The sequence below is a fragment of the Amphibalanus amphitrite genome, unplaced genomic scaffold (genome assembly GCF_019059575.1).
Source record: "Amphibalanus amphitrite isolate SeventyFive unplaced genomic scaffold, NRLGWU_Aamphi_draft 000719F_arrow, whole genome shotgun sequence".
NCBI lineage: Eukaryota > Metazoa > Arthropoda > Thecostraca > Balanomorpha > Balanidae > Amphibalanus > Amphibalanus amphitrite.
Window position 1 is genome coordinate 1 of NW_024882213.1, and position 70,772 is coordinate 70,772.

The 70,772-nt window shown below is 47.2% G+C and overlaps 2 protein-coding genes across 3 annotated transcripts; both read left to right on the top strand.

The window, feature by feature from the left end:
* Positions 1-1,675: 1,675 nt before the first annotated feature.
* LOC122365153 lies at positions 1,676-7,854 on the top strand (the record flags this gene model as incomplete). The annotated part of the gene is made up of 11 exons (XM_043336120.1): positions 1,676-1,802; positions 2,180-2,391; positions 2,713-2,829; positions 3,035-3,188; positions 3,554-3,732; positions 3,981-4,121; positions 4,415-4,519; positions 4,842-4,985; positions 5,356-5,802; positions 6,071-6,287; positions 6,701-7,854. Coding segments are annotated over 11 exons (2,778 nt in total), but the record flags the coding sequence as incomplete, so codon positions are not given.
* A 5,498-nt stretch (positions 7,855-13,352) lies between these two features.
* LOC122365154 lies at positions 13,353-49,137 on the top strand. 2 transcript variants are annotated; one of them, XM_043336121.1, is made up of 6 exons: positions 13,353-15,523; positions 16,838-16,916; positions 18,405-18,586; positions 41,992-42,148; positions 46,569-46,658; positions 46,972-49,137. In XM_043336121.1, the coding sequence occupies exons 1-6, from the start codon at positions 13,834-13,836 to the stop codon at positions 48,296-48,298; spliced, it is 3,525 nt and encodes a 1,174-aa protein (XP_043192056.1). In that variant the 5' UTR covers positions 13,353-13,833; the 3' UTR covers positions 48,299-49,137. The 2 variants fall into 2 exon arrangements, with proteins under 2 accessions (XP_043192056.1, XP_043192057.1); XM_043336122.1 differs by having other exon boundaries at positions 13,354-15,523; positions 41,992-42,139.
* Positions 49,138-70,772: the final 21,635 nt, after the last annotated feature.

Genomic DNA, 70,772 nt, shown 5'->3' on the forward strand with positions numbered 1-70,772 from the left:
AGTCTGGTTGGTGCCCTGAAACCAGGATATTTGGCTCTGATGATAATTAGTTCATGATTGTCCATAAACTCAAATAAAAGGGGTTTCATTAACCCGCGCCCGGCTGGGGGTCCTGGATTCCACGCCCTGCTGGGGGGGGGGGTGTCTGAACACCCCCCTTCTAACTCGGCTCCTGGGCCACGTAGCGATACGCGGACGGCGGCGTTCGAAAGAGCGCCAAAAATAATGACGAAATCACTTCGGTCAATTTTTGGGTCAGGTCAAAGGTCAGGTCACCAGAGGTCATTGAAGGCAAAATTTCGCCGATTTCCAGGTTGAATGTCGACAATTTCCAAGAAGCCAACGCATAACTCGGGAACCAATAGAGCTACGGCGCCGCGGAAAGCGCATTCGATAGCCCTATTAACGCCCTTTCTGAATAATTCTCTCATTTGACCTAACGTCAACGGTTTTGCCTGCAGGGGGCAAAAACTGCAAAAATGGCCGATTTTTTCGAAAACAGTTTTTCTGCAATAACATTTGACCCAAGCCTTGTACGAGCTTACTTTTACCGGCATCGTGTTCCTCTCGTCAAGACGCATCGAATGAACTATAACTTGACCTTGAAAGGTCAACTTGAAAATTTGACCTCAGGTCAAGGTCATGACCTGACCGGAAAGGGTCATGTTGCATATCAGTCGATCCGTATCGTCAAGCTGAACACATCTAAGGCGTTTTCATTGCTCTAGCATGCCTCTATCAAAAGTTATTTGCGAAAAACTGTTAGATACCATTCGTGACCTAAGATGACCTCAGGGCATAAACAGGGGTCACAGACACCATTTTCATGTTCAGTAAGTCTAAACCACTTGTAATTCAGTGTTTGGGAGTGTTTATAATGTCTTTTGTCCAAAACAAGCGCATTTCAATTTTCTCCCATTGACTTATAATGGGGAGGTCGCAAAATTGACCTGACCTTAGGTCATCGATATCAAAATTCTGAGATATACATTTTGTACATGCTATTGCTCTTAGCAATCGCTTAAAGTTTCAAAGCGATCGGTCACTCGGTGTAGCTATGGCAGACATTGAAACTTTTTATGAGGTGAGGTCAGTTCAAGTGACCTGGTGACCTGACCTTAAATGACCTTGGTCTGAAATTTTTACAACATGTGTAGAATTGATGTATGATAAGGTGTACCAAAAACGGCGGCGCTCCGCGCCGCCGTTTTTGAGATATTCGCGAAAAACCACAAGGGGGGGTGTTCAAACACCCCCCCCCCCAGCAGGGCGCGGGTTAAAAGAAGTTGATTATAATGCTGATTTGATGATTATGGTAATCTGGTCTTATTTTCCTTTACCAATTGTTGATTATTTCAAGTGGAGTCACTGCTAACTCTGTCCATCTTGTTTAAGGCCAGGGTGTTTTTCAGTGCTTCACTGATAATTTTTGGCTAGAATTGACTCCATCGAACTCTTTGTTTATTACAACCATCAATATTTTTCATATAGGTATTTTCCCTCTCTTACCTGTCCCCCAATGGGATCCCTCCTTTTTACCATTCCCCATTCTTCCCTCACTCTCAGTTCCTCCATCCCTCTCTAAACTGCACTTCCTTGCTCACTCCTCACTAATCTGTCAATTCATCGCTTATTTACTAAATATCATGCCATCCCTCTGTTCCATCTTTTCCAGGTGCTCTCTGCTCTGGTACAGTCCTGTGAGGCCCTGAATGTCAGCGCGGCCTTGTGCCTGCCACTGGCGGCTGTCATCTCAGCCTGTCTGGAGCACAAAGCAGGCAGACAATGGGCCGATCAGACAGGTATGCATATCCGCATCTGCTATGACTGTAAGGGAAATGACCAAGCTGAGACTGGCTGTCCCAGCATAACTTGAGTTACTTGGGCCCTGTGTGACCGCACAATGCCACTGAGCACTACCAGTATTAGTGATCGGTTTATATAGAAACAGCAGAATTGCTAGTTTTTGCTTAATTCCAGAGAAGCTGAGCACCAATGCCTGTTAGCGCTCGGTAGCGTCGTAGGGTGAAATGGGGCCCTGATCTCACTAGGGCCTCGGCTTTTCTGGGTCGGACGGGATTCGTATGCTCGGACCCAAAATCTTCTAATCCTGCTCAATTCTGCAGCTTTAATATCAAGCCTTTCCCAGTTCCCTGACCTCACCACGGACTCCTTCCAGGTGTTTGGTCGATGCTGATATCGGCGGTGCTGTCATCTGGTGGCGGCCGGTACAAACCCTCACTGCACCGACTGCTGATTGGTCGCCTGGCGCGGCTGTGGGCGGGGCCCGCTGCAGAGGTGAAGGGTCCTCTGGAGGCGCTCACCAGGTTCCTGGTGATACCGTCCCGGCGACTGATGCAGCCTGTGGAGAGGGACTGTCCGCCGGCCTGGGTGAGTAGAGGGGTCCGGACTGGGGAATGACGGGGGCGTACTTGGAACGAAAACGGGGATCTAAGTTTCCGCGTACTTACGATTTTTTTGTGGGATAATCTGCGAGTCTGTTTTAGTCTGTGTGTGAACTGTGCTGATTGCTGCGATACATCTGGCGATATATCACAGTTTGAACTGCTCTGAGCTACCGTACAACCGCATATGTAGCCGCTCAACACCTGTGTCTCTAACCTCTCTCAGCAGCTCACGTGTTGCTGTGACCTGATATTGCGACGTGATACAACAATTATCTGTAATCGTCTAACCTTTCTGTGTTCACAGCTGAGCTGCTGTGAGGTGCTGCTGCGGCTGGTTCAGCACCTGCTCAGACAGCCGGACTGTCGCGCCCTGACTCAGACGGACCACCATAGGCGGCTCATATTGACCCTCAAACAGCAGGTCAGGGGCGAGGGAAGGCTGAAGGTTAACTGATGTGTCTAGGAGGGATGGGGACTATCATGGGATGTTAGTTGATGTCGAGGCCTGAGCCCTGAAGGCCACTGTTTTGGGCGCAGGACGTGTTAATGATAACCAATGTCATGTGTGTAGAATTACTTGATATATTGCGTCATGGATTCCGAAAGTTCCCCCTTTTCCTCACCAGGTGGCACCACCGATGGAAGTATCGCCGTCCTCGTTTATCCCCGCTCAGCTGTTTGTCGGCCTGCACCTGCTCGACCAATCAGCGTCCGAGGAATCTGTGAAGACAGCGGTACAGAGGGCGTGCAAAGCGCTCAGCCGTCAGGCCGAGAGAAAAGGTGAGCTGCTGAGGCACTGGATGTGGCACAAGGGTTGCTTGGGGGCTTTGTGTGTCGTACAGAGCATTCATACACAAGAAGTGATGCTTTTGTATCATTGGTCCCTCGGACTGGCATACCTTCGACTTCAATCGCTTGATGATGATGTTAAAATGTGTCTCGTATCGAAATGTCCCGAATAGGCTCTTGTCGTCACATGTTGCGCACAATTCAATCTTTTCTTCACTGATGATCTTGCGGCAGGACTGAGCGAAAAAGTGGACCATAGGTTGCAGCTGCACGATGTCTCGATGAAAACTAAATAGCTTTTTTCCTCATGTTCGGTGGTTTTACGGTGCGTTATTCACGCTATCTTTCGTTTTCAGATGCGCTCCGTAACGTCACCTCCCTGGTCCTGGATGCCTGCCTGTTGGGCGGTATCAGGTGCTGCCACCTATCGGCAATAGCTGCAGCTCCAGTGTGGTCGGTGCTCCACAGGTGGCGGGCAGTAAAACTGACCTCCACAGAAACAGACATCGATGGAGAAAACCGGAAAGCAGTCGAGGTCAGTGGAACTCAACTCGGCTTGACCTTTCTCGATGGGTTCGCGTTTTTCCGATTTCAACTGTGGATCCCTCGAATCAATTTCTATGCAACTGCAAGACAATTTTCACCGATTTGCTGGTACAGTACGAGCACAGTAACTGTGCTCGTCGCAGCCTTGAGTTACATGGAGTTTAGCTCATCCCTCGCGACGCACAATGGATTTCTTTTCAATTAAATTCACGTTGACTTCTCTCTGTCTCCGAACAGGAGTTTGTGGCTGGTGACAGCCATCTGGCGGAGGTTCTGGGAACCTCTAGTACCAGCATAGCTCCGCTGGAAGGCGGTGACGCTGACCCTGATCTGACGAGTGACCTTGACCTCTTGAGGAAGGTGTTCGTGGGCCGAGCGGTAAGCAACTGGAGCCAATTAAACTTGGAACTTTTGGGGAATTGGTTTTGGTCTGAACCGTAGTTTAGACGTGTTTCGGTTGGCGCATTATATAAAAAATAATATTAATATGTGTGCTCGTGTTATTCATATTTTGTAGTTGCAGCTTGCAATTCATGATTATGTGACAATATTTCCCCGCTACCCTGACTAAAGGGTAAAGGTAGCACAAGTTTGTTTTGTGTTTGCATAGTGCTCACCAAAAACATTGTCCAAGGTGCCTGGCTATTGTGTTATCTCCAACTCTCCCACAGGACCGTCCGGCAGTATCGCCTCTGGAGCCCGCTGCCCTGTGTCGGCTGATTCAGCCGTGGGTGCTGCTGCTGAAACACGGCGTGGTGCGGTCAGCCCGCACTCAGGTATGTCACACATGGTTCCTTCACCGCCCTCCCAACTGAAATGAGAGTGTGGTGAAGGGGCCCTTTAGGGGTCGAGTGCCTGTACTAGTTTGAACATGTCGCTAAATGCTGTCGTCTTTGAAGCATGACAGAACGATGAGTGCGATGAGACACCTACAATAATGTCATGTTGTTGCCTGTTATCGATTCCTACCTATAATGCATGCACTTATGCCACAATTAATCATATGCTCACAAATCTGGCATCAGTTGCCTTGCTACACAGTACACATGTCTGCTTATATTAATTAGTTTTCGACCTTTCCCCTCGCACCATCATCAGGCTGACGTCCTCTCACTGATGGCAAACCTGTGTGGACCGACTGGCGTCACACCGCGTCACTGTGGAGACGGTGATGTGACGTCACTGACGGGACTGGGTGACGTCATTGTCAATGTGCTGGAGAGCCCGGACCTCACTGAGAGGGTAAGGCTGAGGTGTAAGAGCCACTGGAAATTCTAAATAAGTGATCATGTTTTCACTTTTGCTTTCCGTACTGTAAAATATTTTTAATCCATGTTATGCTCTTCGTAAATTCTGGATTGTCGCTTTTCGCCTTTGGCGGTATGTCATTAATCAGACATTTCAAAGGGATGTTTTTTTCTGGACTCGCAGTGATGCTTATTAGTTATCGACGAGTCACTACCCTTGCTGGGGCTCTCCCCGTGCCGTGCCCTCACTGTTAGTTTTTCCCTTCCCAGTAATAGGTGGCTGCCATGTGCGGCGTGCGCGCTTCAGTTATCAACCGCTCTCCTTCGGTCACCGCCAGTACTGTTAGTTTTTCCCCCTCCACCAGGTGGCAGTGTGCGCGCTGCAGTGTCTCACCCGCTGCTGTCGTCTTCTACCTCCCTCCCGCGGTTCTGGACCGTTATGGGACCGTCTAGCTGGACTTCTCAGCACACTTCTTACCAAACCCACTGGGGAAGACTCCATGGACGCTGCCGGGGAGGCGGTGCTCGCGCTGGTCCGAACAGCCAATCAGAGGGCGGCTTACAGCCCACCGACCAATCACAGCGAGGGTGACAGACAAGCAACCAATGGCGGCACCGCGCCACCTCAGCCGGCCAATGGGGAGGAAGAGTGCTCGCTGAGCGGATGGCTGGCGACCAATCGGCTGGCTTCTGTGACTGTGACGTCACTGATAGGGGCGGGGCCTGGCGGCAGGCGCGTCGCCCATTGGCTGATCGAAGAGGCGACCGGCGCGGTCTGGAGAGACATTGAGGAAAACGTCGACCTCAGTCGGGTAAGAACCTTTTTTTTGCATTCTTACGGAAAGCAGAATGATATATTTCACTGTCGACTTTTGCTGGATGAATGTCAAGAGCATTGGCTTTTATCTGTAAATAATTTTTATTGAGAACCAGCTGCACTTTTTCAGTGTTTCCACTGCATGAACATTTTGTGTTTGTGTTTGCCACTTCAGTATTGTGTAGTGTATTTGCATCCCTGGAAACAATGCCTGCCCCCCTGCCCCACTCTGACCTGACCTGCCCTGCCCCCCCCCCTTCCAGCTCCTGGCCAGCTGCTCGGACGGTGACGTGGTTCTGGACACGGCTCCGCTGCTCTACCTACTCCGTCGACTCTCTCCGGGCCCGGGCGGGACGCGGCGCCCCCTACCACCCGCTCTATGGAGGGACTGCCTGCCCCTGCTGCAGACGGCACTGTGTTCGGGGGAGTCGGTTGTCGCTGCTGCTGCTCAGAGGGTGTACCGGGCCGCTGTGGACTGTGGTAGGTGACGGGGGGGGGGGGGGGGGGGTATGACATGTTACTGAACCTGGTCATTTGAATGCAGTTCATTCTTAATTTTATTTTAATGATTGCTGTTTCAACGAGTAGTTGACAATTGTTTGTGTTAGTACTTGAGTAGCTCTTCTAGCTTGACGCAACAGTCTTTTTAACTTTTGAAAATGGAGTTGTAGGTCATTTATTGTGTTTGACTTTTTTCGCTAGTCATTCAATAATTGAATATTGAATATTAGCATTGAGGCTTAAGCAATCAGCAGGAAACAATATTTTTTTTTTTTGTCTTGAGACATGATCTATTTAATATACCATCCGTTCTTTGCGTCAAAACGTTGTCACATGCTCACTCACTCACTCACTCACTCACTCACTCACTCACCCTACCCTCTCTCCCCCAGATCTCGCCTCCGGCTCTCCCGTCTCTGCCTCTGCCGTTGTCAGCTGGCTAAGAGACGGTGCCGGTCGCTCTCTGCTCTCCCTCGCCTCCCGTACTCTGCCCGGCTCGGACCAGCACAGCGCAGACTCCAACCTCAGCAGTGGGGAGACTGGGATTACTAATGATGAGCGCACCTCGGCGAGAGTGCTTTTGAGGAGGGTGGCTCGGCTGCTTTCTGGAGAGAAGCTACCAGCTGGGTCTGAGGCCCCTGCTCCTGCTGGCATTGCTGCTGAAGAAGCTGAGGTTGATGAAGGTAGAAGTATTGATCAAGATGTTGGATGTGCAGAAGCTGTCGTTGGATCTCACGCTGAAGATGCGGCTGCTAAAGGAAGCGGCAGGACAAGCGCTGGGAACATCGGAAAAGACATGGCTAGGACGCATGGTGACGTCATGAATAATACGGATGACGTCACTATGACTGTCGGTGACGTCACGATCTGTGATAGGCTGGAGCCAGGCGCTCTAGAGGAAGTAAGAAGGCTGTGTATGGAGGTGGCAAAGGGTGATACCGGGAACGAAGGCCGACCACGTGACTCAGAGGCGGGACTGGATACAGTTTCACGTGATGCAGTGATAAGTAGCGTGCTGGCTCAGAGTACTGAGGAGTTTTTCAGCGGTAGAGTGGGCGGGGGCGGGGACGGAAAGGCTCAACTCCGCTGCCGCCCAGAAGTTGGGATATCACTGACTGAGTTCCTAACCGCTGCTTCCGCGGTAGAGGCGACGGGCAGTGGTGATTCAGCGACGGTGGCGTCCTCTGTATCGGCGACCGCAGCGCCACCTGTGCCAGCTGCGGAGCGGATAGAGGCTCTGGTTGACCGAGTGTCTGCTAGGGTGCAGGAAGTTTTCCGATGTGCGACAATGGATCGGAAGATTGACATACCAACTGACTGCTACTGAGGAGCAGACTCGGGTCAAAGGTCAGGTCAGTCAATTCGTGTTATGCGGCAGCTTAGTAGTGGCTAGTCTGCCTGTATTTCACTGCTATCGCTACTTATAGCTGATAATGTCGTGAATGCATGCCTGACATCAGCCTTCGCCGTTTTCCCGATCTTTGGGTACCATGTTTTTGATAACTTTTCAAATGATTTAAGGTACAAATAAATGTTGCTTTGTATACATTAGCTCTCTATCTGGCTGCAAACTTTTCAATCACCGGACGGAAACTGCCATTGTAGTTGAAGTGGTTGGTCAAACGTGATCGAAAATCGAATTGAGTCACGGCGGACATAATGTCATGTTAATGACGTCTTCATCATGAAGTTATGGACAAGTTTGACCCGCATCACAACATGTCTGAAACGCTACGGTCTGGTGGGTAGTTTGCGACTTATAAAACTACTGCAAAGTGCGGTGTGAGTTGGACTATTTTTCCAGGGACTTTTGTGGCATGTTCAGCATTTGGACCAACCTTTGAGAACCACCGGTTCTTTGGATCTCCTGCTTGACATAAGTTCGTAGGATTTTATGTCTCATTCTAATACTTGCATTATTTTTTTTTTTTTCGAATCCACATAGGAAGTACTACAAAAATTATTGAGACTTGTATGGCCGAGTATATCTTCAAAACCATAGTGTTTCAACAGCAAGATATTACATTTAGGTATTGCAAGGCCCTGGCCGTCATCCATGCGTCATATTAACTGTCTCTGTTCACCGCATCTTACTAGCGCCAATATGGCAAAATATGTAGCTATAGTTCGTTTTTTTTTTCAAAAGGACGCTGGCTCCAAGTATGTTTTTCGAACTAGCACGTGTTTTAGCGAGCAAAACGAGCAAAAACTGAACCTGAGAAAATCGAACGTCGACTAATTTTAACATGTGATTTCTTCCCGATAATTTCCATATGTGCGTTTTGGAACCATATATGAGAACAGTGGTGACGTCATACTGTCGAACATGTATTGCAATGTAACTTATAACTATCATGGACGGAACTGCTTACTCGATTATAAGCTCGGCAACAGTGAGAAAACTAAGTTTCACCCAAATTCGTTGACACTTGTCCCATTGCACGGACATTTGGGTGCCTGCTGCCACCAGTGACGTCATCATAGTATGTTCATTTTTAAGAAACAATTTCCAGCTACTTACCGTGCACAATTTGAAACCGGTTATTGTTTCGGTAAGAAATTCTTCGCCAGACACTGAAGCTGCCAAAACTCACGTGAGAGCTTCGATATTGAACTTTGAGCCAGCGTCCTTTTGAGAAAAAAAAAACGAACAATAACTGCGTAACCAGTATAACGCCTTATGGGCGACTAACGGAGCGAGCGAGAGGGTGAGCCTTGCACGTGCGAAATTTCGAGGGGGTACCTCCAGCTGACTTGTGCACGGCACCCTACTAACCGGTCTCTAGCGATGTGCCAAATTTGAGCACAATCGGCCCAGCCGTTCTCGAGATCTGGAATCGGCACCCTGCACGTGCGCACGTGCAAAATGGGTCCCAACTGACTTTTGCACGGCACCCTACTAACCGGTCCCTAACCATGTGCCAAATTTGAGCGCCATCGGTCCAGCCGTTCTCGAGATTTGGAATCGACCCCTGCACGTGCGCACGTGCAGCAGCACCCCAACTCTGGCACATGGATATGCATTGCCTAGTGGGTGCCTACCTACATGCCAACTTTCAGCGCAATCGGCCAAGTAGTTACCGAGATATTGCAACAATTACAAAAGTGACACCTCTTCGTTTTGCACGTGGCACGTGCATAAGGGGTCACCCACATGCATCGGCAATAGTCCAATACTTGGTAGAAGGAATGAAGCTACCCTACAAAAATTACCGCGTGTAAATCGGTCAAGTGGTTGCTGAGATATAAGCCTCGCAAAAGCGTGACCACGGCCGGCCGGCCGGCCGGCCGGCCGGCCGGCCGGCCGCTCATACTCAGAAATTTCCGTTAATCTAAGGAAAGACTACGCTCGCTTCGCTCGCTCCGTAATTAATTGTTTTACCCGGCTGTGCATTAGACCAGCAAAATAAAATTAAACAAAATAAAAACTATATCCTGCAAATGTGGGAGTGATGGGCTTTATCGGGTAATTTTATTACAGCTTAGTGTCTTAGTAGCTGATTTGGGTTACGTCCGGGTAGCCTGATTCCAAAGACCTTTCGATCTTATATGTGCGTTAAACGCCGTTCCGAAGCTCTGCCGTAATCCAGGCTTCAGCGCCGCTGCCCCCCCCCCCCCTCCAACCCCTCCCTCACCCGGATCTACCCCCATAGTGTCCGGCAGTGGTAGACATTATCGCAGGATTGATTTAGGGCTGCTCTAGGATGTAATGATTAGTTTCTACCCAGTGTTGCGTTTGATTGGGACCTACCGTTAGGATGACTTTTTGAGCGCTACCTTTTATCATTTTATTGCCCTGAATGTGTCGCGACCTTCCAAAGTGTTGTTTTACTTAGATGAAATTTGAATTAGATGTGTAACTATGCAGTTGTACGGTATTGGAAATCTGATGCGCCGCTTACGATGGCTCCATTTATTGCTAGTTCAATCAAGACATCCGAAGCGAAACGGAAGCATAGAGGACCTAACAATCCGTGGCAGGAAACCGAAGTAATTATGGCATAATGGGTTTTCCGTTTTTTATGGCATAATGGGTTTTCCGTTTTCGCATTATAGCATTCTATTCGTCATCCCGTACTTCCAGCTTGTTTATTATGTAATGGGACAAACGAAATAAATGTAAGGTAAATACACGGCTGATGAAGTCAAAGGCTAGCGGTCTGTAACCAGTCATGCCTATGTTATTTGCCGTTTTCTCAGTTACCCTTCATTGGATACTCGGTCACTTCTATGACTATACATTTTCGATTGCAGAAAACGGTCCCGCTCGGGTATCACGAAGCCGAGACTCAGCTTGGTGTGGACATTTTTGAACCGATTGTGATGCCGTTTGCATGCGTGCCACGTCTAAGACGAACCGCACAGCAGTGAACCTCGAGCTGAGAATGATATCACTGCGCTGAGGGGGGGGGGGAGAAGGGGCTGTCTGCCGCGATTTCCCAAATTCATCCGAGAATTCGCTACCGAAACTGATGTGGTCCCGCCGAGAAAATCCGTTCTGGCGAGGACCTGAATTGGCTTCACGCTAATGGAACGACCTCCTCCAGCCCTTACAAGCCTGTTCACTCGAGTACAAAATGTCGCGGCATTTCAAAGCTGAGGGAGGTACGCAGCTGCTGGATTTGGCAGCACTCTGAAAGCCCAAAACGCCCACACTAAGTAGCCTGCTATGTACTCACCCAGTTTCTCTATTCAGCCCTCTCGCGGCGTAAAATCGCCGTTTTACACTGCAGTGGTTAAATTTAAAGTCAGGACCGTGTGATATGACGTCACCGTTTTACGTTATCAGGCGTACTGCACGATATGTGACGTCATCGGTCTGACGTCACAAACTGTTGATCGGGAGTGGGAGATGGGATCATTAGTCAGGCGCTGCGTGGTGATGATATGTCACTTGTCATTTGTACTGACGTGTGAACAGCAGTTGGGTGATACAAATCGGTGTCATGAAAGCTTACGAGTTGACAGACATTATAGATAAGGTCACAAACTCATCGGATAAGTCTATTTATTGCATCCCGTGCTACAACCTATAGTTGTACGATATAATTTAACATGAAACATGATAAGGAGGCGCAAGGAAACACTCGTCTACTTATTTTGATAACCCAGCCTAAGTTTTCAACAATGACAACCTTTTGATAAATGAAATGGATGAGATGAGTCATTCATGATATCGGGAAACCTACAAAAAGCACTGGCTTTAACCGAAATCATCATATCGAAGTTCTTGGGTTGCCCACGCATTATTTCAAGATTTTGATACCCTCGCATAGTCCCTAAGCAAACAACACGTCTGGCAAAATTGTGAGTGCATCACCCCTATCTGGGCTGTGGGGGAAAATAACAACCTTCATCAGGGCCCTGACGGGACGATCACTCACAGGATACGCTGTGGAGACGACACAGAGACTGCTTAGCCGCGACACAGTACCCAGAAGGACAAATAAATAACGGCTTGTTACGCTTGAGGGACACGCAACAAGACAGTTCAAGTGGTGATTTCAAGCTATTTGTTAACTCAGTTTCAGGAGCCAGATGAATACCTTATGGTTTACGAAGTATTCGACAATGGGAGACCTATTCAACGACATTACGTGCCCGCTTATCTATGGACTTGTCGCTTGCCCAGCTGCAGAAATTGCTGTGGGGAAAGTACCTACTGTAGTTACTTTTATCGTTCCTCCATCCAGCAGCTGTGCCTAGGACCCGTCTTCACATTTATCTAGATTTCACAGAATTGACATCTCATCACTGTCCAATTCATTCGTTTAACTCGATTATCCCCCGTCTCATATAGCTGGGCCTGCGGTGTAATACGCGTGCCGGTCCCGTGGGGATCCCTACTCCGGCCGACGCATTTAGCTACTCGGAGGTCATCGAACGCTTCTCAGCACGCGCCTTATGATGCTTCCTTGAAGTCGAGTCGGCCCCCTCGCTTGCAGTGGAAGGGATGTGTGACGTCACGTTGATGACCTGGCTTGGCCTCCACAAGTGCCTTGGAGGTAAACGGAATATTCGAGCGGGAAGGGATGATGACGATAGGTTCGCTGAATGGGGGACTAACGAGATACGTGATATGATTTCTCATCGGGTCTCCTTTCTTCCTCGCATCTCTCCTCTCCCCCCTCTCTCTCTCTCTCTTCTCTCTCTCTCTCTTCTCTCTCTCTCTCTCTCTCTCTCTCTCTCTCTCTCTCTCTCTCTCTCTCTCTCTCTCTCCATTGCCTCACGTCTTTTCTACATCGTCCTCCTCCTCACAGGCTCATATCAGATTGTCTCTCTTGGGACAAATCCTACAGGTTTTAGCTCTCTGCCCCCGTCCAGTACCCCCCTCCCACGATCGCTCGGCCGGACTGGACGTAGTTCACCAATCCCCCGCCACGCGGCACTGAGGCTGCTCGGTCCAGTCAGCAGTAGCTCAGGCGGCACTGACCGAAGCGCTCCCAGTCTGTGGGTTCGACGCGGTGTGTTCCGTGCTGCGTGCTCCGCTGTGCGGTGATCGGCGTGGAGCCTCGGGTGCTCCTTACACTACAGTGCTCTGTGAGAGTGCTGAGAACACTGAGACTGGTGTCACTGGACAAAGTGTCGGTTTTGTTTACCTACTTTGGATAGTGAAGCCACCAGTTGCATCTACGGATACTCTGTGTGATCTTATATGACATTTGCTTTACGTCTCATGACATAAGCGGTAAAATTACCAACACATGGACAATAATAGCAAAGCGGCACTGCGTCTGGCAATGACTGCCATCGGAGTCATTTCTGACAACCAACACGTGACCGCACCACGAAAAAAGATCACCGTTCAATAGTGCTCCATCCGGGGCACAATATTGATATTGGCCAGCGCCACTGTCCATCGCCTGACAGCTACGGACAGGGATGTACTTTATCCCGTCATTAGTAACGACATACGAGACAAGATCGACGGAAGACCAGCGGAGACGACAGGAGCTTGTCTCTCGGAGGCAATCAGTGTCTCACGTGGGGCTACCGGCGATCGATTGGTGACCAGATGGTGATTGTTTGGTGATGTTGTTATCACTGTTGGTGATGATGTGATCAGGTCATCGCTCAAGAGAGAATTCGATAGACATTAGATATCAGTAGAACTCATAGAAGTCTATCAGCTCGACGACGGACAAGAGCTCGTGCAAATTGTATGGACCGGAAAACACAGGTATTGTGTACAATGAACTAGACATGACAGGCTACATGAACCGGACAGGGCAAGTTATATAAACTGGAGAGGACAGGCTGTATGAACCAGGAAGGCAGGCTAACGGCCTGAGTAACCTGTACTGAGGTTGATTTGATCATGTGTCTGTCATCTGATACTTTCTCGTTTGTTTGGATCAAGTTCTGACGGTGGTGAATCGCTCGCCGAGCTTCATTGCATTATCGGCTTTGGAGGGTTTGAAGTTCGATATTTTAGTACGGCACGTAAGTGAAGACTGATGTGAACTAATTATGCGCAACTGACGTTGACTGACGGTTTACCGTCACATTCGGTCACCAATCATCAATGACGCCAGTTTCAGAGAGGACACTCATACCACTCCCCGTCCATCTCCTGGTGAAGTTGGTGCCTTTGATGGTGCCACTGCTGGTGCTGATGACTATACCAGTGGTGATGACACTGCCAGCGACCGTGTCCTCCCCGTCCAGTGGACACCTGAAATGCTGTCCTTCCGGGGAAGCGCTGGTCCGCAGTGGAGACCAGGGGGAGCCGGTCTGCGCTCCCGCTCCTCTCGACTCGCATACACTGCGTCATCTTCATCACACCGCCTGGAGGAAACTGCTGGATCAAGCGACTGGCGACCTCAGCTCTTCGGTTAAACATGTTACCCGCTACCGGCGTGAGGTGCCCGGATCATCCGCGAGGGGCAGCTCTTCCAACAACGCTGTCTACGAGACCGATCCGCCTCCGCCGCCTCCATCGGCTCATGGAAATCTCAGCTGTGCGCGAGGTTACTTCTGGCTGACCTCTGACCTCCCAAGTCAGAGTTTCTCGCTACTCTTGGACGGCGCTCTCCGCCGCGGGGACGCGAGGTACCCCGTCGGAGGTCACTGCTCGGATCTCTTACTAGACAGCGGAGGTTACCAGATACCGACTCTAGCCGCGAGGGTTTGCCACATCCCACTGCTGGGTGCTGCCGGAAAACTCACAGCGGCTGAATCCGCAGTCCGCTGTGGATCGGCGAGGCGGTGTTTCCGCAAATGCTGTCCGGAGGGGATGCTGATCCAACGCGGCGGACTCCGCTGTGTGCCGGCGGAATCTCCCTGGACGCCGGTGTTCCACCGCGAGGAGAATCCGTTAGATGCGGAGCCCGTCCGTCTGGTAACCGGTGTACCGGCGTGTGCTGAGCCCGGGGAGGAACCGCGAGGGGTGTTTCCACTAGAGCCTGACCGCCCACCACCGCAGCGACCCGCGAGTCAAGGCAGCTCCTCACAGGCACCAGACAAGACTGAGGTTCATTCCAGTCCTTCAGGGTCTGAAGAGGCCTCACGCCCCCATCCGGATCGGTTCTTTCTACAGGAGGATGGTCAACTGTTGGCGCCCGAGCAGGCTATGATACCCGCTGGAGAGTTTTGTGTCGATCGGGTTCTGTATGAAGAGTGTGATGAGGAGCAGGAGACCGATCCCTCCCCCACTCCTGAGCCCAGCGTGAGCTCCACCAGTTCCGCGGACAATGCAGACGAATCTACAGTAAGGTATAGGACAAAGAGGCGCAATGTGGTCACAGGTGGTAATCGAGCAGTCAGAAGTCGCGAAAGAAGACATCAACATCGGAAGAGCAAGAGGTCAAATCTTCATCATTCGACCCTTCACAACATTCATCGAAAGCAGCGGGTGCGGCGTGGGGGTACAATCTCCTCCGAACTCACCATGTTATCTTCCATCCCAAGAACGGCTCGCTCCGTCGCCTCACCCCACGGAGGACCCCGCCCTCGTCTAATGGCCGTTCTCTGCTACCCTCGTCCTGCCGCCGTGCCTCGTCCCGGTCCCCCCACCCTACTGACCGTTCTCCAGACGTGCTCGGCCGTGGGCCTGCTGGGGGTGCTGCTGGTGCACCTGCTGGTACCAGCGCTGCGGAACCAGCACGGCAGGTGTCTGGTGTCTCACGCGGCGGCGCTGTTGGTGGCGCTGGGATGTCTGATGGCGTCTTCACGGCCGGCGGTGTACTCCAGGCTGGAGCTCTGTCAGGGCGTAGGTGAGTACCCATGGGAAAATGGGAAAAGGGTTATCCCTCTCTCCCGGCGGCTGGTGTACTCGAGGCTGGGGCTATGTCAGGGGATAGGTGAGTTCAAATGGGGAATGGGGGGATGGGGAATTCCCCGACCATTGGTGTACTCGAGGCTGCAGCTGTGTCAGGGCGTAGGTGAGTAAATATGGGGAATGTGGGGTAGGGAAATAAGGGGAATATCTCCTCTCGACCGGGAGTGTACTCGAGGCTGTAGCTATGTCAGGGGATGGACGAGTTCATATGGGATGATGGGAAATGCGTTGAAGTAAAAAAGGGATTCATTACAATTGTCTGTGTCAGGGTATATAGTTCGGGGAAGATGGGGGAATCGGGTGATGGGATGTATGTAGAATACAGAGGTGGGTACGGTTTGCTGGCTGTATGCACGTTCTTGTGTTATACTCATTTATCTGCGTTTCCATTGTCAACTGATCAAGTTTGTGCACTGACGATTGTCCGAAAACCTTCAGCAAACTCCAGTGCGAGCAGACCTATTGTGCTTTTCGGTGAAAGTAATCTATCTTTATTTCGTGCAGTAGTGAATGGTCAGTTTTATTGCGCGCAATATCCGTTGTGTCTGAAATTGGCCAGGTGGCTAGAATGAATGACGTAAATGGTATGGGGAAGAGGTGTTAGTGCGCCATTCATTCTCAAAATGAAAGGCTTCGGTGGATTGATGGCTAAGACTCGGCTGCTGCAGATATATCCTCACCCGGGATTTTGCTCAACATTTATTCATTTCACTAAATGACGGGAGCATTTCAAGCCATTCGCCAAGCCCCCCGCTACACATATTGGTGTCAGTGTTGTCCTTACGCAGTGAACGCATTAATTTTCTAGCCGAGGCATTACGCGATGTGTGACAAAGTCGTTCTGACGTCTCATACCGCATTCAACGCAGTGACACTTCAGGCCTCCAAAGGACAGTAATTACATACGTTCAAAACATCGCACGCAATACCGCACGATATACATTACTTTTCACGGAAGGCACGCTATAACGGTTCCGTGCCGAGAAATGCGCAGGGACTGCGCCGATGTACCCCAACTTGTGATCAACATTCATGGGGTGCGTTCACTCGGAACTTTGACAAGTTCGATACATAAGTCACATCCAATTTGCGGCATTTATTTTTACAGCTGTTTACATATTTTACCAGAATGAGCGTGTAGAATTCCTGAGAAGGTGCTGTTATGGGGGTGATACTTTGTTCTACTGACAAAAAAAGGTCTGCTGTGGTGCGACATAATAAGTAACCACTGTCTTTCCTCTGTTTTCAGGTCTTCTGATGCACTTTTCGTTCCTGGCCTCCTGTTTTTGGCTGAACGTGATGAGTTTCGACATCTGGCTCACATTTAGGTGAGGAAACTCAGCATTTGGCTCGCATGATTGACTGTGACTAATGACTATCTATAAACCTTAGTTATATGTCGCTCTTGCTGGTGGCAGTATTAGACGGGCATATATTGTCGTTTAGCGTTATCTAATACTTGAAAATCCGTTCTAAATCTGCACCGATCCCGATCGTTCAATGGTCGCTACCGCATTTCAGGAGCATGACCACTGGTTGCAACAATGTCTGCGCTGGCGTCATTTCCATGTTCGGGCTTTTAATATAATTTTATCGTCTGGTTATTTATTTTCAGACGGACATGAATTTCGTTGACATTTATAAGGAACGCAATTGTTTTTTTTTCTTGTCTGTCAATTATTCCTAATGATAATGGCTGCTAAGTCCCAACAAGCCCGCCTTGACGCGCAGTAATATTTAATGCGATGATGGAATGAATATTTTTCCACAAGCATGCTCTCGCCCCGGTGACGACATCACAGCTGGGCAAATTCGCCAACAACACATCCCAATTCCATATCAGCCTGACGTTATTCGGCACATCTCCGAAATGCCGGCCTCTGGACCCTCATTTCCGCCGCCGCATAACTGCGAGTCCACCAGTTTGGCACTGTCCGTCTCTGTGGATTGGTGGAAAGAGTCCACTGTCACTTGTCAGTGTGTAAAAATGTCCGGCTCGTTCGACGGAATGGACACCTCATTACACACAATGTCAGTCAACTCTCCCTCCGTAGAACGCACAGCCTTTCCATGTAAACTGCACTGGCTGTTCTACGACGAGCGCCAGTCGACTGGGCTAAATAGTTACACCCGGTGACATATACCCAGTTCCTGGAGATTTTCCGAGTGCTATTTCTCAACGGGACATGTATGTAGCACGATGAACTGGAGTAAATCTTCTGAAGGTTACATTTTATTGGAGCTCGGGAAACGTGTCGCAAATTGTTAACGTCGTCTTTAGTATACGTGTGGAGAATTTATTTCAAATTGCTCAGTGAGCCGCTTCTCTTAATGAAACATGTAGCTAAGTTACAACTGGTGCCATTAAAACTACATGGTAACATGTCCTTTTGTTCTGGGACAAAAGTCCCGAAGCACATTCACTAACTTTGAAATGCGACCAGAAAATGTCTCGACTTCAGTAGAGTTTGTCATAGGCGCTCAATGTATTTTCACTCAGAATGGATAAGTTTACCGACAATCTTATTTTGTCTGCTTAGCTCGCATGACAACAAGTTTTCAATAGTCTGAGCTATATCCGCGATGAAAATTTCTGATTCCGCGGCTCTATGGGAGCTTCTGTATGATTCGCTATTCATTACATCAGATAGGTTGATATTGTAACGTAGCTTGGCCATAAATTAGCGTTAACTATCGATAAACCTCAAAATCTTGTCCACCAATCACAGACCCCAACCAACCCCCCACTAACATCTGCCAGCAACTTGCGCACAGCTCCCGACCAATCACCGCCCTCGTTCCGTGTTCATTCGCAGTCGTCTGCGCGCCGCTCCATCCCGGACCAGCCAGCAGCGGGAGCGGTTCGTCCGCTACTCGCTGTACGCGTGGTGTTCACCACTCCTGCTGACGCTGCTCACGGCGCTGATGCAGTTCGTGCCGGGTGAACAGCCGCTGCTGCCGCCGCCAGGGATTGGACGTGTCAACTGCTGGTTCCCAGGTATGGATGTATGGTCATCTGCCGGGGTTAAGGTATGGGTATGAGGTCAACTGCGGAGATAACTGAGGTCAACTACGAGGGTATGGGTGTGAGGGTCAACTGCTGGTTGCTATGTATGGACAATTCACAACCCTTCTGCAGACTTTATTATGGACATTATCTGCGACATGCGGCATGGACATTCGTAGCAGCGCATGCATCTTTATTGCTGAGTCGCTTCCTGCTAAATGGTGATCTTTCACCGCAAATTATTTGGTACATATTTGGTACATAGTAAATGCGCAATTGCAACCGGATTTTGTGTTAATCATGATTCATGAACCCGAAATCTGTTTGTAATGCGCGCATTTTTTGTTATTGTGTTTCGAAGAAAGTATAAGATCTCTGAAATAAAAGTCCGAACCTCTACAATTATCTTGTGATTTTACAGCTCACACTTCACATGGCTCTGGCTTAGTACGGAACGTCTATCACTGGTTTTCGTAGGAGAGCAATACGCACTATCAAAGAGTTATATAAAAGGAGACTTAATTCGCAACTCCTACGCTACTTTACCTCAATGAATTTAAACTCCCGACATCACACCATCGTCGATTAAAATTCAAGGCACATAGCCCCCGCTTTAACTCCTGAATAATTCGCCACCCACGGTTTGCATGCATTACACCTTTGAACGTGAAGATCCATCAGTAATCCTCACGTCATGGCCAGGTTTTCACTTCATCCGCTTTCTGGCTGTCTTATAAGAATGACTACCTCATGGTTCATCTTCACTCACCGTCCGTCAAAACGATGACGGATTGGAGACAAAGTGTACGGTAAAAGCATGCAGAGAGTGAATTAATTTGGCTATGGCGGTGTGAGGGAGGCGATGAAGGAATGAGGCTGGTAGCTGGTTCGTCTTTTTGAGTTCTCGGTTGTTGCTAGGTGGTCTCAAGGCGATGAACTCTGAATGTGGCCGCTTTTTATGTCATGCAATATGTAGAATAACGTTGACGATGAGTTTCAATAGATTAGTGATTGCAGCTACAATTGTGGCTCAATCACGACTCATGGACAATTTTTAGATTTTTATTTTTCAGAGACGAGACAACTACAATTAATTGCTTCTTTTAGTTCACTGCTTTTTTGGTCAGTGCATTGGCTACTGTTTACGGAGCGAGCGAAGCGAGCGGAGTCTTTCCGTAGATTAACGGAAATTTCTGAGTATGAGCGGCCGGCCGGCCGGCCGGCCGGCCGTGCGGACGCTTTTGCGAGGCTTATATCTCAGCAACCACTTGGCCGATTTACACGCGGTAATTTTTGTAGGGTAGCTTCATTCCTTCTACCAAGTATTGGACTATTCCCGATGCATGTGGGTGACCCCTTATGCACGTGCCACGTGCAAAACGAAGAGGTGTCAGTTTTGTAATTGTTGCAATATCTCGGTAACTACTTGGCCGATTGCGCTGAAACTTGGCATGTAGGTAGGCACCCACTAGGCACTGCATATCCATGTGCCAGAGTTGGGGTGCTGCTGCACGTGCGCACGTGCAGGGGTCGTTTCCAGATCTCGAGAACGGCTGGACCGATGGCGCTCAAATTTGGTACACGGTTAGGGACCAGTTAGTAGGGTGCCGTGCACAAGTCAGTTGGGACCAATTTAGCACGTGCGCACGTGCAGGGTGCCGCTCCCAGATCTCAAGAACGGCTGGGCCGATTGTGCTCAAATTTGGCACATCGCTAGAAACCGGTCAGTAGGGTGCCGTGCACAAGTCAGTTGGAGGTACCCCCTCGAAATTTCGCACGTGCAAGACTCACCCCCTCGCTCGCTCCGTTAGTCGCCCCAAAAGGCGCTATACTGGTAGGTATATTGACGAATTTTACAATTCTCTGTGTGTAATTACGGAGCGAGCGAAGCGAGCGTAGTCTTTCCTTAGATTAACGGAAATTTCTGAGTATGAGCGGCCGGCCGGCCGGCCGGCCGGCCGTGCGGACGCTTTTGCGAGGCTTATATCTCAGCAACCACTTGACCGATTTACACGCGGTAATTTTTGTAGGGTAGCTTCATTCCTTCTACCAAGTATTGGACTATTCCCGATGCATGTGGGTGACCCCTTATGCACGTGCCACGTGCAAAACGAAGAGGTGTCAGTTTTGTATTTGTTGCAATATCTCGGTAACTACTTGGCCGGTTGCGCTGAAAGTTGGCATGTAGGTAGGCACCCACTAGGCACTGCATATCCATGTGCCAGAGTTGGGGTGCTGCTGCACGTGCGCACGTGCAGGGGTCGTTTCCAGATCTCGAGAACGGCTGGGCCGATTGTGCTCAAATTTGGTACACGGTTAGGGACCAGTTAGTAGGGTGCCGTGCACAAGTCAGTTGGGACCCATTTTGCACGTGCGCACGTGCAGGGTGCCGCTTCCAGATCTCGAGAACGGCTGGGCCGATTGTGCGCAAATTTGGCACATCGCTGGAGAGCGGTTAGTAGGGTGCCGTGCACAAGTCTCAGATTCTCAGATTCTCAGATTTATTTGTGCATTACCTCATTTAGAGTATTGTCGCACATCGTTCGAGCAGTTCGAACAGGGATGATCGTATCGTTGTCGTACATAATCTTGGCACATTCATAGAAACGTCACCATTTGCTTCATACGCATTGCTGACAGGCTAAATGTACAAGTACAAAATACAGATAGCAAATAAAAATTCACCATTCAAACAGCACGGAAGCTTTCATGCCAATTGTAAGTTCCTATCTAGCGTCACCTAGTCTAACAATAAGGAAGGAGTCCAGCAAAGGATGTCATTGACGAAGCTTCTTTGCACTCGTCTGGGAGGCGATTCCACAGTCGTATTGTGCTTGGAAAGAATGAATGTTGAAATGTTTGTATTGAGCTGAGTGGCTCTATGAAGTTGAGTGGATGCCGTATATTTGTTTGTAATGTTTGTGGGCGAGTGGTGGTCAAATCGACGACATTGTGCTTGATTTTGTGTAGCATTGTTACTTTTGTCTTCTGTCTCCTATTCTGCAGTGGTGGCCAGTTTAAATTTTTAAGCATTTCCGTTACACTGCTAGTTTTTCGAAAGTCCCCTGTGCAAACTCGGGCTGCCCGCCTTTGTACACTTTCCATTGCATTTATGTGTTTCTTGGTGTAGGGGTCCCAAATAATAGAAGCGTACTCCAGTAAAGGCCTAACAAGGGATTTGTATGCTAATATTTTCACATTTGCCGGGCATGAGTGCAGTGTCCGAGAAACGAAGCTGAGAGTTCTCGATGCCTTTGCTATAATGATCTTGATGTGGGCATTCCAGGAGAGCGTTGGGGTTATGTGAATGCCAAGATAGCGAACATCAATACTCTTCTGAAGTGCATCATTTCCTAGGTAATAGGCTGCTATAAGGGGGTTTTGCTTGGTGGTTATATGAATGACCTCACATTTCTTTGGGTTAAAGCTCATCTGCCACTTAACTTCCCATCCTTTTAGTGCGTGGAGATCATGTTGAAGAGCTTTTACGTCATCTGAGCCTTTAATCGTGCGATACACCAAACAGTCATCTGCAAAGAGACGAACTGTTGTACCTTGAGAGAGGACATTTGGCAGATCATTGATGTAGGCCAAAAAGAGTAGCGGACCTAATACACTTCCTTGTGGGACTCCTGAGCGGACAAAACATGCGTTCGACCGGATACCGTCAAGTATAACCTCTTGGGTGCGATCCGATAGGAAGCTTTTAATCCATTTTAGATAGGTGGCACTGATTCCATAATGGTTTAGTTTTCTAAGTAGCCTGTGATGGGGAACTTTATCGAATGCCTTACTAAAATCTAGCAAAATGGCGTCTGTCTGTTGGTGATTGTTCAGATTGAATGCAAAGTCGTCGCAAGTCAAGATAAGTTGAGTCTCGCAAGAGCGTTTCTTACGGAACCCATGCTGTGCATCACTCAGCAAGTGGTTTGTGTCTAGGTGAGCTATCAGGGCAGAGTGTATAATGTGCTCAAGAATTTTACAAGAAATACACGTCAGAGATATTGGCCGGTAGTTGGCTGGATCGGTTCTATCCCCTTTCTTGAAGATGGGTAGAACAGCGGCCTTTTTCCAATCGTCGGGTATCGTTCCCTGCCTTAGTGACCCTCTGAAGATGAGCGTCAAAGGTCGCACTAGCTCGTTCGCATAGTCCCGTAGGAGTCTTGCAGGCAGGTAGTCTGGCCCGGGCGCCTTGTGTGGATCCAAGTCCATCATAAGCTTCAGAACACCTTCATGTGTGATGCTAATGTCTGGTGATTCCGGATGGTCACGGTCTATGTTAGGGATGTTTGACATGTCTTCTTCTGTGAATACCGATGAAAAATGGTCGTTGAGAATCTGGGCTTTTGTGGCGTTGTCCGAGTAAGGTATGCCATCGCGCATCAGCTTGGTAATTCCGGATTGTTCGGTCCTTGTGGATTTGATGTAGGACCAGAACTTTTTGTTCACATTCCTGCCGTCTTCGGTGACGATAGTCAGCATGTAGTTATTAAATGCAGATCGACATTCCCTCTGCATATCTCGCTTTAGTTCTTTGAACCGTTCCCAGTCCCCTATAAGCCCACTTGCCTTTGCCTTGTTGTATGCTCTCTGCTTGGCCTTTGAGATGCATTTCATTCTTCTGGTGACCCATGGCTGGTGGTATCTCTGAGAGACCCGCTTTGTAGGAACGTTTTTGGCTATAGAAGCATGACAGATTCGCTTAAACGTGTCCCACATATGTTGTACGTTTGTGTCACATGTGTACATGTCGGTGAAAGTGTCCGCAAAGTTCGAGAGATCTTGTTTCATTTGTTCGTGATCTACGGCTTTCCATTGGTGAACTTGTCTGTGCACTGGCTTTCTGTAGGGAGCTCGGATGTTCGATGAAGTGATAACGACATCGTGGTCGCTGAGTCCGGGTAGCAGCTTGCATTCTTGTACGAGTGACGGTCGGTTTGTAGCGAAGATGTCTAATATATTTCGGCCTCTGGTGGGAGTATTCACTATCTGTTCCATGCCGATAGTATACAGCGTGTCCAGGACTAATTCGTTTATCGCCAGTGGGTACTGATGACCAGTGACAATCGCATTAAACCAATCTATGTCCGGTAAGTTCATATCGCCCACGAACCAAATGCACGCTCCAGGATTTTTTGAATGAACATCACGAAGTGAATCACATATCACTTTGGTTTGGTTTACGTCGCTGTTCGGTGGGCGATAGACAGATATAATGATCAGTGTGCCAGGGCTAGTTTCTATTTTGACTCCGACTGCGTCAGGAGAAGCTACATCAACTTCTTCATAGTTCATGTTCCTTTTCATTGCGATAAGAGTCCCACCGTATCCGTCAGAGCGATCCTTCCGAACCACAGTATAACCGGTTTCCACCGGCATAATTTCTTGATTAGATATCGTCGGTTTTAGGAATGTTTCACAAGCAATTACGACGTCCGGTTGATTAGCGTGGAGAAGCTCCCAAAAGGTCTCCTTTATCGACCAAATGCCTTGCAAATTAATTTGGAGCGCATTTGTCTTGCAAGCATTACCATGTTGAAACTGAGGTCCAGGATTTACTTCTATGCCACTCATTATGAGGAGAGAGCATATAATCAAAGCTACACGCAATTGCTTCAGTGATATAGCTGCTTTATTTCTTTGTTTTCGTAGCCGGTGTGCTCTTAAGTTGTTAAGTCCAATAGAAATCCGATACATTGCTATGTCAATCATGATGTTTTTCGGGTCAAGTGATCAATCACGAGGATGCGAGTTGCGAGTTTTTTGTTGTACAATCGCTCATTTAACTTGCAATGAGTCTCCGCCAACAGTGAACCTAGGTGACTAAATTTTTCTTCAAAGTACGATATTCCTTATTACAACGTCACGTTCTTTCGTCAAAACTTTGTGTTAGGCGCTGCAGTCTTCTTTTGGCTGAGGGACGAACATGACGCATACAGACAATCTCCTGGTGCTGATTGTATAGAAGAAAGTGCAAATATTTTGTTCCAAATTGATTTCTTACCTGAATCAACTTGCTCAAGATGAACACCAAATGGTCTTGATAATGATGATATACACTACGAGTCACTAGACAAAACAGTGCAAAAAATTATGACGACAAACGAGGAGCTCCCGAAAAGTCGACTGCTCCGCTCTGCGCCTGCGCAGAGACCCCAGTCAGTTGGAGGTACCCCCTCGAAATTTCGCACGTGCAAGACCCACCCTCTCGCTCGCTCCGTTAGTCGCCCCAAAAGGCGTTATACTGGTGTGTATGGTCTATCATGCCTTTTTTTGGGCAATTATCCGCAAAGATTATCTTTTTGAAAATGTCATGTCACAGGCATGTTTGGGCTGGAATAGCTTTTCTATGAGCCTGTGTTATATAACTTTATTGCGATACATTAGTCACCGCGTGCTGGAAGTAGCTTGAATTAAATGTTGCGTTCCTACCCATACCAATAACGCGCTTGTGATTTGGCTCAATGGTCTGCTATCACGTCATAAAGTGCACTATCAGTCTGCATTTTTTTTCTGAGGAACCCGACCCTCGTTACTTGATGGTTGGTAATAATACCTATCGTAGGTGTCTATATCGTCTTACTCGAGCATCGAGTGACCCAAACCAACTGCGATTCGAGACGGTCTCTGATATAGAAAACACTGCTGATATACAGATTAACTGTCGGATTCAGTAACTGTAAGATTCAGTAACTGGCAAATTTAGGTACGTTTCAACGAAATATTTTTATATCAATGGGTTTGGGACTTCTAGTTGTATATAACGGTAGCCAGCATCACCGATAAGGCTTTTATAAAATTCATGATGGCTAGATATTTTCACGAAGTTTTCATGTGATCGCCCCCTTTCACAGTAATGGAATTAAAGTACGCACGTGTGCGCAAACTCGCCATTATGTTCATGAATCATAACGCAAGCGTAAAATTAGCAGTATCTTCCAAAGACGCTTCATAAAACTCGCATATCATCGACGCTTGACGTCAAATATCCTCTTTCCGGTATCGAGCGTCGAACTTGCTTGGGTTAGCATGGCAACTTTGTTGTCTCTGACTTGGTTTATAACCTAATCTGCACAGGACACGAGCTCCGTAATGGTGATATCACACGAAACACTTGAAACATTACTTTACAATCCAGCGCACTCTGCTGTACTTTTAGCGAAGATTCTCCCACGTCATCGTCCGAAGTCAGTCGCGTGCCGTTTATTTTTAACCGACGAAAAACACCTGGATTTCCCTGTGAGGCCCGGAGGCCGTCTTGTCAAGTTCAGCCGCGATTAGGATCACAGGATTCCCAAGATTCACGGCCAGTGGCTAAACACGGTTGATGTCTACGTAATACATGCTAGATATCGCGGTATGTTGACAGAGGCGGCATTTTCGAATGCGGTTTAGGACCACAGCTTTTCATAAAACGAACATAAACGAACTTGGCGCATCATGCATGAAACCTTTATTTTGTGAACTTGTGAAGTGCACTTATGTATCGTAAGTGGGAGATTATTGAAATGAAATTTATCTGATCTGATTACGCATCTAAAACATCTTTTTCTCATTACTGCCGTCTAGTTTTGTCCTCAGTCTGCATTAAAAAATAGCCCGCTGTTGTGTTACAATGACGCTTCAAACGGAATAAGGCAGAAGCGAGTAGCGATCACCGGCCGGGAATTGTTCCGTGAGATCAGTCGACCGCCCAGCTGACTCCATTCATGGCTCTGCTGACCGTCGGAAGGTCTATCGAGCAAGCCTACGAGTAAAGCTATGGTTACACCAGACACGGGGAGATGCATCAGAAACTCCCGTCACCGCGAGGACCGTGGCCTGCTTTCATCTTTTGTTGCTTGACTTGACAATGAACTCTTTTCAAAGAAAACGCTCAAGAAGATCATCCTGTACCCATTGCAATGCATCACATAAACAAGTTACAAATGGGATTTCCTGAACCAGCTGACCGCCACACATAGTCTCCACTTCCAGTTTCAAAAACATTTACAATTTTCACTCAAGCAGGCATTGCTGTTGATATTCGCCGGGTCTCGCTCAACTCGTACCCAATAGGCTGTTTGTAGTTTGCCATGTTCGAGTATGACACTTATGACACTATCGACCGACCCTAAGTAGCAAAACATGTCATGTAACACCTACGCTAGACAGTGCATTCAACCGTTTGACCAGGCCCGTCTGCCCAGACCTTTGACGCCCTCGGGTGACCTTGGCTGGCGCCGATGTTACACATGCTCCCAGCCAACCCTAAAAGGTTCCGACGGGCCCCTACATGTCTGCGCGGTCTGCGGAGGCCCCACCAAGCTTGTGATCTGGAGACTGCACTGTTTGGCGGTGTCACTCATGCGGGACTCCACATCCGACAATCCAGACCCAACTCGTGGGCAGTCACGGCGCAGTTGTAACACAGGGCCCTGTTACGTGCCGGCCTGCGTGGTATCGGGGCTAAATTTATTGGACGGCGAGCTGGCTGGCGCCAGTGTGAATCTCCTGATTCAGGAGGTGGGCGAGCTCAGCTGATTTCGGGCTGATAGTTGAGGCTGCATTGCGTCTCAAATGCATCGGCGATGAGGCCCTGCGCCAAGTTAGTCGTCGTGACGCAAAAATAGCAGGAATGCACTGCGTTCGTTTGAGTGGTAGCCAGTGACGTATGCATTAATACATGGATAAGGAAGGCGATTGTCTGACATGAATGTGTCCATTACCGAGTGATTAGATATTTTTAATGGTTCATTCCGCCATGATAACTTTTAGATTGAGTTGTTCCGAGATATCATTTGTTGTTCATCGCCTGTCATCAAAGCCAAATCTGCATATAGTTTTGTGTTGGGTATCTGATGAGGTGTGCAATTCCTACTTTCGTCTTACGCTAAAGCGATCACGTTGAAACGAGAAAACAGGGGCGCGGGAACTACTCTCAGACTGGGCGAGGGGGGCACACCATAATAGATTGCCCCCCCCCCATCCACCATCACACCACCAGCAATACCTAGGGTATCCCCAAATCTAGTTTCCTCGCCGGTTTTAGGCCACTTATTTTTCATCTCTGGGCTTTTTCAACAAAAAATAAAACATTGGCAAAAAAGTGCGGTATTCCGTCTCAGAGTTGTGGGGGCACCGCCCCCACGACCCCAGAATGGGGGGGGGGGGCAAGTTGCCCCCACTGCCCCCCCCCCCCGGCTCCCGCGCCCATGCGAGAAAAGGATACAAATTAAACGACAAATGAACACCTAAACACACGTAAACATTTCTTAACGAATAATAAACTAAGGTTCGCGTTACAACTGCACATTACATATGCTAATCCTCATTACCTAGGTACTTAATAACTTTTTCCAAATTCCACCTATGCAATGATGATAACCGTTCAACTAAAACTAGGGTCAGTGCAACTAGCAATGCACTGTTTTATTCGTCGGTCCACGTGCCTAACGTTACAGTCGGGTCCACGTTACCTTCCTTTGACTCGCAATTGACCTGCGTGGCTTACCGGATGCCTCATCCATCCGCGTAGCCTCGCGGTCTGCTGCAAGGATGCGTCTCCGCGCCTGTTGTTTTTGGCTGGTCACAGTCGCTCGGTCGGCCAGACATAAGACCATGTTCCTGGAGAGTTGGCTGTTCAGGTTTCCTGTTGAACACGGTCACTGCAGTTGGCTGGCTGCCAGCAGAGCGAGGTTGGTGTCGGCCCCAGTTTCGTGATGACAAGTGACACTTCTGGATCAATCACGTATTCGTTGTCTGGTTGACGCTATGATGGGTCTGAGCAGGTGCTCCTATTTTGAGGCGCTGTTGCGTGCTATTCGGCAATTGATTGTTTTTAACGGGGTAAGATTGACGGATCTTGGAATGGAACAGCTTTACAATGACATCCATTCTTTGAGAAGTTTGGTAACAACAAAGACTTACAAGAACGAAGCCACCATAATGCAACACCTTGTTATCTTTGCAGCACAGGCACTCACCATAAATATGTCACAAAGCACCAGGCATCGCACCGATAATATACGTGCCGCACGGTGAGATTTTTGCACCTTGCTAGGCTGCGGACCTCGGTGCTGAACTGTCAGAATATCACGTTCTTCTATTTGTGCAACCCCTACGGCCTACACACACATGTGCCTGGAATGACTGCGAGCAGCAATGATCGGTCTTAATTTCCGCCCTGCGCATCCTTCCCCCTCTCTCCCTTTCCTTCTCCCTCCACTCTGCAGTCTGCTGCTCGGGGTATGTGCGTCTGCCGTCTGCCGGAAATGAGCTGCCTCTCCACAAACACATCTGCTGGCACTGGGCGACTGCCGTTAGTGATACGAGACTGTCCACCGGCGATCGAGACTGTACGGGCGCCGCCCCAGGCAGCCCTAGGGGTCACGTGGGTTCAGAGGTCACTGTCACTAGGCAGGGTGGTGAGCTGGTGATACGAGACTCTGCCCCCTCCCCCTTATACACACACACACGAGCCAATCTCTGGGTCACGGTTGTCACTAGGACGGAAGTTGTGTGCCGGTGTTACGAAACTGTCCAGTGTCCATCCTCCACAGTTCCCTCGCCTCAAAGCTGGGCTACGTGGGTAACTGGCGCTGTGGCGAGTGCTGCGTTGGTGATGGAGGTTTTCAGGACGCCGCTAAGCAGTAGGTAAGGTACCCAGGTCTTTCTGGTCACAGTTGGTCGGCAGATGCACATAGGACAGAGATGTAACGCGCCTTACGCAGGGATCTGTTTGCAATACGTTGAAGACAAACTTCAGAAAACAGCAAAGCTATGTATTAAATGGCTGCTCAAGTGCATAAGTTGTTTGTACCTACCGTTCTTGTTTCATTGACATTTTGTGATGTGCTTCGCTGACCACACCATTACCCTTCAATACCCCTCGAATATCAGTTCTTCTTCCTAATCATTTGGTTCGCCAGTTAAACAAATCACATGCCAAATTTAGTCATCACTTCATGACCGACATTTAGTTGACCTTTGCATGTTCAGTTCCACGACCGTTTGTTGTTCTCTTCTGATGCACAGTGTTGTCATGATGTTGATAGTGGCACAGATCATTTGTCGCTGCTGGATTGACGCCGGTTCACATCACTCCAGGGTCAGGACTGTCGACTGGAGCGGCGTTTGAACTGGCAGCTCGGCCGTTTGATCTGGCAACTCTCGTTGTGTGACGTCACAAATGCTGGCTGGCTGCGGCCGAGCGGTTGTGTAGTTGTTTGTTGATCGATATGTCCCGTCGTTTATAATGTTTCGGATCCATCAGATACGGCTGCAATCCTGTGTTGAAGTGTTGAAGTGGTGGCCATTGCGCAATGCGCATGCATCTGCGCTTTGGAGATGGGCCTCTTATAAGAAAGTGCCGCTCACGCTAAGCGAAACGTAGCCAAAACATTGAGTGAGAGCAAGATCATGATTAAGCTCTATTATTCTTACTTTTTGCCTCGGGATGCACTGCTCATTGCTTATGGCTCTACAAGGGATATTGCCTTCATTTACCATCGGTAGCACGTCTGGTTTCCCTTAATGTACCCACTTAATAAATTTGATCTTTGTCAGTGCTTATGTTTTCCCAATGTTTTAACGTTTCCTCCCCAATGTCAAACGATTCAATCGTCCTCTGCATCTTCATTCCTAGCTTCTCATTGTTCCCCACGTGTCTTATAGCCCCCGCCCTCCCCCGCCCTCCCCGAGGGTCAGATATCTCAGAGGTCTAGGGGGTGGGGAGTGACGACCGAACACTTTATGCGGGTCGATATCCCCCATCTAGGACCATCGACACGGGCGGGTCTCTAGTACGGATTTATGGGACCGGAACTCTCTCTTCTGGGGATGATAGAACTGTCCTGGTCTGCAGTGGGCCAGAAGTCACAATCTGTCGACAGATTCGGAGTGGATAAGTTTATTGACCCCTAGGTCACCGGTTGGAGAGGAGGAGGAGGGGGGGGGGGCCTCAGGGGAAGTTAGCAGATTGTTGGTATTATGTGTATTGAAATGCAGGAATCGGTGTCATGACATGTCAAGAGGGCATGTATGTCAACGGTGTTAAAGTGCAATGACGTTTTAAGGTTACGACTTATTCAATGGAAGATGAGCGCTATTATTCTTCTATCCACTTCACTGGCCTCTATCATTCATAAAACGTCGTTTATATTTTTCGGATGGTTCCCGGTGACGGTGCACAGTGGGCCGGGCGGCCGCCAGGAGCGCTGGAAATTATTTGCGCTCGAGTTATCGTTCAACTGACTGTGAAAACATTTCATTTACAACGTTTAGCGAGATACCACACCAATAAGATGTAAATTCAAGACTTCTAATACCATGCATGCATGCATGTTGCAATTTGCATACACTGCACTTAGTTTACTGAGGAGTTCAAAAGGCGTCATTCCTGGTAAGATTTTAACACACTTCCCGGCACTCACAGTTTCTCCATTAATGACCGACACATGAATTGGTCAAGGATACAATCTTCTCTCTCTCTCTCTCTCTCTCTCTCTCTCTCTCTCTCTCTCTCTCTCTCTCTCTCTCTCTCTCTCTCTCTCTCTCTGTCTCTCTGTCTCTCTGTCTCTCTGTCTCTCTGTCTCTCTGTCTCTCTGTCTCTCTGTCTCTCTGTCCCTCTGTCTCTCTGTCTCTCTGTCTCTCTGTCTCTCTGTCTCTCTGTCTCTCTGTCTCTCTGTCTCTCTGTCTCTCTGTCTCTCTGTCTCTCTGTCTCCCTGTCTCCCTGTCTTCCTGTCTCCCTGTCTCCCTGTCTCCCTGTCTCCCTGTCTCCCTGTCTCCCTGTCTCCCTGTCTCTCTCTCTCTCTCTCTCTCTCTCTCTCTCTCTCTCTCTCTCTCTCTCTCTCTCTCTCTCTCTCTCTCTCTCTCTCTCTCTCTCTCTCTCTCTGTCTCTCTGTCTCTCTGTCTCTCTCTCTCTCTCTCTCTCTCTCTCTCTCTCTCTCTCTCTCTCTCTCTCTCTCTCTCTCTCTCTCTCTCTCTCTCTCTCTCTCTGAGGGTCGAGGCTTCGCATCGGAGGGTCGAGGCTTCGCATCGACCCTCCCCTGCCTGTTGTAGGATATAGAACCCCTCATATTGAAGGATATATTTCTTAAACTAGCAGGGAAAAGCATACAAAATCGACTACGGTTGGAAAGTGTAACACTAGCCCAATCTTTTTATACCGTCAAAATTAGGTGCCCGAAGTTACATTTTTATAAACGTATAATTTAATACATCTTTAATATTTCCTCTAATATTTTTGAAACCTGCTGCAAGCTTACTATATATAGGATCAAGTGAGTGATCCCAATGAATTCGGTTATGAATACGATCACAATATGCCCCTGTAGAAGGTATTGTAAAGTTCAGAGCGCTGGGCATCCCCGTTTTTGCACTGTCGCGAAAATAAGGTTTCGCATCGACCCTCCCCTGCCTGTTGTAGGATATAGAAACCCTCATATTGAAGGCTATATTTCTTAAACTAGCAGGGAAAAGCAGAAAAAATCGACTACGGTTGGAAAGTACAACACTAGCCCAATCTTACTATGCCGTCATAATTAGGTGCCCGAAATCACATGTTTGAAAGAAATGTAACTCAATGTATCCTTAGTATTTCCTCTAATATTTTTGAAAAATGCTGCAAGCTCACTTTTTATAGGATCAAGTGAGTGATCCCAATGAATTCGTTTATGAATACGATCACAACATGCCCCTGTAGAAGCTATTGTAAAGTTCAGCGCGCTGGGCAACCCCGTTTTTGCACTATCGCGAAAATAAGGTTTCGCATCGACCCTCCCCTGCCTGTTGTAGGATATAGAACCCCTCATATTGAAGGCTATATTTCTTAAACTAGCAGGGAAAAGCAGAAGAAATCGACTACGGTTGGAAACTACAACACCAGCGCAATCTTATTATGCCGTCAGAATTAGGTGCACGAAATCACATGTTTGAAAAAAAATATAATTCAATGTATCCTTAATATGTCCTCTGATATTTTTGAAACATGCTGCAAGCTTACTATATATAGGATCAAGTGAGTGATACCAATGAATTCGGTTTGAATACGATCACAATATGCCCCTGTAGAAACTATTGTAAAGTTCAGCGCGCTGCGCATCCCCGTTTTTGCACTATCGCGAAAATAAGGCTTCGCATCGACCCTCCCCTGCCTGTTGTAGGATATAGAACCTCTCATATTGAAGGCTATATTTCTTAAACTAGCAGGGAAAAGAATACAAAGTCGACTACGGTTGGAAAGTGCAACACTAGCCCAATCTTTTTATACCGTCAAAATTAGGTGCCCGAAGTTACATTTTTATAAACGTACAATTTAATACATCTTTAATATTTCCCCTAATATTTTTGAAACATGCTGCAAGCTGCAAGCTGCAAGCTTACTATATATAGGATCAAGTGAGTGATCCCAATGAATTTGGTTATGAATACGATCACAATATGCCCCTGTAGAAGCTATTGTAAAGTTCAGCGCGATGCGCATCCCCGTTTTTGCACCATCGCGAATATAAGGCTTCGCATCGACCCTCCCCTGCCTATTGTAGGATATATAAATGAAGCAATTTGCAATTTTCAGGGCTCAAACGATAGAAAATTGAATTTTCTACAAGATGGCTATCTCGGATTTTCAAAATTTTGAGTTTTAGGGGTCCAAAATGTCAAACCAAATTTTGAGGAAAAATTTGATTTTTTCAAAAATTTGAATTTTTCAAAAAAAATGAGACAAGTTGTCCTCGGGCATCAGAAGAAGAATCAGCATGCAAAATTTCAAGTCCGTAGCTCAATATTTGGTTGCTATAGAGGGCGCAAAAAGTAACAAAATATCCAATTTCATTTTTCAAACTCAAATTTTTGGTACTTATAGGGGTCGTAGAGCAAAACAAAAGACATTTTTGGAATCCTGAGATAAAACTGCATCAGATAGCATGTTTTGAATTCAAAATTTTGAATTTTGAAAATTTGGAATTTTTAACCCCTTTTTTCACTTTTTCACCATTTTGCGGGGGTCAAATCTCCAAATTCTTGCCACCATCGTGTTCTACGTCCAAAACTACCCCAAAAACATGTGTCACACGGTATTTAAATGTTATTTTGAAAATTCGACTTTGTGTGACCTTTGGTGACCTGACCTTGACCTTGACCTGTGCTCCAATTCGCTTTAGACACAATGAGACTTTTCTTACATCTTTTGGGCACATGCCAAGAAATTTTGAGCTCGCTGCTGTCGGTAGTTCGGTCTCTGGGGCCCAAAATGAAAACCCCTATTTTTTACCTTTGACCTGACCTTGACCTCAAGTTTGACCTGAGAACCAATTTTAAGTATTCATCAGATGCGTCTTGTTTAGAGCTTTCGTTTGCCGCCTCGCCTGTCCCGCTGCGACTAACCGCTCTCGAGTTATGGGCTGGGGACGTCTGACGGCCCCCCCTCCCCCCCCCAGCAAGTGGTGTTATGAAAATACCCCAGCAAATGCCGGGTTAAAACAAGTTTTAAATGCTAATCGAACACATCTTGTTGAGACCTTTCGATCGCTGCCATGCGCATCTCGCTGCGACCATTTGTTCGCAAGTTATAGGCTAAGGACGTTCACTACCCCTCTCCCAACCAGATGGTATAAAAATACCCCAGCAAATGCCAGTATAGCTCCTAAACTAGCAGCGAAAAGCAGAAAAAATCGACAACGGTTCGAAAGTACAACACTTGCCCAATCTTATTATGCCGTCAGAATTAGGTGCCAAAAATAACGTTTTTATATAAGTCTAATTGAATATAAGCTTATGTAGATGTCTGCAACATGTTGCAAACTCACTATTTAGAGTGCAATCAGATGAGTGAGCCCAATGAAATTGGTTATGAACATGATCACAATAACCGTGTGCATCATGTGCAGTCGTTTATTTTCACCAATAAGATGTTCATTCATGAGAAAAGAGCAATTCAAAATCTAGTCGAAATCGTTCAGATAGCCGCTTCATTCCCTAACCGTCAGTTAGACTGTGTTCGGAGCTGAATATTGGCCGTGACATCGGTCTCATACTTATTCACGGCACGGCATCGTATCCTATGATCAATTTCGAGTCTGTGGGTATTAATTTTTTGCACCCTGAGCACGTTTCATTTTTCGGCATTTCTAGCGCTCCTGGCGGCCGGCCGGCCTACTGTGCGGTGGTTGGCACTTGGCAGAAAATCTTTCCCACAGGCATCTTCATTTAATGTTCCTAAAGATTCAATTCAGATTGAAAACTGAGAACTGTTTCCTGAACCTAACAAGATAATGTTATACAAGTACTGGTTCAGCAGAGACAAGCCACATTTCAAATTGCATTATTGGAACGGAACTCTTGTATCCGGGAGGAGTCGACGTCTTTTATCTTCGTTACTCGCTCTAAGCCAATCAGTGTCACTGCGACTATCCAATTGCTTGCAATTACTCTGAATTATGTTTTCGCGATGACCTTAGTCATTTGCTTGGAACAGTCAGCGCCCATACAGCTGGGGCGGCCATCACAAATGTCTTCTCGGTTCTCAACCAACATTGCCATCACTCATCAGTCAGTATGGTCCGGCCCTGCAGAGTGGCTGGGATACTTTGGGATTTTTCAGAGCGCGATTGTAAATAAAGGTCAACTAGGGGTTTGCTATTGCTTCGGCGCTGAGAGAAGTTTTATTTGGGCAAAATGATGGTATCGAAGTTATTTAGCGGACCGACACAAACCGAGACCTTTTCTAATTGCTCACCTCACTCCTCAGCTTTGTGAGCTGATAAAAACTACTTTTTGACTGTGTTTGATTTAGGTACTTCTATCAACTTTGTGGAATGATATCCCCAGCAATAAAAATAGGTGTTTTTTTCTACAGAGCAATGCGTGTATCGCGATACGAGAAACGTTTAATACTTATATTACCTACTTTATAAAATGTATGCATTTTTTGTAGATAGTTGAAAGCATGCACATTGCACACATTTTATATGGGATCTTTATAAATTACCTTTCGGTAAAAACTCCTCTCGGGAGCAAAAAATTCACTGCTCAATTTACTGCACTATCCCAGTTATGCCCTGGTTCTCACGATGCCAACCTATAGTCCCAGTTGGGTTCGTTCTGTAGCTGCTAATGACCCAAATGTTACCACCGCCGCCATAATTGTGATTATTGTTGGGGCAATCTGTGGGATTACGGTGTGCTATCAGGGTCGATCCCCCGGGCCTTCTGTGGTGTTCAGACTCAGGACCTACTGCGTCAGAGGGCAGGCAGACGGGCGACCAAACAGCTGGGCTGGGGGGGGGGGGGGCTGAGGGGTAGGAGGGGGGGGGGGCTAGACAGAAGGCAGGGAGTTACCCGAGCCACCATTGGTTAAATTGTCTGCTTTAAATGTAACCTTTTTCAAATCGAAAATATCTTTAGATACCTGATCGAGCTTATTTCAATTAAAGGTTCTTTCAAGCTCAATTTGTTTATCTCCTAGAAACACTAGCCATTAAACATGATTCGTATCCTTCATTAGTTCTTGACTAAGCTTTCCTTTTCTGAGGATAACTCTTACATAGCTCCCCGTTCCTTGCATGTATTGAACCACAATCCCATGATCTCAGCTAATGGCTGACAGGCTGGCAGTGACGACCATTGCATGGACATTGGACAAGGTGTGACTAATTGGATAATTGGATAATAATTGGATAATTGGATAAGTTGTGACTCTAAATAAAGAAGGCCAGCCACTGTGGATGGTCCTCCAGCGTTAACCGCTTGTTGTTTCACATGACACACACCAGTATTACGCCAGTAGTCCTGTCCGTGGTCACGTGATCTGCCAACACTGGCAGCTAATTGCCATGTGACATACAGGGTGGAAAGTAATTACGCGAACATGTATTTTCTTACAATTTTGACCGTCAGTGGAACATTTTTATGAGTACGGGCTGTCATGGAACATAATTGGTCGTGTTTGTTGTCGCCTCATCTACCAAAAGTGACCTAACTTTGAACAATGACCTGGAAGGTCTTAAACAACCTCTCAACTTAAAATGGTGCAGACCCCATACGCTGCACAAGACCGAAATAGGCAAAGAGCTCAATTTGGAGCTGCCAGGGAAAGCGTTTGTGATTATTTTCGCTGGACTGGCGGAGAAGGGATTCGTAGCGGTCTCAGCACCAGCATTGCACAATTATACGTTTTTCTAAACATAATAACACTTGAGAAGACTTAAAAAGCAAAGCCGTCCGCGGCAGCAACCTCTCGGCGAATTCTGTCGCCGGATGGGTGGTCACCATGTCGGCGACAAAACGACGCCAGTCGACCCGAAAACTGGCAAAATAGCTTACTCTGGCCGGGTACCCGATCTAGAATATCACGATTCGCACATTAATACGCAAAAATTCGAAAATTAAGTCGTACAAACCCTCGGGATGACCAAAATTCACGAATTAACAGCAGAATTGTTAATTGAAGCTTTTCAAAGACAATCAAAGATGAACAGAGGAGGACAGGCAGCTGGATTTGTGGTTGGGTGAGACATCTGTGAAACTGTTTCATCCGTCAAACCTGCAGAACAACTGCTCTGAGGGCTGCTGTTGCGTCCTATGTCCCGTCCGTCCCAACCTTCAAACATCCGGCAAAGGAACACATCAGTGGGTCACGAGCCCCCGGGTGGTGTCAGAATTGCGTGTAGCGCTAAAAAAGGTCACTAAAAATAAAGTATACAACCGGTGGAACATCCTCCAAGACGAGTGTCTCTGTCTAATCCACCGTGCAACGAAAGGGGCAAAATGATTGAGCGCACTTTTGTGCCCGACGCAAAGAAACTGCTCTTCGTGATTGGTGAAATCCTTACTTTCACGGCCAATAAAACGCAATACTGGTGCTGTGAGAACCTGTTTTTCTTCAGGACATACAAAAGCTGATCTGGGAAACGCCTGGGCCTTAATTCGACTAAAAATCTCCAGATGACTCCTCAGGAGACCGTCTAAAAGCTGCAAGGAGCCACCAATACCGATTACCTCACTGGACAGCTCTATAAGGTGTGGGCTGAGCTTTGGCCAACAGATCTTCACATGCTGATGTAAATCATGCCGGAACGCCTATGTCAATGCATCGCAACTAGATAAGGATAAAGTAAAACATATATTGTTTATGTCACCGCTTTTTTTTCATTACTAGAAGACGAAAAAGTATGTTCGCGTAATTACTTTCCACCCTGTACACCAGTGTAACATCGAGAGGCGTGTCTTGGGTCACGTGACTTGCGCCAGTGTTCGATGCTAACCAGATCTGCCATTGGCATCTCTGAGTGATCGCCCCCCCCCCCCCCACATCACTCAGGCGTCAGGCGTGACGATGGCAGGAGCGTTGGTGGGGGAGGGGGGTGGGGAGGGGGCACTGGCGGGTCCCCCGTGGCGAATGCCCGTCCCCCCCCCCGTGGCGCCCGAATTCGATGACAGTGTTTCCTTTTCTAGAATGAAAGACAAATGAACAACTTCTATGAGGGAAAAAGTATGCTCAAAACTGAATAGCAGTGTGAAAGAAATCCAAATAGCAGTGTGAAAGAAATCCAAATCCGAGGAGTTTTTTAATTTATGATTTTTTTTTGGGGGGGGGGGGGGTCTACCTCTCCCCGCAGCGTCCAAGACCGCCCTTCTGGATCCGCCTATGGAAGGGGGAAGGGAGACTGAGTCTGGAGGGTACGTTTGGGTAGTGTCACACCAGTTAGTTTAGATAGGTGTGACGCCGATATGCTTCAATTGCCGTAAGATTATTGTTATAGCTGAGGTATGCAACGTCTAATGCTGATGGCTTTAGTGCCTGGTGTAACCGTTGGACTTACATGATAAATTAAGAGCGAAGACTAAACCACGCATCTAAAGTGAAATAAGGCATTAGGAAGGCATACAAAGCGCAACTTTGGGAGGTTCATGCATAATTACATAGGCGTAGGAACAGGGGGGGCCAGGTGGGCAAGTGCCCACCCACTTTTCGAGGTGGGGGGGCCAAACATGTGTTTTGGCCCACACACTTTTTACTCGAGGCCCCTCGTCTCGATTTGGAGGACGTCGTCACCTTCCAGAATAAACAAACTCGGTAAAAATAAGTTCCACGAATCCCCACGCACGTACTCCAAGGGGCCGTGATGGATCCAAGGAGGCCCTCTGTTCATACTTGTCAGTCGAAGCCCCTGAGACTGATGGCCTGAGAGGCCCTAGTGGATCTGAGGAGGCCCCAATATCCACACTGGTCTGGGGAGGCCCCTGACACTGGCGGTCTGGGAGGCCCCTCTATCCACACTAGTCAGAGGTTTGAGACTGGTGGTCTGGGAGGCCCCTCCATCCACACTAGTCAGAATAGGCCCCTGACACTGGCGGTCTAGCCGAGGCCCCCTTCCCTCACTAGTCATAGGAGGCCCCTCTATCCTCAATAGTCAGAAGAGGCCCCTGAGACTGATGGTCTGGGAGGCCTATCCATCTACAGTGAGGAGGCCCCTGAGACTGATGACCTGAGAGGCCCTTATAATCACACCAGGCAGAAGAGGCCCATGAAACTGATGGACTGAGAGGCCCTTCTATTCATACTGGCCACAGGAGACCCCAAAAACTTTCGGTCTGGGAGGTCCCTCAATCCGGCACCAGTCAGAAGAGTCCCCTGAGACTGATGGCCTGGGAAGCCCTTATATTCACACTAGGCAGAGGAGGCCCCTGAGACTGGTGGTATGAGAGGCCCTCATATTCACACCAGTCAGAAGAGGCCCCCGACGCTGATGGCTGTGAGGCCCTTCTGTTCATATAACTGGCCACTGGAGGCCCCTGAAACCGGTGGTCTGGGAGGGCCCTCTATCCAAACTAGTCAGAAGAGGCCCCTGAGACCGATGGTCTGAGAGGCTCTTATATTCATACTGGCCACAAGAGGCCCCTGAGACTGATAGTCAGAGAGGTCCACTCCTAATGAATCTGAGGGGGCCGTCTATCCACATTTACACTTTTCTAGGGAGGCCCCCGAGACTGATGGTCTGAGAGGCCCTTTTATTTATACTGTCCACAGGAGCCCCCTGAGATTAATGGTCTGAGAGGCTCTTCTATTTATACTAACCAGAAGAGGCCCTAGGATTGATGGTCTAACAGGCCCTTCTATTTATACTAGCCAGAGGAGGCCCATGATACTGATTGTCTGAGAGGCCCTTCTATTCAAACTAGGCAGATGAGGCCCCTGAGAATGATAGTCCGAAGAGCCATGCGGCGGCAACTGGCCGTGGCCATATTTCGGCTCGGTAGGGCCCCACAGAGCTCATGAGAGCACCTCAAGGGCTCCTAAGTAGACACGCTTATCCCCATAAGGGTACCACGCCGGCTTCTGAAGGCTCCTTGTAGGCATCTAAGGACCCTTTCCGGCCTCTAACGGCTCCACCCGCCTGTGATGGCTCCACACCAGTGTTTATGAGCGCCACACAGCGGCGCCTTTGAGGGTCAGGTCATACTAGTGTCTCTTAGGGCCCTATATCGGTGGCTCCGGGGGCCCCACACCGGCGCCTCTGTGGACCACCACACCTGTGCATCTCAAGGCTCTATATGTACATCTGAAGGACCCACACCGACACCTCTGAGGGCCCCACACCAGTATCTCGGAGCTCTGAAGGCCCCACACCGGTGACTCTGAGGACTCACCGGCTCCTGAGAGCACCATGTTGATGTTTAACGGCTCCACAAGGCCACTGAAGGCACCACACAAGCTCTCACTGAGCTCTAATGTCCATGTACCGGCCTCTGAGGGATTTAAGCCAGCGCATTCATAGCTCCATACCAGCAATTGTAAGGGCTTCACACTGAAGTATCTGAGGGTTCCACACCGGTGTCTCTAAGGGCCACATACCGGCATCTCTGAGGGCCCCATACCGGCGTCTCCGAGGGTCCACATCTGGCGGGCACCCATCAGCGACTGAAGGTCCCACACTGTCGACTCCGAGAGCCCCATCTGCGTCTGGGAGCAACATGCCGTCTCTAAGAACCACAGCGGCTCCTCCGTCGAAAGATGGACGTCTGCATGCCAAAGGGGAGCGGTTCTGAGACAGTAGGGCACCTACGTGCAATAGAGGGGCGCCTATGAAGCCCTTAGGGGCGCCTCAATGCGAAAGAGGGGTGCCTCTGAGACCTACATATATGGGCGTCCACATGCAGTAGAGGTCTGCGACTGCAATTGATCAATGCCATGGGGGTGCATTCATAAGAAACAGGGGCGCCGACATGGCAAAGAGAGGCGCCTTCAAGTGTCTATAAAAGAGAGACGCCTATGATAAGCGCACATTGTATGCGACAACGGGGCGACTGTGGGACATAGGGATGTCACTGATGACTATACATAGAGCGCTTATATGCCAAAGAGGGCGCCTATGAAGCTATTGGGGGCACCTGGGAAACGAGGAAGACATTTGTGTAAGGGTTTTCAGGGGTCATGCGCCGTTTGCGGCAAATAGATTCTAAAAAAAATCGGAGCGGGAATAAGTCTTAAAAATGGTGCGGACTTTCCGCACCGTTCGCTTAAGCGGTTACGCCCCTGGGTACATCTGCCCGATCTCAGAAGCTAGATTTGGAGGTCATACTTGAAAGCAGCCAGCAGATGAGGCAAAAGTTGGAGGCCCCTGAAAATAGGAGGCCCCCTGGAAAAGGAGGCCCCTTGACAGGGTGGCCCACCCACTTTTCATGACGTTCCTACGCCCGTGCATAATTACCTTACAAAAACATGACAAATGCCTAAAGCATGTGAATGTGACTGCAAAGAGACCAACAGTCATTTCCGCCGCGACTGTTATCTATGTCCCAGATAGACAACAACAAAAAGCACCATGCTGCTGCCACAAAACACCGCGATATTGTGTTGTCCTGTCGACGCCGTTTGCGGTAACGCATCGCCGATTACATCTGTGGATCTATTGTGCCCCCCCCCCCGAATAAGGTTAAATGACGTAATCAGATCACGGAGTGACGTCATCTGATCGAAGTGTGACGTCATCCCACTATCCGGTTGTTTCGTCATATGACCGGACAGTGACGTCGTCATTACATGCCGAATGAACGTCGAATGAACTGACCTCACCCAAGGTGGTTGTGACTTCATCACACGGGGTATGCTGTTAGGAGGCTCTTTTCCCCGTTCTTCCACTGGCGTGCATTACGGTTTGCGTTTTGATTGTAGTGCCGTCCTACTTCATCCCTTTGGCTCAGGCTGTCTCCATATGTTGCGTGAAGATGTCTCGAAACATTTTCTGGATATTTTTTGTTTGTTTATTTTTTCCTGCAAGCAGTCTGGAGATATTGACTGACTATGTTGTGTTGAGAATGAGATGCTTTCTGAAGATGATTATCTGCTGTTTCTACTGGCAGTCTAGAAATGTCTGGATACATATTCTGGAGATTTTCTCCGTTTTGTCCCGCAGGCAGTCGGGAGATGTTGATCTATTTCCACTGGCCGATCCTGGCGCTGATGACGGCCAACCTGTTCTTCTTCCTGGTGACGGCCTGTAATCTGCGCCGGGGGGAGAAGAACGCGGAGAGAGTGCGGAGCAGGAAGAGAGGCGTCGAGAGGTGGGTGAGGTATGGAGGGGTATGAGGGGGGATGGGAGTGGTGGTCACTGTGGTGGTGGTATGGACGTGTGTGTGTGTGGGGGGGGGGGGGGGGGGGATCAGTTGCCAGCTCCGTTGATTACTTTTGGCATGCTTTTGGTCATCGTAACGGCTTCTCTGCAGTAACTATGCTACTGAAGAATCAGGCAGTACATTGCATTTGCACACCAGCCCGCATCCTCACACATTCCTAGCCCTACATTTCCTTTCATCATCATACTTTCCCTCCGCTCTTTCTCCCTCTGCACAAATCAGCAGACACATTTGTCATAACCTCCTTGGTACGGCTACGAACGTTGCTTAACCCGGCAGTTGCTGGGGTATTTCGCCACCCACCGTTTGCTGGGGGGGGGGGGGGGGGCGTTAAACGCCCCCATCCGATAACTCGAGAACCAATAGGCGCAGCGAAACGCACGAGGCGGCAAACGAAAGAACGCGACGAGACGCTTCAGATGAGTACTTTAAAGTTGAATTTTGAGGTCACAGGTCGGGTCAAGGTCAGGTCAAACACCTGAAATCGGGCTTTCAGTAGCATGGACTTCAGGACTTCGCAATGGGCGCCTCTCGTCATAAACTCTGTCAAAACGGTGCACAATCCATCATATAAGGCCTACAAGAGTGTCAGCTCCATGTAGGGGTCAGTCAAGCATAGGTCAGGGTCAAGGTCAGGTCAACCGGGTAGGCAAATATCCCCGAAAATCAAAACTGATATTCGCAGCCTGTGACACATGTTTTATGGGAATTTGGGGCGTAGAACACGATGGTGACATTCATTTTATCATATGTGTACGTGTTTGGCTCAAAAAGTTCAATTTAAGAAATGCATGTATCATGGTCGTAAAGTAGTCACGAGAAATTGCCAAGATTCAGTTCAAGATTTTGGAAAGTGCGGAACGATAATCAATAATCGAAGATAGCCATTTGATTTTTCATGGTATTGACAGTCTAATGGCGTTTACGGCATATCTGTATGTCTATTCTGTGATTTTATATGATTTTTTGAACATATGCCGTTTTTGGTCGAAAACTCAGAAATCATGACGTCTTTAAAACCTCGATATCTCAAAAATTTTCCGACCGATTTTTTTTTTTTTGAAACTTTGTCACAATACACTTCATTCAATTTCCTACAGGTACCCAAAATTTGGCGCGCCTGCGGCGCGCCGTTTTTATGCTATGGCCCAGCGAAAAAAGTGGGGGCGTTTAACGCCCCCCCCCCCCAGCAACTCGCGGGTTAATGCTTGATCCACTAACTTCGCCTTTAGTCTCTCCTACCGGGCATCCCTGCCTTTGGAAAATCTAAAACTAGCTAAAAGCTGCGCTCGACTTTTAACCATCCGTTGTCGAGAATTGCAGTCGCTGCCCAGACACCCACTGAACGGTCCTGGCAGTACATCTGACCGCAGCTTATCCTGAGTAATGCCGGTCGATAACGCCTCACCATGAGTGACGGCATTGCTCGCCCTGATTCATGTCTGAAATGACGGCTGGCGCCAGATTGGCAGGCTTTTGGAGGCAAATCAGTGGGTGAATGATACGATATTTACATAATCAAGGGTTTTCGGCAGCGCCGCAAAGTGGGCTTCTGGTGAAAGTGTTGCCTCATGTTATGAGATGCAATGAGATCGCAATGGTGTTAAAATGTAAAGGATTTTTTTAGAATCAATGGACATATTCATTTATTCCAACTACAATCAGAATCGTTGAACTTCGGGGGCTGCTTTGTTCTGTAAGGCCTGAATCACTGGCAAGTATGCCGCTTAAATGTCAATGTTTCAATCAAACAGGCTCCTGCATTGTTCATTGGAAACTTACTAGATTCTTGGAGATTCAAAGATTAATTTACTCCGAAAACCTGTCCAGTTGATGATCAATCAATTAAGCGCAATTACGTAACCCATGCATTCATGAAGTTGTGACGCACAAAGCACATAAACATAATCCCTTTACATAGTACATGCAGGAAATTAGGATGAGGCGTGTGCCCAAAAATATTTTAAAGCCAGCAATGTCAGCATTATATATCAGACATTTTCCCATATGATGTTCTCTTGAAGCAATTAACGAAAAGGTGTGCCTGATTGGCTAGCTATGATTTGGAATGCTGATTTAAGTCAATCATGTGCTTATCGATTCGGAGTCTTTCGGATGAGTCAAACGCATCACATTTTCAATTTTTGCCTTCAATGTTTTCAATATGAATGTGAATGTCTGAATTGGGATATGAGCAATGAAGATTCTAAGCATTACCGCCTAAAGGCATTTAAATGTTTATGATCAATGATAGAGATATCAATCGGCCATACTAACTTTTGGTTACCAAGCAGATATCAACTTGGTTTCGGTAATGTTGCATTATGAAACCTCAGGTATGTAGATGCGCTGAATTTTGTTAAAAGTTGATATAGTTCTCTCAATTAGGTACCTGATTTGGTTAGTTTATTTTTTGTTTGCTTGCTGTGTTTCTACTGCGTAGAGGTCATTGCAGAACCGTGGAATGATACAATAAGGCGGAAGGAGACACTGGACTGTGCGGACCACCCACGGGTGCGCTGCAGCGGCAGAGACGTTCCGATGGTGCAGTCCGCCCTGCCGCTCACACGGTCACCCCGGAGAGGGTCTAGTCCAATGGTGCCCTGTCCTCGCCACTGCACCGGTCGTCAGGTGGGGGTGGCCGCCAAACTGAAAAGGGAAGCGTGAAGACTGAAGGATGATGCAGATGGGCGATGGCCATCCGCGGCCGTTTGGTATAATTCCATGATTTTGTTGGTATGTGCTTGATACCGGCTTCCCAATTGCATTTTATTGATATTGTTTAACCCGCGCCCTGCTGGGGGGTGTTTGAACACCCCCCCCTTGTGGTTTTTCGCGAATATCTCAAAAACGGCGGCGCGTAGCGCCGCCGTTTTTGGTACACCTTATCATACATCAATTCTACACATGTTGTGAAAATTTCAGACCAAGGTCATTCAAGGTCAGGTCACCAGGTCACTTGAAGTGACCTCACCGCATAAAAAGTTTCAATGTCTGTCATAGCTACACCGAGTGACCGATCGCTTTGAAACTTTCAGCGATTGCTAAGAGCAATAGCATGTACAAAATGTGTATCTCAGAATTTTGATATCGATGACCTAAGGTCAGGTCAATTTTGCGACCTCCCCATTATAAGTCAATGGGAGAAAATTAAAATGCGCCTCTTTTGGACGAAAGGCATTATAAACACTCCCAAACACTGAATTACAAGTGGTTTAGACACACTGAACATGAAAATGGTGTCCGTGACCCCTGTTTATGCCCTGAGGTCATCTTAGGTCACGAATGGTATCTAACAGTTTTTCGCAAATAACATTTGATAGAGGCATGCTAGAGCGATGAAAACGCCTTAGATGTGTTCAGCTCGACGATACGGATCGACTGATATGCAACATGACCCTTTCCGGTCAGGCCATGACCTTGACCTGAGGTCAAATTTTCAAGTTGACCTTTCAAGGTCAAGTTATAGTTCATTCGATGCGTCTTGACGAGAGGAACACGATGCCGGTAAAAGTAAGCTCGTACAAGGCTTGGGTCAAAAGTTATTGCAGAAAAACTGTTTCCGAAAAAATCGGCTATTTTTGCAGTTTTTGCCCCCTGCAGGCAAAACCGTTGACGTTAGGTCAAATCTGAGAAAGTTATTCAGAAAGGGCGTTAATAGGGCTATCGAATGCGCTTTTCCGCGGCGCTGTAGCTCTATTGGTTCCCGAGTTATGCGTTGGCTTCTTGGAAATTGTCGACATTCGACCTGGAAATCGGCGAAATTTTGCCTTCAATGACCTCTGGTGACCTGACCTTTGACCTGACCAAAAAATTGACCGAAGTGATTTCCTCATTATTTTTGACGCTCTTTCGAACGCCGCCTTCCGCGTATCGGTACGTGGCCCAGGAGACGAGTTAAAAGGGGGGTGTTCAAACACCCCCCCCCCCCCAGCAGGGCGTGGAAATCCAGGACCCCCAGCCGGGCGCGGGTTAACTGCTTGTCAGTGGCATAACTCCCGCAGCATGGTGGCCCGATCAGACCGCACAGCGAGGCATGGGCTTAGCGGCGTGCTGTTTCACCTAGCGGCGAAACAGCAAGCTTAGCTTACCGCACGTTCAACAGGTGGCAGCAGTAGTAAACGCCTGCTGTGTATGCTGTACCGCAATACAAACTACTTGGCAGCGCCGCTTTACGAGCCGTTCCACCAAACCCAGTGGTTCTCAAGGGGTGCCGATGCTAAGGCGATACCCCGAAGACATCAGCACCATCACCTTGAGATCAGAAATGTCACATGATGTGTAATGTATACAAACAATGGTTTGAATGCTACGTAGATGTTTTAATTGAAATAACTCATGGCTGTCTTTGTTTCAGGTTCAAGATTTACGTGCACCTGTTCGTTGTAATGGGCGTATCATGGATCGCCGAGGGCCTCTCCAAACATTTCGGACCAAACAATCTATGGTGAGAGACTGGGAGTAGCAGCAGGGCAGATCGGCAGATCACCAATGTCTCGGCCGAACACGATTTGTCTGATTTGCTGACTCGGCAAATCAGGTGTTGCATTCTCAGGAGCTTTGCTTCGTTTACACGCAGTTGTTTTGGTGACAATAGGTTTGTGGATCTATCCAAAGGAAATACATTTTCATACGAACAGATGCGTTTTTTATCATACAATGTCACTGTTCATGATAGCTCTTACCGCTAACGGTCGAAAAGCGTCACCAATCGCCATCCATCCCGGTCAGTTCTGACACTCCTCCCTCCCTCTCCACAGGCTGGTGGCAGACTTATTTAACAGTCTGCAGGGCGTGCTCATCTTCCTCCTGCTGGTCCTCCGCGGTGGGACGCGCCGCGCGCTGCGTCGTCAGGTGGCGCTCTGGTGGCGTCAGGCGGCGCGGCGCACTCTGAGCTCCTCCTCCGGCCGGCGCAGCCGCTCCACGTCAGCCTCCTCACGTCAGACAGTCCCCACCACGGCGTCAGCACGTCAGTCAACCCACACGTCAGCACGTCAGTCGGGACACGCGTCAGCGGCAGTGCGGCTATCAGTTCCAATGCCAGTGTCGGCACGAAGGTCGCTGTCGCCGCCGCGGCGGACTCCAGAGATGTCCGTTAGGTGGCGGTCTAAGTCTGTCGGGTCGAGACAGGTGGCGCTGGTGTCGCGGACAGAAGCACAGAGAGGAAGAGGGGATGAAGAAGAGGGACAGAGAGGACGGAGAGGTAGAGTGGAGGACGAGAAAGAGAAACGAAAAAGTCATGTGATGGTGAAAATATCCCAAGCTAACACGAGAGCAGGTCTTCTGAATGGTAAGCTTCGCATCAACTTTGGGTCTAGAGATCGTGATAGCAGTTCGAGAGATTCAATCAATGTGTCTGGTAGCAGGAATTGTGTCGAATCGGATTCATCCTGCAGTATAGTTGTAAGTTCAAATGGAGGGTCTGCTGTGTACAAAAATTCTACGGTAAAATGTGGTGAACGGGCTGGAGCAGGCAACCATGTCCCTGTTGAGTCGAACAGATCGGGAAGCTTGTCTAGTGAGCCATATACAATCAGCATCATATCTAGTCAATCTGATAAGATTTGCAAAGCATCCAGTGAGTCTGATAAGCTGGAGAAAACGAAAACCGGATATGATGAATCTGAGAGGACACCCAGCAGCCATGCTAAACCTAACGGCATGCTTCCCGGATCTGACGAAAGCCCAAAGAAACCAGCTGATCATTCTGATAAACCCAACAAGACAAAAGACAGAGTTCAAACAATTTCGGTACGAATTGAGAGAGCGTCTTTCGATTCTGACTGTGAAATTCACCAACAATACACAGGAAGTGTTGAATCTGACCTTGGACATACCAAGCCTGACTCAGAAGGTGTTGAATCTGACAGTGACAGCGATAACAGAGACTCTGCTGACTCGGAGTCACACGAAGGAGTCGGACTCTGTCTGAACAGACTCTTTAGTGACCCTCCCGGTACGGAGTCCTCACTTTGTGTGGCCACTCGGTCTGATTCAGTGGTGTGCCAGCTCTCTAATGGAACGGGGACCCGATGTAAGCTGGCGGAGTCAGCGGCGAGGCGGCCGCGAGCTGGGACTGCTGTATGAGTGAGCAGGATTGGTGAGTGAGGGGACAATCACTGTTGGTGTAGTCACTGACGTGTTAGCGCAGTGACGTCTTATGTGTCAGTGCAACTACATTGTATTGCTGTGTAAGCGCATTCTTTACTGTGAGCACAGGCATTGCTGTGTAAGCGAAGTCTCTGCCTTCCCAACCCAGTCAATGTCATGCCAGCAAAGCCATTACTGTGTGCCACTTCATTCACTGTTATGTGGATGAAGCACTTAATGCAGTTCAAAAGCGTTCATCCGTGCTCGCTGCTCCTAGCGGCCATTCAACCAATCAAAAGCTAGCTCATAGTAACCACATTGCTAGCACAGAACATGTCTTGCTGAACGGATGGTTGATGCATGTCTATTTTTGTTTATAATGGGAAAATCCTCACAATGTTGTTGGCTTCCGAATCACGAATGCTACTCTATGAGAGATGTATATGTCATACTTGTGACTGGGAGAAACGTATGTTTAAGCCGTTGATGTTTAATGTTCAAGTAAGCTCATGAGGCTTGCAAAACAGTCATGTTAAACCTCGATACTTCAAATGTGTCATTGATAATTAGTTGTTACTGCCCGACGCCCGTGAGCTAGCCCTATGCTCCGATATTATTTGCAGTAATTATTGTTACCTTTTTTCTCAGCAGCCACAAATCGTTATTTAATTGTAGGAACGATTGACGGTATCTTCGTACGATCGGTATTGTGTGCGATATGGTCTTCGCCAGGTGTGCTCATATGTTACCACGTGTGCATAAAACAAGCTCGGCCTGCTGAAATGATTGCTGATTCTGCGTACGTTCCTCCATACATAATATACGTGTATATTTTGTGTGCGTGAGTATATCGTGGGAAAACAGTAGCAACTAGCAGGTAGCTTCCAAGAACTCGTGTGTGTTGTTAGTAAACAATCACTTCGGATCAATGGTACTATACGCAGCATGACAGCCTATCGTAAATATTCGAAGAATGGTTGTAGTAGTTATATATGTCGTCGACATTTACGACAGTAGAATAATGATTATCGATGGCAAATGAGGGTCTAATTAGCTATTTAGCTGGGGTGCTGTTGCTGTTCATGCATGCTCACAGCAGAAGCTGCGCGCATCTAGCTATGCGAAAATCTGATCGAGTTCGTCAAAGCAAGGTCATTTGGTCAGTTGCCTTCTCTTGTTTCATTTTTTGTAGTATTGCCTATTACTTTCCGAAAGATGGAAAGAAATACCTAATAATCTGATCATGGCGTTTTGATCGCAGAATTCAGAGTAGACAGACAAGACAGTCGTGAAAGAGACAAACCTATTCATCCTAACTAAGAGCACGTTTACCCATCATAAAATCGCTCTTTGAAAATTAAGATGGACAGACAACTGGCTAAAAAAGCAAACTTTTGGTCCTAGGAAGTGCTCCTTTAGGTACCTTTGACACTGTGCTTAAACAATTTAAACTTAAATTGCATACCGTCTAAATACAACAGTCCGTGAAACGCTTTATGGCCGTACGTTTATTTGTTTATTTCATCACACTTTTCCCAGAATACTGGGTCAAACTAATGGGTGAAGATAGGTGAAATATACCTACGTCAGGGTTACACGGGATAGATACAAACACAAGACATAACGGGTGAGCTCTAAAATTTTGCACAAACTTCGTATGCCAATAAAACATTAACTGCCTAATACTCGTAAATGCAACAGTTACCACGCAAAAGGTTGGGAAAAATACTTTCTGTTTATATGCAATATAAGCTGTTTTGCTCTGCCTATCGTGAACATGGAGCTAATGAAGAAAGACACGTTGTTAAAAGGGGTGGCGAAATTTAACGAAAAAATCTTGAGCTCAGTAAACCGTTTACCCTAATGCACTCCGTGGCCGAAAAACCAGGGATTTTATACATCGGGTTCTCTTCAGGGGGATCCTGAGCATCTTCGGTTCAATTAAAAAAACAAGTTTGCGAAGGAAATAATTGTGTGGCTTGCCGTCCGCGAAAGAGGTGTACTCTAGCCCTTCTTCTGTTTAAGTGGAGGTGCCCTGGGTGGTCAAACCTACCGAAAAGAGTGCGTGACCAAGAGGTTGCTTGTCCTCCTCATCGAAGAAAAACACAGTGGAGACGAAATTCTGTTCTGGCCGGACCTGGCATCGTGCTATTACGCTCGTGAGACGCAAGAGCTGCTCCAGGAGAGCATATCGTTTGTGCTGAAGGGTGACAACCCGCCATGCTGCCCACTGAGTGCATACAGCTGAGACCCATGTGGAACGTCAGTGGTCTGATGATTAAGGCCAAAACACACGCAGGAGGCTGGGATGCGACGAATGACACCCAGCTCATTAGGAAAATCTAGAAGAGCATCAGCTCCACGGACCAAGAGGTAGTGCACAAGATCATGAAGGGGGTACCACAGCGCGTGCAGCACGCTGCACGTGCAGGAGCCAATGCCTCGTCCACTAAGCAGCATGTGAAAGCGGAGATGCTGGTCTACAGCCTGTGAAAGTTGTATGTTGATTTGCTGAATATAAGCTGTTTTAAAGACAAATGAATTTTGTGCAACATTTTAGTGCTCACCCGTTACAACAGGTCTAGCTCAGCAGCTAATCAAAAGTCAGCGACAGTGCACAGTTAGCCTACACTGAATAAAGATTACCAACACGTAAAACAACCTGCATATGAAAAAGCGCCTTGAACAATCGAACATGGGACATGGAAACTGTACATGGTGCACCTAATCGAAAGCGTTTGCGCACGAGACAATGTGATTAAATAATGACAGGTTGTGGCATCCTGAAACGCAACCAAAGCTTCGCAGATTATCATGTCAGTGCGTGCCTACCAAAACAGCCAGTAGTCCAACAGGGTACTCACTACTCAGGCTGATCGAATTAAAGTGCTCATCTTACTCACTGATATAAGACTTAGGCACACCCCGATAAGCTTTTCAGCTTGATATTTGTTTTACACGCATGTATGCGGTCGTAAAACACTTCGGGCATTTTAACGCCACCAAAACATTTTGAGCGTGTAGAATTTCCCCTAGCAAATGCTCTAAGTTTGAGTTAACTTAAAGAGTAAATTGAAGCCAGGCTGACAACCGTACATTGTGTGATATGTATAACACGATGAAAGAGCATGTGCTGACGTGTGTATGCTAATTGTGCTACCCCGATGTCCAAAGTCGGTGGAATGCGCTGTGTCGGGTTTTGCAATGCAATTGTTGGTCATAAATATTGCGTTTGAGCGTCTTTTCCGAAAGAGAAAGCATGAAAATGGATATTTCATTCGCGGTTCATCGTCGGATATGCCTACATAAAAAGCGATAGTATAAGTTATAGTCAAGATAATTTAAGTTTTCATCCTTTCGTCTTTCTGGAAAGACTCTCAAACGGGCATCTACATTTGTAACACACATTGCTAAATCAAATACTCGAGTAGTTACAAATTGGGCAACAATTGGAGCAGTGCATGCATGTCGAAGCTACTTTTCTCAAATGAGCTTATTGCCTAACGAGATCATGGATTGTAAGTGGTAACATGCGAAGGTTGAGATAAACATGTGCCATTTTTTCATACTATCACATATCCCACTCTAATCGTTACCATATACCTACATATAGGTACTCACAACATGCACTCAAACGGATTCGCTTGTATTCCCACTTCTCACAGAACACCTGCAAGAAACCAAAGACCATACGATGGTCGTGCAATCACTGTCGCACAAAGGGTGGCTGTAAGCGCGTTTAGCGCTGTCAAGCCGATGGCAGCACCCTGCATCGGAGGACTTCCTTGCAGAGACGTGGTCGTCGACAGCGGAACTTGTGGCTGATAGAGGAATTCGTCGAGTTGATGAAGCCGATGTTACCTAGCAGTCCACACGGTTACATCCTCAGTCCCCGGCACATACTGTTTCACGCTTGTAGTATTGATAGAAAAGACATTGTGATGCATCACACATTGCCATGATGCCATTCACACCATGGTGTGAATTTCGACAATCTGTGGTTTGTGATGATAGCAGCAACTTTTCAGTGACCGGCAACGTGTCACTGAGGTCAAATCGAGAATAACAATTGAATTTGGTGCATTATCATCACGAGTGAGCTCAGGCATTCCACCGAGGCCTAATGTCAACATAGCTAGGTGCCTATCTGCTATCTTCGTTCTAACACGTTTACGCTTTCTTACACTTCCGTTACGCTTCTATCTTTCTTTCTTTCTTTATTTCTTTCTTTCTTTCTTTCTTTCGCTCTTTCTTTCTGTCTTTCTTTCTTTCTTTTTTTTCTTTCTTTCTTTCTTTCTTTCTTTCTTTCTTTCTTTCTTTCTTTCTTACTTTCTTACGGCCACTCTCACTTATTTCTCATCATGGTATGTTGGTTCAAGACGAGGTTCACACTTGATTTCTCGCAACCTTAGTGATCCCAAGGCCGATGAGTCACTGTCGCCGATGATCAAACGACGGCATGTTCGCCCAGAGACTGCACACTGCACAAGGGCCAAAGTGTTGGCGTTGTTCCAAACACTGCCGTGTCATCTCTGTACATCGGTAAGAAGACGGCATCGTCCTCGCCCGACCATCGCCAGCTGCTGATTTGGATGACGGGGATTGGTGATCAGTGCAAGGGATCAGTGATAGTGACTTGTGGATCATCGTATTCATCATCTGGATCATCCTGATCGGCCACCAGATCATCCTGCAGGACAGCGAAGATCTCTCGACGCAGGTCACGTCGGTGCTAAAAGGCCCACGGTGGCGACGAAATCAAATGCAGTTCACAAGACCAAGACACACTCTGATGTTCATCGAGCCATGTCTTAGTTATGATAAAGATGTTGCGCCGTTCAAGAACAAGAATTATCATCATTCTCATGTGCTTGGAGACCTTCAGGATGGTTCTTCCAGCTCCGAGCGGTTGTGTGATATCTCGTCTTGCAGCACCGCTGATGGAGCTATGTAGAAGTGCCCCGAGCGGAGCTCGCTGGTCCGGTCGACGCCACAGCAGAGAGTAGAGAGTAGCTCTACTCTCTGATCTACTCTCTGATCAACTGTGTGCTATTAGCTTCAAATACCTCTTACCGGACGCAATCAGAAGTGGGAGACGAAGATGTCCTCCGCGCTGAATCGCGAATCGTGAAGGGCGTGATATTTTTTTCTGGCGCTAGCCATAAGAACATGTGTCCTTCTCTGCTTCGTGCAATCACACGAAGCTAACTTTAAACTAATTCGAACATAGTCTAACTAACGTAGAATGTTATCGACCTAATTCGAGCCACATAGCTCAACAACACAACATAAATACACCGTACATAGCACGTACTCACTCATGCAGACAGTAAAATGCATGATAAAACTAGTAGTAACACTCCAATAACTATTCTAGGTGTTGTTGGGTGTTGATAGCTTGCCTTACAACTTCATGATACATGACTACACTACAGCATCGCAATATAATAGGCACGATGATACCTCAGCACCAGTATTATACCTACCGGGCTCACAACGCTTTGCTTAAGTTCACACAACGTTTACCTAGCTCTGATACGTCAAAGAAGAGATAGATCATAAAAACATCACACAGTGCCTCGCACCCACCCCGCCTTGTCACAGTTCGTGCCTCAGATCTTGGACGACATACACAAGTCTTCGGTGGTGTGGAATTTTTAATGATTGGTGTTTTGTGTGTGTTCTTCAGCGTATAGGCGATTAATGAGTTTCTAATGTTTCAACTGACCCGGACTCCTGATTGATGGTAGAAAATGGACGCATAATGTTTAGAAGAAACTTAGAGCAAGTACAGTCGAATATGACTAGAAGGAATCGACCGGCCATGCAATCGAAGAAGTACACACATTTTTGGCTGCTGGGGCGTTCCACGACAAATCGACAAATGAAAAATTAAATTTGCACCCTCATATTTTATTTTTCGTTGAAAACTGGTGTAAGGGGTTGTGATGGGCGGGGAAGCCAGCTGTGGCAAGGATTTTTTTCTTCGAACAACGGTTTCCGAGATATTGCCTCGGGCAATTCCAGCAGGTCGCGCTGCAGCCCTATGTTTGGCGGCCTATAACTCAGAAACTATTGGTTTTCTACGATAAAAACTTAATATGGTTCAACTTACAATCAGCCAACAAACATTTTGGCTATCTCGGATTTTCAATTTTTGAAAATTTTGATCACGTGACCTTTTGACCTATTTTTCAAAGAGTGACCTTGATATTTTCCCCACTGAAAGTTGCAATTTTGTCTGATGACGATTAAAGCCTTATCAATTGTCATTCATATGCAAAAATAAAAAAGTGGATATCGCCCTGCGTTGACCTCAGGTCAGGTCATTTTTATGACCTGTCCATTATTACGAGCGGGAGCGACAGCGAGATCTCGAGAATAAAGCAAGATAGCGACAAGCGGTAAACGGTGCAGGGTACAAATGGATAAGGTCTATAATTTTTACTGAGGTCATTTTCAGGTCAGGTCAAAGATGACGTCACAGGAGCAAAAAGGAAGTCAAAATTGCGGCACTACATATATATGAAGTTTTTCTAGAATAACTTTCAAGGTATCCCAGCTAGGAACAAACTAATAGCACCATCGTGATCCTCTCGTCGATCCGCATCGAAATATATGTATGTTGACCTCGAAAGGTCGAAAGGTCAAAAGTTGACCTTAGGTCACGTGACCTAAGGTCAACTTTTGACCTTTCGACCTTTCGAGGTCAACATGCATATGTTTCGATGCGGATCGACGAGAGGATCACGATGACGATATTAGTTTGTTCCTAGCTGGGATACCTTGAAAGTTATTCGAGAAAAACTTCATATATATGTAGTGCCGCAATTTTGACTTCCTTTTTGCTCCTGTGACGTCATCTTTGACCTGACCTGAAAATGACCTCAGTAAAAATTATAGACCTTATCCATTTGTACCCTGCACCGTTTACCGCTTGTCGCTATCTTGCTTTATTCTCGAGATCTCGCTGTCGCTCCCGCTCGTAATAATGGACAGGTCATAAAAATGACCTGACCTGAGGTCAACGCAGGGCGATATCCACTTTTTTTATTTTCGCATATGAATGACAATTGATAAGGCTTTAATCGTCATCAGACAAAATTACAACTTTCAGTGGGGAAAATATCAAGGTCACTCTTCGAAAAATAGGTCAAAAGGTCACGTGATCAAAATTTTCAAAATTTGAAAATCCGAGATAGCCAAAATGTTTGTTGGTTGATTGTGAGTTGAACCATATAAAGTTTTTATCGTAGAAAACCAATAGTTTTTGAGTTATAGGCCGCCAAACATAGGGCTGCAGCGCGACATCCAGGAATTGCCCGAGGCTATATCTCGGAAACCGTTGTTCGAAGAAAAAAATCCTTGCCACAGCTGGCTCCCTCGCCCATCACAACCCATTAGACCAATTTTAAGCAAAAAATAAAATATGAGGGTGCAGGGCACTTGTCGATTTGTCGTGGAACGCCCCTGCTATAGAATGGCGCGGTTAACTACAGACAATAAGCTACTAATAAAACTACATCCTTCTCTGGAATTTCTAGCAATACCCCATACAGTGAAGAATACACCACAACACATACAGTCAGGCTGGCTTGTCTTTTACCAAAAAGTGTAGCTCCCATCCTCCTTTTCTTGATCCGATCAAGTGAAAGAGATCAGCAGGATTTACCATTTCCCATGCACTTTTTCTCGTGTTTGTGATTGATATTATCATAGTGATGCACGTGTGAGAAGGTGCCGTGGTCTGTGTTGTGAGAGTGGACTAGGTAGGCGGGCGCCTGCGAGTCTCCCGCCGGTGCAGCCTCAGGAGCCAGTGCGCCCGGTGGTATGGTCGGGGGCTGGGAGACGGGCACCAGGTCACCCAGAGGCTCGCTGGTGTCGGCTGGTGCTGGTGTGGCGCTGAGCTGGGAGTCGCTGAGCGAGAGCAGACGCCGACCGGTCAGCGCCGGGTCGGAGCTGGAGGCCCGGGAACCGATGACAAAGGCGGCGGTGGGTGCCGCGAGCACTGAAACAAACGACCGGGAACAGTTCTGGGCCCTGAGTATATTAGGGATCTTGCTACCCTAAAATTATTCATTACAATTCAAACTTCAATTTTGAAAATGACGCTCGTGCCTAATGTCACGGAATATAGTTTTTGCAAACTAAAAAACTATCAAATCAACTAAAAGCAACGTTTAAATTTTGAAAATCCGACCAGTAATTTTGGAGAAAGGAGTCTTATCTATAGTCTTCCCAAATCTCGAGCAGTTAGAAAATACCCAAGACTTGTGCGCGGATGAATGACAATGAAACAAATGGCTGTTTTTGCAATAAGATGCCGCAAAAACAAAACATACGAAATCGGTCAATAGATGAAGAGTTGCCAATATTATATTAGGAGCGTCTCAACTCACCTGTCAAACATACGAAGTAAACCGTCTGTTTCATGACGTCTCAATGCACTTTGACACTTTTTCGTCTATAAAGTTCAGTCCCTTCTCTTCGATATTCTATAAGGATGTTATGGCGTCCCTTTTCCTCCTCTCTGCTCTGATTATCTGTTTCAGGAGCTCTTTCTCTCCAGAGCCGTGTTCAGAGAGTGCTAACCCTATGAGCTAGCTGACGCCACTGACTGCTGCACACGACGTGCCTTCGAGGCACGGTCAGGTCACCAGGGTAACCTGTGACGCCAACACGGCGGCCAATAGGGGAGGGGGTATGTCTACCCCGGTCTCCCAGCACCCAAAGGACATACAAACAGACGGACATATCCGTATATCGCCTCCGGTGCGTGCGAACAACAGGAAGGTGGCGGCTATTTGGGGCTACCGGTTTGCACTGGATTTGTTTGCTTCATTTCATTGTTCGTGAGTTTTCTTAGACCAGCTTTAGGTATCACGTTTATTCATGTCTTCAGTCGGTTGTGCGACGAAAATGTTTTTGATCAGGGCAGTATGAGAACGACGGTACCCATAAAACCCGAAACCTAGAGAAGTGAAAGGGTGATGACGTTTACCGACACATTTCTGATCACAAATGAATCGTGACACGTGCGGCGCTGAATGTGTCTCGCAAAGCAAATACATACCATGGTATAGAAGACGCTAAGGATGGAGATTAAAAATAAGAACCGCTTGAAATGTTTGAAATAATCAAAGAGGCATACGACTAAAATTTATGCGTATTTAGTTGGACGATGGTCTTCAAACGACCTTTAACCCTCGCACGACCAGGCCATTTCTCATAACACGAACGACCAGGGGGGGGGGGGGTTGTTACGACCCCCCCCCTGGCGTTTCGAAACGGAAGGTCGTAGAGCTTAGCGGAAAAAACCAACGGATTGCTCTCAACGAGATCTCGCGCTTGGTGGTATATTTTTTGGTCCTAGGTCAACATTTGACCTACTTATGACCGGTCAAAGGTCAAATTTTCCGAAAAAATCAAACTTTTTCAACTTTGCGCAACGATTGCGGCAAAACAGTGAGAGATATTAACTTCAAACCTTCAACAACGTATTCCCTACTCAATTCTGCATCATATATGGTGTTTTTGGTGTATTTACCCTATAAAAGTAAGAGGCCTATTGCTGATGAGTGATATGGTGTCACATCACCCTCCGGTGTTTGTCCCGATTCGTCGGCTGTTGACCACTGCTCCGCTATAAATACTGTAGGTAACGACTCAGAAAAGTGTATTTCCAACTTCCAACAATCAATTCACAGCAAACGATAATTGCTCATATAATCGTTGTAAAACAAATAATTTACGGCTGCACATAACCGTACGGGATGTTGGACCACTCATGACGTCATACCTCTCTAATCTGACATGACCCGGCCATTTTGTTTATTTCAAAAGTTAGTCAATAGATGTCCCAACATGTCTGGAAAGTTCTATTAGCATACATGCACTACTCCACATGCAATCGTAAAAAAGCTGGGGGCGCATTTATCAGACACTCACTTCTCAGAAATGGCGGCGTACGCTGTACCACATATGACGTCATAACTCCGTGACCTGACCTGACCCGGTCAAGTTTCTTGCACCACACGATGGCCAATACTTGCCCCAACATGCATGGGAAGTTTCATGACGATCCATCAAACAATGTGGATAGCATCAGCAGAAAACCTCGGGACTCGGTACACACTTCGTGAAAATCCGGCCGGAGGCTGTACCTCTTATGACGTCATAACTCCGTGACCTGACCTGACCCGGTCAATTTTCTTGCACCACACGATAGCCAATGCTTGCCCCAACATGCATGGGAAGTTTCATCATGATCCATCAAACAATGTGGGTATCACCGGCAGAAAACCTAGGGATTCGGCGCACTCGTTTGGTAACTGTCGGCCGGAGGCTGTACCTCTTATGACGTCATAACTCCGTGACCTGACATGACCCGATCAATTTTTTTTCGGCAAAAGATGCGCAAAGGTTGCCCCAGAGGGTATTGAAAATTTCAGCCCGCTACGACAAGCCGTTTAGCGTGCACTTCGAAAAAACCTCAGGGGGGGGTTGATACAACCCCCCCCCCCTAGGCGTTCTAGGGTGAAACGTCTCTGACCAGAATGAACCCGAATCCTCATTATTTAGTTCTAGTTCTAAATATTAGTTTAGTATTATCTGTTATATAATTGGGCCTTATCTGTTATATAATTGTAGATTGGGCCAAGGCCCAATCTTACCAATGCCGTAAATAGGATTTGGCAGCACTGGCCGGAGTTTACGGCACTGATATCAAAGATATCCCTTTTATTTACATCCAGCTAATCTTGTCCAATGATTTTGACAGCGTCAATGATTCTGAATGTTGCCTGAACGAATGTATAAGTGAATGTGGAATAGTTCTGAATGTTACCAAATGCCGTGAATGTGCATTCACGGCATTTGGTAAGATTGGGCCCAAGAGCCGAATAAAAACATGAATGGTTTCAGTCTTCCACTTGGTGGAAGGTTACCTGCCTTGTATATCGCGTGCCAAAAGGTATTTATAATCATTCGTAATGACGAATGACAATTTATACGCAAGGTGCATGCAGACGAAAGTATTTCCAAAGCACACTATTTTATATCTTCAAAACTCAGTCTTATCTAGTCACAGGTAAATGGTTAATACAAGAAGACAAAAATGTAGGAAGCGTCATCTGCGATGACATGTTTCCCGGGCTGTATCCCACCTAGGCCATAAAGTCATCATCAAGTTGTTAGTTGAGTTCGATTCATACCTGTGAGTGGGCTTCTATAACTGCGATGCAACTAATCATTTTTATCGTGCTCTTATTTGTCTGGCCATCTGGTCAGCTCACAGTAAATAATCATGATAATTATTCTTATAACTTATCAGGAATAGAGAAACGATCAAATGACCAATCGGTCTTGAAACCAAAAGCGCTATTTCTTTGCGCTCTCAAGGCAAAGAGGATTTACAATTTGAGAAGTGTATGTCAAAGGAAGCATGAGCTACAGCAGGACGCACACCACTGCTCCAACCGAAGACTTCTTATGGCGAGGATTGACCACCAGCTCGCTAAGCTACAAAAATTATCCATGCAAGATTTATTACAAAACGTTCTGCAAAAGGTCAACGATTGCAACGATGGTATGTCTCGAGGTTCATCTAAGGTAGATGCTCTAAGAGCAGATATTGCTCTGCTTCAAGAACAGCTTGAGAATATGACGAGTCACCGGTCAAGGCTGGAAAGCAGACATAAGGAACTTGAGCGGGTGAAAGAAAATCTTACTGAAATTGTCGCAGAAAACAAAAGTGCAATCAATAAGGTTCGAAATCAGTTGAAGAATTTGTCCGAAATCATTGAGCAAAGCGAAGAACGACTAGATAACTTTTCGATAAGCAACGGAAACAAGACAAGTCATGTTGAAGCGAAGAATGTTGTAAGCTTAATCACATGCAACTCTGAACTTGGTAGTCTAATTACGGATGAACTTAACTGTTCGGTGAACACATTGCCAGAGTTACACGAGGCCACATTACAAAGACAAAAACTGATACAAAGCGCGGAAGACAACTATCAAATGCTGCAAAACGAAATCGGAAACTGTCGCTCGCTCTTCCTCCAATGCCAGGAATCGGATGTGTGCGACAGACTACAGACGACCCTCGTCAAGGCCAACCAGAGTAGCGCAGAGCTTCAGCAGGTCACTGACCAGCTAGCTGGCTGCTCCACTGTCCTCACCTCGCTAAACCGGGGCGTCACGCGCTGTGAGAGCACTCTAGACAGGGCGCACACCATCCACCACGATCTTCTAGTGAACGTCACCACACGACGCATCAGCCACCGTCAGCGCGAGCAGGCCGTCATCGACTGCGAGACGCAGCTCTCCACGTGTCAGGACAACATCACCGTCTGCCACGACGTGTCCGAAGAGCTGGAACACGACGTGGCGGGCTGCTGGGCGGACCTGGACAAGTGGAAGTTTCGGACGGATCTCTGTGAAGGCCAGACGGCCATGTTGCAGCAGAACATCAACGCCACCGTGGACTTCATCGGTGACCTGCGTACAAAGCTACGCAGTGACAGAGCAGAGCTGGAGCTGTGTCAGGACCGCTTGCTCTACCACAAGTCCAGTCACGTGCTGGCTAAACACGCCCTGGGTAAGCTGACGCCAGAGCTGAACGCCTCTCGAGCCTCTCTGGCAGCATGTCTCGAAGAATGTCCTCATCTCCAAAAGGAACCAGACAACTCTCGATGTCCTTCGGGACACCATGGCCTGACTTGGCACCAGGGAACCACGGGATGTTTCCTGGTAACCCGTCCCGGCGCTGGTCACTCGCGGATGCGTCGTTACTGCTCCGAACAGGCACCAGGCGCTGGGGTAGCCCGTCTCTCTAGTGAAACTATGGCGCTCGAGGCTTACGAAGCTCTTCTTCAGCGCTACATGAGTGCGGCGCGAACGGAGCCGCTGCGCCGCCTCCGCCGCGCCTGGGTCGACTTTGAAGACGGCTTTGAATTCGCTGGTTACCCAGCCAAGAGTCCTCAGTGTCAGTTGGTGATGTGTGCTTGCTGGACGATGCGTTTTCCGTGGAAAGGCCGTTCTCAGTTGTATGAGTGTGAGGAGGCCAACCTGCCGGCGATTTGTTACGTACCGTTGACGGGCGGGTGAGAGAGCGAAAGAGTGAGAGAGAGAGAGAGAGAGAGAGAGAGAGAGAGAGAGAGAGAGAGAGAGAGAGAGAGAGAGAGAGAGATGAGAGTGAGTGTCAGAGAGAGTGAGAGGGAGAGCAAGTGTGAGCTAGTAATAATTTGCGCGATAGTGTGAGAGGTGTCGCTGGTTTGTGGCGCTGCCGGCAAGACAGCTGGCAGATGATAACTGTGCTGTTCAGGAAGAAAGTTATTTTTTTTTGTCTGGCACAGAAGATCTTTAATGGCCAGATCTCCTTCAAACGTTTATCCAGGTCTGGTAGCGTGGACGGTTTGCTCGCCGAGTGACAGTTATGACTTGAACCCGCTAAGAAGTGCCTAGTAATGCCTGGGTTTCGATGAATGGTCTTCTGTTGAAAAGTGAACAAGTTTCTCACTTTAGAACTGATTTCCAGTGTTCAAGCAACTATTTTGCCGTTGCGAGAAGTGATTATCTCCATTGTCCAAAACTCCAAAGATGTACTTGAATTTATACATGAATACTGATTATAAATATTAACGTCTCTCCGATATCCAGGTGAAAAGTTGTCTTGTTTTATTGTGAAATACCAAAGAACCTAGGATTGATGGATAAGGAAAAGTTGTTTTAAGGCCTGGGCCTTGTTTTACCGTTCTCCTTTTGCTTGCCTCCGGGCAAATCTTGTTCGTTTAATCTTGCAATCTTACGAAACTCGTTGACTTTTTGCAGCCGAGTCTGTTTCAAAAACACATTTGCAAGAAATATGGTCGAATGTGACTAAAAATGTGGAGCTAATTGCATAAAGTGGTCGGGAATTTGCTATTGTTTCCAAGCATTCAAAGTTCATTGCATAAATTTACCGAATGACCATCCTCAGTGAAAGCGTGTACCGATGGAATATACATTCTTGGACGATACCGCGAAAACGAAATATTTCTATCGAGAGTTTTCAAAGGATTTCATGCACGAGGCCTTGGCCGAGTGCATGAAATTCTTTGAAAACTCGAGATAGAAATATTTCGTCGCGGTAGAGTCCTAGATATTATTTCCTGTATGTTTCTTAATATCGTTCGTTATTTGCTTAAAAAAGGCCGAAATATGCATAAATAAAATACAGTAACATTAACTACACGTTAAATACTGAAATACTGGCAGTTCTGATTACATAACAGTTCAGCAAAGCTTACAAATTTTCTTTAAAACAGAAGCCCTCGATGAAATCAAGCTATCCAAGAAAACCATCCAAGAAAACGTCTCGCGCAAAGTTTCTTGGATGGCTGGATCGCATTGCAAGACTGCATCAAACATACAGGAAACAATCTGGATGAATGACCGCGAATTTGTAAAACAAGATACTTCCCCGAAATCTGACGCTAATTCGCCACCAAATATGGCTGCCACGGCCAGTCATTGTGGTGTGGGGGAAGTCACTTGTCCTCCAGCACTGTCATGAATAGTTGACAAATGCCACGGGAGCGGAAACAACTGCCACATATCAGGCGCGAGGGGGACACACCCAAACCGGACCTCTCGGTGGGTGTGACCGCATGCGATGGGCGTATTGGTGGGTGCGTCAGTCCGTTCCCATATCCGTCCTCCACCCCACCCTCAGACCCCCGAGGGGGAGGGGGGGGGCACACAAGTGGTGTGTGCCAGAATATTCCAGAATCTCGGGTGCGCATGCGGATACGTGGACAGAAAAAAATGGGTTATTTGTAAGCTTCTGCGCAGGTGGAAGGTCATGTATGGGTGGCACAACATTTCCCTGCTCGAGTTGAATGGATCTCCGACGATTTCCATAATATTAGAGAAAATAGGATCAAAGGTCTCATGTCGTGCCCACTGTTTACCCCCAGTGCACTTTGGTAGGTAAGGAAGCATTTATTTTCAAGCTTAGATGTAGGTAGGTACTTTTATATGAAATGATCTATAAAGAATGATATTCATCAGAAACGACCCTAGGCACCTGCGGATCTGGGGGAAGGGGGTAAATGCTTCATTACCCCGCAGCTCCCGAAATCAGTGAGAATTTGCCGTTTTTCTGGAATACAAAAAAAAGCTTAACAACTTTTGCCACTGGAACTTTTATCATGGGGAGGGCCTATAGTGAATAGTTCTTACGAGAACTTGCCCTAACCACACCGGCTATCCACCAGCAAGGGAAGCGAATACGTTTGTTCTAAGGAAGGCAAGGATTTACAAACGAATAGCTTTTACCCAACCCGCCTGACACGATCTGGGCTAACTCGCAATAAATAATTGAGAATGAGAGATTTCATGTTTCGCACGATGACTTAAATGTTAATTTTTAAATGGTCTTAATACAAATGTAAACAAGACCAATAGTTAGTGCCATGGATTTCAACACTGTCAGTGACAGTGACAGTGACATGATTACTGATCAGTGCTTTAGCAATAGCATGCAGCACAGCGATGCAAGCCCGATGTGGCCCACAAGGGGCAGTGGTCTGCAACTGCTGCCACCTGGACCCCGAACGTGCTGTCCTCTATGGGAGACATCACTCGATAGACAAAGGACGCTGCTTAGTGCTTGTGCTCATGCATCGTCGCATGGCGTATGGTTGATCAACAAAAAGTGTCTTTATTTTCATTTGCAGCTTATTTGTACAATTGTTATCAAGATTCACTAAGCCAGCCGAGCTTTTCACGAATTTTTGTCCGCATACTAATATTTCCGTCCGGTTTATGACTAAAAGCGATTCGTTTGATATGCAAATCCTGATAATTGTATGCACAGAAGACTCAGTTAGCATACCAAAAGGACCCCGCGCCTCAGTTTTGAGGTAACAACATCACCGCGAGTGCGCAGTGGAGGGAAGCCATCTTCAGAAGGGGCACGATCAAAGATATCCTGGGAGCACGTCTTCGTTTGATAAGGTTAGACTGGTAGCTTCCTGGCTGCAGACGCAGCATATACAATAATTATTTACAATTTACATATCTTGGTCGACCTGGTGTAGTGATTTATCATTTATCTGCCTACAGGGTGTTTCACTAAAAGTGTCAAAAAGTAAAAGGTCCTAATGCACATAATAACAATGTTTTCTATGGACATTTGCACATCATTTCATCCGCGATTGTTGGACATTTGAATATATAAAACTGATATCACCGTCACTCAAACCTATTCCACATATCCGCCCCTTCTTTTGATGCACCGTTTCGGCACGTGTCCGGAGGTGCCTCACAGCCCGTTTTCATCTTCAGCGTCCAGACTGTCGGCAAAGCCTTGCATTGTGCTCTTCAGCTCCCAAAGTGATGCGACTTGAGTCTTCCTCAGCTCTGCGAGAGCTACTGACCAAAACCAGAAGACTAGCGGTGACAGATCGGGGCCTCGCGCTGGCCAGGGGCGGGCGGTGAGGCAGCTGATTATTCGGCCCGGGAACGGAACTTCTGGTCCAGCCAGTTCTTGGTGGCTACAGCCGTTACAGTGGTTGTTTCCGATAACTTGGGGGCTTGGCTATTTCTGATGTTGAAATAAGCTTCTTGTTATCTTAAAAGGCCCTAAAAAAGATCCTGACCTTTTCAACGATTTCCGCCGAGAGGTGGGGGCGACCCGCGTTTTTTGGACTTGAACCGGCATCAAAGGAACCCTTTTAAACCTCTCAAGAAGCCCTTTGAAACTTTAATAATCTGGAATTAATGGTGTGAAGTGCTTTAGCGAGGAACATAGCGAGAATAGATACGTGAAGAAACATTGACCTTTTCCTCGAAAATGTAAAAACAATGCCAAAAGTTATATTGAATGTGGTGAGCTTTCGGCTACAAGCCTTCGTCAAACCAACAAAATGACACAATACAAAATTCAAAATTCATGTCCACATGCAACACTCTAGAACTGAATTTCTAGAAATCTGGAAGAGAAGCCCTCATTTTTTGTCCGCTACATCGACGATTACGCGGGGATTTGGACGTATGGTCAGCAGTCACTCATCGACTTTGTGGCCTATCTGAACTCCCTGCATCCGACTCTACGATTCACCTTAGAACATTCTGGGGGGCAGTCTGGAGTGCCATTTTTAGACACGCTGGTTACTATTACCAGCAGCGGCAATGTGACCAAAATTGAAACTGAACTTTTCATCAAGCCAACGAACTCAGGGATTATCCTCCATTACAAATCGGCCCACCCTACAGCGACCAAGCACAACATTGCCAGGAATCAGTTCCGCCGTGCGATGAGGAATTCTTCAAATAGGGAAAAGGAGAAGATTAGCATAGATAAGATTTGGGGACTTCTAGTTAAGAACGGGTATCCAAAGAGAATTCTCCAAAGGCTGTTAGAAGAGGTCAGGCGGGGAGAGAGGCAAAAACGTGCTGATCGCATAAGTCAAAAGAAATGCAAGGACGGTTTCTTGTCTCTGCCATACGTTGATGAGGAGCTTGTATGCAAAATTCAGAGTAAGGTAAGGAAATCCGGCTTCAACCTTAGACTAGCATGGAAGAACCCCCAAAAACTTAGAAACATGCTGATCAGATCGTCACTTTCAAAACCTCAGTGTCCGGGGGGACGGAGATGCAACACGTGCGCGTCAGGATTTACAGGGGATTGTACTCAAACGAATGTTGTTTATTGTTTAAATTGTAAGCTATGTGATGAGGGAGGGGAGCCAAGTATGTATATTGGAGAAACGAAACGTCCCGTTCGTTTGCGATTTAATGAGCATGTACGTGATGCTGTAAATAGATCTGAGGGGACGCCGATGGGCGACCATTTCATGATGTGCCACGCTACAACCGATGTTCCCCACATTCCTCTCGGTGTTAAAATTATGTACAAGGCTAAAGACCATCCCGACCGTAAGATAGCCGAGTCCATACTGATCCGAAGAAACCGACCAAAGATAAACTATAACCTGTCTTCTTGGCCTATCATGTGATTGTATGCTTAGGTATCCGTGTGATTGTACCATCTATGACCGTGGATTGTACGGCCTATCAATCAATCCGATGTGATTATATGGCCTATCATTTGATTGTATGCCGACGGTCCCCGTCGCCTGGTAGTTGATATGTGATATCTGAGATCATGTGTTGGGTGCATCTATCTTTATCACATGTTGTTGCATAGCATTATGTGTACTTGGATTTTAGCGGAGTGATAGGTTTGTTCCATAAACAGGCACGAGTATCGACAATGGCAGTTTAAAAATTCAGTTCTAGAGTGTTGCATGTGGACATGAATTTTGAATTTTGTATTGTGTCATTTTGTTGGTTTGACGAAGGCTTGTAGCCGAAAGCTCACCACATTCAATATAACTTTTGGCATTGTTTTTACATTTTCGAGGAAAAGGTCAATGTTTCTTCACGTATCTATTTAATAATCTGGGTCGTAGCGAGGTGAGCGAGTGAAACGTTTCCTGAAAAGTCGGCGTACGGTTTCAATGTTTCTGATAGCACCAAATGTAAGTGTAATCCACCGCTCCTGTTGCGGTATAAATAACATGTTCTTGTTCTGTATAAGGAAAAAAACGACTAGTAACTTTGGCCTCCTGCCCTCGCTCCGTATGAGTGTAAAATATATCTTAAGTGGCCAAAGCATAAATGTCCAAAAATTTGCAACAAAGCCACGTGCGCAACCACGTGCTTTGCGTATTTTATATATCTTTAATAAGCATTTACTTTTTAACACTTTTAGTGAAACACCCTGTACATCCACACGATCAAGATGTAACTAACACTTAAACTTAACCACTCAGAAGTAGCTAACTAAATGTTATTTGTAATTTTCATGCCATGGCAAGTTATCGGTTTATCACCTCGGTTTAGTGCATTGGGGGGAGGGGGGATAACAACAAAAAGAAAACAGTAAAATGTAAGGGTAGATTGGTAGAAAAATAACCGAAATAAGAATGCATCAAAGGGGGTCTGATCTGTGTTCTCGAGCATTGCATGGCTTGTCACTTGTCAGCACCGACCTCTCTTTACATTTTAATTTTAAACAGCATATCCCTATTGACAGGTTAAAATCATCACCATTATATTACACCAAGATAAACTAGAATCATAAGCACACTATAAGAGATATCCCCATTCCCCATATATCTCAGCGTCGCCAGCCCTGGCGGTCGCTCTCCCTGCCAGTCATATTCGGCGTCGGGCCATCGCTCAATATTCGGCGGAGGGGCATCATTAATCGTGATTTGGCTGCAGGCTCGACATTGTCTGGGCTGGCGAGATGCCTGATGTAATGTTGTTGTACCGGAGGGAGGGGAGGGGCGATAGGGCGACATGGGCAGAAGGCGTGGAGGACTACGCGACATGACAGGGGAGGGATACGGTGGGACATGGTGTAGGATGAAGCAGGACCGATGTATTTGATGTGGACGAATATTCGGATGTGTCTCATAATGGGGGAAGATTGGCCATCTGTCAAACTGATACGGGGCGGACGCCGAGGTAGGGCAAATATTCACACCAAGTTTTGTTTCTGTTCGTTTCCAATCCGTGATCTATTTAGCTTTTTTTTTCAATGCATCACCGAATGGGAGACTCAATAGGCTCGAACTCAATCATTCAGTTGGGGGATTTCCAGACTCACTTTATAACTTATATTGTACCTAAATTTGTCTGGGTATCGTCGCTGATAGGGTTATTCCCAATTGGTCTATGTTCTCACAAATGACTGCGAAGGGCTCATTTTACCTCCCATGAACGCACCCTTTCCCTCCCACTGACTTGGGTGTTGGCTCTCGATTGACCTCTCACCCGGAGTGATTCGTCGTGCTATTGCATCTCCGACCCGTGGGCGTTCACTGGCGGCGCAACACGCCTCGGACCATCACCTGGAGACCATCTGGTCCAGATAGCCGTCCATCTGGCACAGATACCGGTCATTAGCGGCTGTCAGAGTGGTCTGCAGACCGCCCAGACCGCCCAGACCGGCCGCCCGCCCTGCGCGCCGCCCGCCGCTATCATTTATCATATAGCGGGACGGGGAGCGCCCGGCGTCGTCAGTGCAGTGGATGCATGAGAGAGCGTCGGGCGGGTGAGGGCGAGGTGGGCGAGGTGGAATGAGGAAGGGTGGTGGACAAAAGTGGGGTGGAGGTGGATGGAGGTAGGAGAGAGTGAGGTGGAGGGCAATTGACTATTGGTGGGGACAGCTTATGAGTTTTTTAAGATGTTATGCTTCATATTGCTGTCCGTTTTTCTAAACGACTGCGATATTACAGCTTTTTTGCCAATAACTTCAGACCTGCTTTACAGATTAATCTGAAAATAAACTTGCGTCATCAAGTAATTGCTTAATTGAAATTCTTTGCATCCCAAGACATCAACGTCTGGACAGAATGTCAAGCTGACTAGACTTTAATAAGGAAATCGATTTGCCGGATACCAAGCGTTAAATTAATGCCATCCACAACAGCTGATTCATTTAAAATCATCGCTGGCATGAAACATTTTAAGATTTCTCCAGAGAATTCAAGTATGATGTGTAGTGTGCACTACGTACTTAGTGTGCAAGGCAGCATAATGCAAACTGTTGACACTATATTCGATGGCTTCAATTCGCTGGTAAATGACAGCAAACACGGTTGAAACAGGTGTATTCATAAATTTTACGTCTAGTCTTTGTTCAGTACCCATGTGTCCGCGACAAAGTTGGAATGCGTTTATCAGCCGTAAACCCATTCACACAAAAATACATCAAAAAAGGCGCCAAACTGCCAACGCAGAAATGCTGATGACTTCATAATAAAATAAAAGGTGGCAAAATATTTGAAAACAGAGGAGTCGTTTTGGTAACCGAAGGTTTAAAGGTGCCCTGACACTTGCACGAGCTTTCGAATTATGACCCAATCAAAAATGCCATTAATTTTAACACTGAATTCGCGTCTACAGTAGGCAAAAAATAGGGTGACTCTAGCATACCAAGCTCTGCACAACAAATAAGATTTTCAAAAGGTGTGTTCCGAACCGCTCTTCGCCTTGAGGTAGCCGCCAGTCAGTTCTGAATTCCCTGGCGGCTGGGAGCGCAGAGCTAATCAGGTTTTTATGCTACAGTGCTCAGTGAACGCTCTGGTAATTTCCCAAAGAGCTTAGGGGTTCTGCAAGAAAATTATTTTCGTTCCGAGTAAACCGAAACCAGCACCCACTTGTGAGCTAATTTTGTGAAGTAGCAGCCTGGCTAGTTTTTTTTAAATAAAATGAAAATGCAAGTCATTATTCACTATACTTTTCATTCATCATCTATCCTGTGTTTTTGGCACAAAGGCACTAGCATTCCCTTTAGTAGCAATGGTTAGAAAAACACGTCTATAGGATATTTGCAATGAACGTCCTCATAAGAATATGTGGAAGAAAAAAGCAAGCTGCATGTAATTGACATATTTTTAATTTGTAACATCGGCTTTAGGCCAAACCATTTCATCTACGAGCACTGCCACACTGCTCGTGCTGCATAAACTACGTGCATGAACAGAGTGTGCACTGTGCCCGCTGGCTGATGGGAAATTTTATCAATGAAGCTAACGGCTTCTCCGCCAAAATAATCATTCCTTCCAGTACTTGCATTCACTCTCATTTTTAGCCCGCTGGATTTTGCATCCATCTATTTTTCCGTGTTCATCCTTGCGTGTTTCGTTTCCCCACAGGACGATCACTTTGGAGTCTTCCTTCTCAGCGTGACGTGAGCTTTTGAAGTCCCGCAGAGTTTCAGTCAGTGACCTGAGAGCAGTTCCCTGGGGCTGTGTGTCCAGAACCTCGCTGGTCATAGCATGAATGCACATACGAAACCAGCCAGCGGGACCAGACAAGACACAGCCATGACACGTTGACATCTTTTCCGGCCAAAACAATGGGCCTGTTCCAGCGCCTCCAGAAACCTCCAGAAAGCTCTAGAATCCTCCAGAGAGCGTTCCAGCGCCTCCAGAAAGCTCCAGAAAGCTCTCCCCAAAGCTCCAGAAACCTCCAGTAGCCTCCAGAGAGTTGAGAGGTCCAAATTTCTCTGGAGGCTCTGGTCTACAACAATGGCGCACATGTGACAATCACGAATGTAAACAAAGGACTTTTGACTGATAATTTTGCAACTTGAATGTAAAGAATTTACATTGCTATAATTTTGTTAATCTTTCTTAATAGAATTGAAAACAAATTTTGTGTTTCAAGAGAGAACAATCGTCATTCTTTTGGTATCTGTGACGCAAATCTCCAGAAATCTCCAGATTGCGTTCCAGCGCCTCCAGTGAAACCTCTGGTAGAGCTTCCAGTCAAGAATTTCTACTGGAAGCGCTGGAACAGGCCCTAATCCACGTCTCGCGCAGGGACGCGCCAAGACCGTCGCTCTGAGCTGTACGCGCCGTAACTGTCGCGACCTGTCAGACGGTAAACTATGGCCCAATTAAAC

Excerpts from the sequence above, each read along its gene's own strand:
- LOC122365154 (XM_043336121.1), top strand. The coding sequence starts at position 13,834 with ATGACGCCAGTTTCAGAGAGGACACTCATACCACTCCCCGTCCATCTC. Across the intron at positions 15,524-16,837 it reads GGAGCTCTGTCAGGGCGTAG|GTCTTCTGATGCACTTTTCG; the intron begins GTGAGTACCCAT and ends CTCTGTTTTCAG. Across the intron at positions 16,917-18,404 it reads GACATCTGGCTCACATTTAG|TCGTCTGCGCGCCGCTCCAT; the intron begins GTGAGGAAACTC and ends GTTCATTCGCAG.